The 71,704-nt window shown below is 43.1% G+C and overlaps 5 protein-coding genes and 1 non-coding gene across 7 annotated transcripts in view; 4 read left to right on the top strand and 2 right to left on the bottom strand.

Annotated features, from left to right (window-relative positions):
* Positions 1-3,814, bottom strand: part of LOC136467410 (uncharacterized) — a 5,455-nt gene extending 1,641 nt beyond the window's left edge. Inside the window, exons 1-6 of one of the 2 annotated variants that reach the window (XM_066466096.1) lie at positions 3,547-3,814; positions 2,874-2,918; positions 1,837-2,462; positions 1,376-1,568; positions 1,050-1,114; positions 83-293 (exon numbers count right to left, since the gene is read on the bottom strand). In XM_066466096.1, the coding sequence (XP_066322193.1) occupies positions 83-293; positions 1,050-1,114; positions 1,376-1,568; positions 1,837-2,462; positions 2,874-2,918; positions 3,547-3,702 (1,296 nt within the window). In that variant the 5' untranslated portion in view covers positions 3,703-3,814. The remainder of the gene's footprint in view (positions 1-82; positions 294-1,049; positions 1,115-1,375; positions 1,569-1,836; positions 2,463-2,873; positions 2,919-3,546) is intronic. The other variant, XM_066466097.1, reaches the window with a different exon arrangement.
* A 43,686-nt stretch (positions 3,815-47,500) lies between these two features.
* LOC136467408 (protein SHORTAGE IN CHIASMATA 1 homolog) lies at positions 47,501-55,945 on the top strand. The gene is given in 12 exon segments (XM_066466094.1): positions 47,501-47,893; positions 48,056-48,142; positions 48,247-48,318; positions 48,403-48,456; positions 48,541-48,633; positions 49,193-49,832; positions 49,835-51,152; positions 52,012-52,219; positions 53,090-53,809; positions 53,978-54,792; positions 54,794-55,538; positions 55,617-55,945. Coding segments are annotated over 12 exon segments (5,148 nt in total). The 5' UTR covers positions 47,501-47,599; the 3' UTR covers positions 55,719-55,945.
* Positions 55,946-56,747: 802 nt separating this feature from the next.
* LOC136465937 (uncharacterized) lies at positions 56,748-57,440 on the top strand. Its single transcript, XM_066464479.1, has one exon. It carries the CDS (start codon positions 56,748-56,750, stop codon positions 57,438-57,440), a length of 693 nt encoding a protein of 230 aa, XP_066320576.1.
* Positions 57,441-58,096: 656 nt separating this feature from the next.
* Positions 58,097-58,168, bottom strand: TRNAP-UGG (transfer RNA proline (anticodon UGG)). Its single transcript has one exon. It is a non-coding gene; the product is annotated as a tRNA-Pro (tRNA).
* A 1,505-nt stretch (positions 58,169-59,673) lies between these two features.
* On the top strand, positions 59,674-62,178 carry LOC136463929 (ascorbate-specific transmembrane electron transporter 1). Its single transcript, XM_066462900.1, has 4 exons — positions 59,674-60,080; positions 60,953-61,001; positions 61,085-61,287; positions 61,647-62,178. The coding sequence occupies exons 1-4, from the start codon at positions 59,757-59,759 to the stop codon at positions 61,953-61,955; spliced, it is 885 nt and encodes a 294-aa protein (XP_066318997.1). The 5' UTR covers positions 59,674-59,756; the 3' UTR covers positions 61,956-62,178.
* Positions 62,179-64,617: 2,439 nt separating this feature from the next.
* LOC136467409 (remorin-like) lies at positions 64,618-70,413 on the top strand. Its single transcript, XM_066466095.1, has 5 exons — positions 64,618-64,831; positions 68,648-68,704; positions 68,788-68,875; positions 69,266-69,347; positions 69,973-70,413. The coding sequence occupies exons 1-5, from the start codon at positions 64,708-64,710 to the stop codon at positions 70,171-70,173; spliced, it is 552 nt and encodes a 183-aa protein (XP_066322192.1). The 5' UTR covers positions 64,618-64,707; the 3' UTR covers positions 70,174-70,413.
* Positions 70,414-71,704: the final 1,291 nt, after the last annotated feature.

Raw genomic sequence — 71,704 nt, 5'->3', positions numbered from 1 at the left:
CGGGGCCTTCCGGTCACAGGCTGTAAGACTCTACCGCTTGCACCAGGCCCTGATATAATAAAGATGTACACAAAAAAGATACCTTCTGTTTGTGAGAGTTGCCCCAATCAACAGCATACTTTATGGAGCTACACTTATTGTCATCCCAAATTGGCCAATAATGTTGCATGGGCATCAGCACCCTTGAATAAAAATCGTAGTATTTTGGTGTAACCACTAGTGTCATGGAATCACAAGCTAGAATATACTTCTCACTGACTGACCATGCTGATCCTTCAATATAAATCTTGTACCTGTCACCCAAAGGAAAAATCTCAGTATTATCAACAGAACAGCATAAATTTCAACTTGTCTGCAAGAAAAGAAAATAGAGACTTTTCCCTGTGTGCCCTTATAAAAGATCGTAATTCTCTGTGTGTCCCTGAAAAAATTCAGCGGTCTTCAGCGCCACTACTCCAACTTTTTCGTGTCATCCATGCCACTTCCGTCAGTTTGGGCTCTAACGCCGTTAAACTGCAGGTGTGAAAAGACGAAAATGCCCTTAAATTCAAATATATTATTAATTTTTTTTGAGCATCTTAACGACTTCAAATGAAAAAACTCAAAACTAGAAAGTTGTAGATCTCGTCGAGATCTATAATTTTCATATAAATTTTTTTTTTCATTTAATTTCACAAAAAAAAAAAATATGATTTTTCTAAGATATATTAATCATATCAAATCATATTTTTTTTGCGAAATTAAATAAAAAAAAATTTATATGAAAATTATAGATCTCGACGAGATCTACAACTTTCTAGTTTTGAGTTTTTTCATTTGAAGTCGTCAAGATGCTCAAAAAAAATTAATAACATATTTGAACTTAAGGGCATTTTCGTCTTTTCACACCTGCAGTTTAACGGCGTTAGAGCCCAAACTGACGGAAGTGGCATGGATGACACGAAAAAGTTGGAGTAGTGGCGCTGAAGACCGCTGAATTTTTTTAGGGGCACACAGGGAATTACGATCTTTTATAAGGGCACACAGGGAAAACTCTCAAGAAAATAAACCTATGGGTGCATTGACCAGCCAAATTTGACTGTTTGTATCCTGCCTTGATCTCCTTTAGCCAATCCTAAATGACCAAAAAGGAAAAAAATAAAAGCTAATCAATCATGGGTCACCATTACTAGAACTGTTTCATTGATTCTTTCAGAAAAAAAAAGAGAACTGTTTCATTGAAAAATTAGTTATCCAGTAATTCTAAAAGATTTAAACATTTTATGGGCAACAGAATTGACAAAATAATGGAACTTCGTTCATGGAAAGACATTGGGTCATCACAATTTCTCCAAGTACAAGAAAGTGCGATGTAACATAAAGAGAAACAAAGTACCTGTTTGTAAATCCTTGCATTCCATTCATGCTCACTGGAGACGTTACACTTAACAAGCTCCTGCCTTGTAACTGCAACATCTGGATTCCCTTTCCAGTAAGCATAAGGTTCTCTATTCAACCATTTCACCCTCTTTTTTCCACCGTTCAATTCCTTCTGCAGAGCATCCCACGGTTTTATGTTGATCTCAGGCCTATCATGAGTCATCACATACAGTTCATTAAGTGTTTGTGCTTTGTCTGAACATCACAACACAAAAGAACAGATCAACCACAATATCACTTTAGTAACTCCCAAAGTAAGACAATTAGAAATGGCACTGAACTTTTGCATTTGGTTCTCATTGAATTCACTGTGTTATAGACAACGAATGCAGTCAATACGGATATAACCGTGTCAATGCACGAAAAAACAAAAATATACAATTTATGCCAAAAAGAAAGGCATGATCGACTGCTTACCAGCCCCAGAATGACCAGTCTGGGAAGACAACATCTAGCGTCTCATTGTCGCCGCAGTACCTGAAGAGCGGCGGCAATACCGTGGCGTTCTCCCCTTCGTACTGGTCGGCGTGCACGACGGGCCAGTCGACGCAGTCGAACATGACGTCGAGGTCAGGGACGCGGCCGGGGTAGCGCCGGAGCAGCTGCAGAATGCCCCAGATGGTGAAGAGGTCGCGCGTCTGGAACGCCGGCGCGATGCGCTCGATGTACGCGCGGCCCCGGATCACGACGAGGCGGAAATTGGCGGTGGCGCGTGCGCGGTCGACCATGGCGCGGGTGATGCCCCCAGAGGCGCGCCATGGGTGGAGGTCCTCGTGGATGAAGCGGAAGTATGCGGGGCAGGTTGAGGAGGCGTTGGAGTTGGCGGGGAGCGGCGGCGGCGGGTCGGGGAAGGCGGCACAGGTGGAGGCGGAGGAGGCGTTGGGGGAGAGCACGAGGTCGAGGGTCTGGGAGATGTTGCTGGGGATGGTCGGGTCACGGGGAAGCGGCGGCGCCGGGCAGGAGAGAGAGTAGGTCGGCCGAGGCGGCGGCGGCGCGGCGGGGATGGCCGGGATGGAGGTGGTCTGCGTCGCCGTTAGGATAGCCTGCAGGGAGAGGAAGACGATGATCAACGGTCGTGTCTCTCAGCGAGCAAATCTTCTGCGCTGATGCTTGTTCAGAAATTTTAATCAGCTCCTTTTATATAAAAAATAATCTTAATCAATTTTTTGTGTGCTTTGGTTCGATGCTATCAGCTTCTTTGTATTAAAAAAATAATGGAAAATAACTTGGAGGAAAAGGGGAACGTGATCAGTTGATCAGTGGCGTATCCAATTTAACCCCGGCCCAGATGTTTATGCTGATAATAAGGATACTAAATCTCCATTTTTTACATATTTTTTGGTATAGGAGTTGGGGTGTTGCAGCTTGCAAGCAAGAACAGCATATTTAAGAGTATGTTTCTGTGAGTGATTGCAGAAATTTTGTTTGGAAATGAAGGGTCGGAGCTTACCTACCGGCTTTGAGCTCCACTGATCCAAATTGGTGATTGACAGATGAGTCTGCACATGTTAAATTGATTGTTAATTACTTCCTAGGTTAATCCCCATGCATCGGTTCAGTAAAACTATTCTTTGCATCAATCAGACTCAACTGAAAGATTGTTAGTTACTTCCTAGGCTAATGCCCATGCATCGGTCAGTAAAACTACTCTTTGCACCAATCAGAGTAACTGAACTGAAACAACAATAGGCAAATCATTGAACAGCGATAGATGAAACGCGTCAACAGACGTATTCTTTCACGGTGCCTTTGACAACTACTGTCTACAGTCTCTTATTTAGTTCATAAAAAATCAGAGGGCGAATTTAGATGGAATCCGAATCAATTTTGAGTTTGTAAATGGAAAATTATATCACAAAGTTATCATGAATAACGAGGATAGAGTCATTTATCATCCTTCCTCGGAGAACTGATTGGTGCGAGATGATTCTGTAAACTTTTATCCGCGGTCGCACCACGAAAGAACACAAAATATTTAACCTCCTACCAGGCTACCACACCGTTCCTATTATTTAGTGCTCCTAATTATCGCATCCAAATGTGGGAAACAGTTAAACAGAGAACATTCGAAAATGCAACCAAGTTCAGATCGCAATGGGAGAAGAGGAATATAAATTCTGCACTTACAGTGGTGGTGATCCAGCGGGCGGACACGAGGACGCCGACCACGACAACAAAGAAGAAGAGGAAAATGGCCGTCGTCACCGGCGATGACGACGAGGAGCCCGGGCCTTTGCTCCATCGCCGGCCGTCCGGGATCACAGCCGCAGCCGCCGAAGCCATCGCCCCCTTGTCCAGCGCTTCGTTTTGAGAGATCTGGACCGGCTATTCCTAGTTCTTTCTCGCCGGGTGCGTCAGGCATGGAGCCCGGGAGTCGCCAGGGGAAGTTGCGTCCGCGCCGATCACTCAGGAGTCAGGAGGGCGTGTCCACGTGCTGCGTAGCAGCGTAGGGGGCTCTGCATGCGGATGATGATATCTTCAAAGGACCACGCGTTTTACTTAAAGATTATTATTAGGAAGGAATTTAGTGACACTAACTAACTGTGTGCCTGTGGGTTGCTACCAGAGCTTTAAAAAAGTCAGCGCAATGATACTAACATTGAAAAAACATAATGTTTTGGTATCATTAGAAACTTGAATTTATTCAGCAACATGATGTTTTGAGCCACATGGACATACATAACCGTCTAAGAACAAGGAACAAAACTTTTTTTTTTATCTCTCTCCCAAATCCCCACATCTCCAGCTGGGGCAGTCGATGGCATATTGCCCGACGTACATTCTTGAAGGGTCATCTTTTTGTTAAGATAGTCAACCGTTACTTATTATAGCCTCTTCTTTCCAAAATAGAATGATGTATGTTCATTTAGTTTCAATTTAAAATTCTAAAGAGGCAAAAGTTAAATCACATCCAATTGGTCATTCTTTTGTGCATATGAATACGGCATACATGCCTTTATTTTAACTTTAGCGTTATGCGTAGCCAAATTCAATTACCATTGTCCAGTACTAATCTTTAAGAGATATAGTAGCTTACACGTCACATTTGTTTAGCATAGACAAAGCACCTATCTATTAGAACTAAAAGAAAGAAAAAAAATATCAAACTCGCCTAATCTTCATTGTGAATTGTGCTTTTCAAGTCTCTTCACATAGTATTATATGAAAAACGATTTAGTAGAACATGGTGACATTGTTACAAAGTTCAAAATTTCTCGATGTCGTACATGAACCACAAAGAAGAGCATCTCCACCAGATCTCTTATATTGCATCTCCTATAAATTGTTTTAGGTGAGTGCCTTAAAATCAATTTAGTATATAGGAGAGCATTGTTTGTAACAGAGTATGTAAAACTTGTTTTCTATATTTGTTTAGGGATAGGTGAGAGGGGGTTGTTAGGAGAAATGATGCTTTTTTAGAGATCTCTTAAACATTATAATAATATAGGAGATGAGATAGGAGATCTGCTTGTGGGGGTATAACCCCTGATACCCATAGGCTGTACATGGGCCGAGCCGCCAGGGGAGGCCCAGCCCGCAAGACTACACCGCGCGAAGCACGGCACAGGTCGGCGTGCCTCGCAAGACTGTGTGAAGATGCTTGGCGATCAAGGATGATCTGTTCGGATATACTAGATTCCGCAATCTTTGTAATTGCTATCTTGAAACCGATTAGGATAAAAACAACCGACCTGTAACCCTACCTCCGGACTATATAAGGCGGGTAGGGACCCCCCTCCCCACATTTTCATCAAAACTCTCATAATACAATCTACAAAGACACATGAGATAGGGTATTACGTCAAGCTGACGGTCTGAACCTGCCTAATCGCTGTCTCTTGCATTCTGTGTCACCATCCGATTCCTTCACGCGCACCTCCACCGATTCATCTACTACCGTGGGCATACCCCTCGATAGACTGCCGGACGTATTTCGTCGACAACAAGGTAGGGGTGTGCACTTGATCCCATGGCGAGCTAGATGAAATCCTATAATCGATAGCTCGATGGAGCTCAAGATCAACTTCGCAACCAAGGCAACTCGGTTGATCACCGCGGCGTCCTTCGGCAACACGCGACGACCACGACGATCTACGGCGGGCCCTAATGCTGAAACGCATCTCGCAGGAGTGCGTTCTGGTGTGCAGAGCCCGACGGCGGCAGGCGGCCCCGTGCTTTGCGCGCATAAGTATGAACAGCCCGGCTCGACGACGCGCATGTCAAGTGCAACGGCCAACCGGGATCCAATCTACTCGGTCTCATGATGATTCCAGACCATCATGTTAACCGAACCTGAATATGACACGGGCATGAATTAACTTGTGAAGGCACCTCTCGTTCTTTCCAACGTCGACAAAGCTACGTGTGCGGAGGGGTTTATGAGCAATCATCATCAGATGTTCTCCAGTGTCGTACAAATTACGAGTGGTCTACATCACCATGACGTGAAGATGATGCCAGCAAGCAAAAGGCTTTCACCAATCTACACGTGACAACAATCATTCAGAAAGCTAAGTCAAGTTGTTTTATAATTAAATATTGTTATATGAATACTTCCATATATATCCATATGACTGCATGATTTCTGTTGGGTGGAACCTAATCGCATCTTGTTGTTGCTCATAATTTCTGATCGGATACGTAAGATCGTTTTCATGGATCACGACAACCAGCAATCAGGAAAGGAGGCCAGCGATAACACGATGTGGAGCCGTGTTTCCACCAAAGATGTTGATCAGCCGTACAAGCTAATTGGAGTAGTTGAAGAGATATACAAGCACATATGCATCTGGATCTACACCACCATGCAAGCGACCTCACGTATGTTAGACATGCAAGGAAGATCTTGGACTGTGCCCTCGCCTCGGTCGAACATGCCTAAGGGCTTCACCTCCCCATGTGGATTGACTCCGTCAGGCTCCGATTACGCCCGTTCGCCTACGACTCCACGTACTCGTCCGAGCTGTCAAGCCAATCGTTCGAGCTGTCAAGCGAGCCATCCAAATCAAATCCATCTACTCGGACATCATGACTCGTTGGCTCCTCTACTCCACTTGGCGTCAATCAAGCCAAGTCACGCTTTAATATTCTTCTAAATATTCTCTAAATCTTCATACGTCTCTAAAAGTGCAATCAAGCCCTAATTATGGGTTTTGATGATAAGGACCACGCAATTAGAGAACTAATAAAATTTAACGAGATGACAAGCAGGGAATCTATATTCGAGGATGTTACACGAAATGGAGGAGCCCCCAATTATAAATGTTGATGGCTTCAAACTCAAAGGAGGTTTAAATTCTTTTATATTTTAAATTTGAGTATAAGAAAAGTCATACTATAAAGGGGGACACAATGCTTAAACTAACATGTGCTACCAAGTGCTCAATCTTACACATATATCCTCAGTTACTCAGCCAAGACAACCAACACTTCACTCTTACCCTTGCTGTCTTGCCTGGTGTGGCAGTGCCGCACCTGGAGAGAGGCACTACCATAGTGCGACACTGCTGCACTTGAGCCGTGGCACTACCATGACTTAAGTGATCGTTGGGGCTAGGGGGTACTTATACCTTTCCCCTTCCTCCTCAACGTCACTCTTCTCTCTCCCACTCATTCAGCTCGTCCAAGAATAGAAGAGTGCCCTTCTCTCCCCTCCATTGGTGACCTTGTGCTCCCAAGCATTCTCCCTTGATTTCCCCATCAATCCTTGAGAGAAAAAGGTCCCAAACTCAATTAGAGAGCATATACTTTGATTTTCCAACTCAAAAGAGCACTTGGTTCACGTTTTGGTCGACGGTTGTGTTTATTAATCTTGGAGCTTTGCTCCTAGCCGGCTAGGGCGTCGCTCGTGGAACTTGCCAACTTGTGTGGTAGCCCTAGAAGGTTTGTAACCACCTCTTGAAGCTAGTAAACTCACCCCTCATCTCAAAAGTTGAGTCTCTTGACTTGAGAACGAGGAAGGGTTACAAAGCCCTAAGCTTTAGTGGCTAACCTCAACAACATGGACGTAGGCAAGCCTTGGTAGCGAACTGAACCATGGGTTAAATCATCTTGTCCCCTTGTGCTTGATTTACATCATTTGCATTTCATATTGTTGTTAAGGTGATTTCTAGGGTTTGTGGTCTATCTACTTATGTGTTGTGTTCCTACCACTTCTAGCTCTCGATCTGTGAATCTCATACCTACAGGAAGCTAAGAAATTTCTCCGATTCAAGATTACATTCACTGATTTTGAACTGTGACTCGAAGTTGTCTACAGGTGCGGCAGTGCCGCTGCTCTGGCCCGATAGTGCCACTGTCCGGCAGTGCCGCGAGGTCAGAGCGACAGTGCCATAGGTTGAATTTGATAAAAGTTTGAGTGTTTGTTTTGACATGCCTATTCATCCCCCCTCTAGGCTAACCAGAGATCCTACAAGTGGTATTAGAATAGGTTACATCATGAGCGCTTCACCGCATGAGGTATGGAGCCCGGAGGAGAAACTAGTGGCATGAAGCCGGTGGATGTCGACACAGACAGTAGCGAGTTGAGCGCATCAATAGCAAGCAACACCATGCTACCACATCTTGAGGCTACCGATGCCGAAAAAGCTCTCAATGACAATGAGAGAAGAAGAAGAAAGGAGGCAAGAAAGCTCAAAAGAGAAGCAAGAGAGAAAAGGAGCAGCAACGGTTAGAAGACAAGAAGCAAAGAAAAGAAGAAAGAAAGCTTATAAGAGAATCAAGAAGAAGAAGGAGAGAAGCTAGGAAGAAGAAGGAAGAAGGGAAGGCAACAAATGCATCATTAAGTAACATATCAAGTAGTTTCGAAGATAGAGATGATGATGAGTCCTACCAAGTGTCAAAGGGGAACAAGAAGGAGAAGAGAGGAAAGGGTAAAGCCAACAACAACAGCAAATATGCTGCCATGTCCTTTAACTATTCTTCTATACCTATGACTAACCATGATTGGAGGTATTTCATCAATGTACCCATGGGCAAGCTACCTCATTTTAATGGGACTAACTTTGCCAAGTGGAAGCACTTGATGAGAGCCAATCTTATAGGTCTTCACCCCAGCATTTGGGAGATTGTTTGCAATGGATTTGAGTCACCGATTGATCCCAAGAACCCAACACTAGAGGAGATGATAATCATTCACTCAATGGGCAAGCCACAAGTGTGTTGCTTAGTGCTTTGGATGGTGATGAGTACAATAGAGTAATTGGGGTTGATGTTGCCAAGCAAATATGAGACACTTTTTACCTAGCACATGAAGGGGTTGACAAAGTGAGAAAGGCAAGAATTGATTTGTTAATGTCAAAACTCAACCGGTTTGTAATCTTGGATGGAGAGGGGCAAGAAGAGATGTTTGATAGGTTGATGACAATGGTGGGCAAGATTCGAGGCTATGATTGTGATGAGCTAGATGATCATAAAGTTGTCAAGATTATGTTGGAGGATTATTCGCCTAGAAATGAGACCATAGTGACTCTAATTAGAGATAAGAAGAAGTTTGAGTACTTCACACCAAATGATGTACTTGGTAGGATCTTGACCTTTGACATGCAAAGAGAAGAAGCAAATGAGAGGAAGAAGCTTGGTGAATTGCAAGCAAAGCTAGAAGGCATCAAGATCAAGTATGTAGCTCTCAAGGCCAACAAATCAAGTAAGCAAGGCTCTACAAGCAAGTCTAAGATCAACAAGCAAGCTTTAACTAGCAAGCCCAAAGCAAGCAAGCAAGTCCAAGAAAGAGTAGAAACCACATCATCTTCAAGTGAAAGTAAAAATGATGATGATCAATATGAGAAGGTTGATAATGTTGCTCTCTTTATGAAGAGGTTTCACAAGGGGCTAAAGAAGCAAGGCTACAAGGTAGTGAAGAGAAACTTTCCAAACAAAAAAAAGAGGATATGCTACAATTGTGGTAGCACCGATCCCTTCATTGCCAAGTGTCCATATGAGATCAAGGACAATAAATACAAGAAGGACAAGAAAGAGGAGAAGGCCGACCATAGAAAGAGCAAGAAATACATGGGAGAGTCTCATATTGGGCATGAATGGGACTCAACTAGAGAGAGCACAAGTGAGGAGGATGAGAAGGTTGCAACCATTGCTATTCACAAGTCATCCCCTACACCAAGGCTCTTCAACAACATGTCTGACGATGACTACTACTCCCCTCACATTTGTCTCATGGCAAAGGGTGAGAAGGTAAAATCCAAATCGAAGGCCAAATCTCCTCCATCTCCTAGTGATATCTCTAGTAGTGATATTAGTGATAGCTCTAGTGATGATGAATCTAGTGATGAAGAAATTAATCAAATAACTAAAAATTTGGATGGAAAGACTAAATTATTCATCACTAAGCTAATGGAGGATTTAGAGAGTGTCTAAGCCGAGCTAGAATCTAGAGAAGAGACTATCGATGCGGGACCCATGGGATACCCCTCAAGGAAGGGAGAAGATCTAGTCTAACTAGGATTCTTTCTATGTAATCTTAGTAGTAGTATTATTCTATAATCCTACTAGGAACTCTTGTTGTAAACCGACTAGGACTCTAGCCTCCTGACTATATAAAGGAGGGCGGAGTTCCTAGAGAAGAGAGTAAGAGACAACACTTTACAATCAATCCAACGCAAAGGCTAACGCTGACTGGACGTAGGGCCATTACTCGATCACGATCGAGGGCCCGAACCATGATAAATCGACTATCTCTTGCGTTTATTGTCGAGTTCTGCATACGTCGAAGCCCGAACAAACTGCCCCAGGTACCCCCATGGCAGGCTATCGGTGGTGAAACATCGACAGCTGGTACGCCAGGTAGGGGCTTTCGGCGAATTTGCATCCGAGAGCTCGACGGACCTCGACAACATGATCTTCTCGATGGGATCAACCTTCATCTTCGGTTCATGGATCTGCAAGGCAGGCGATGATGGCAAGCTCTAAAGCCATCTCCTCGAAGATTTGGATCACCATGAAGACCTTTCTATTTTAGCGACCATGATAGATCAACTCGTCGGAAGATTCACGCAGCTCATGATGTCCGATCCAACTCAGATTTCGCGGCTTTGCGCATCCGACTCAAACTCAAGCTTCGCATCTGAGATAGAGTCTTACCCGAGTTCTTTTGAGAAACCAAGTTCTTTTCAGGCAGGGTTCCAGAATGTGGCCTTGGCCTATCAAGAATACAACTCAGAATACACTTAGAGTCCTTTCAAGAAGTCGGGTCCTTTTCTGTTTGGACTCCACAGCATGCAAAATCTTATCAGGCATGGCCCGAAGGATCCCTCGATCCAGTGCTTAGAATGCCACTGAAAGGAGCTCAGGAAGGTCTCGTACTAACTATAACATCTCAAGACTACATCGTCCACTGGCTAGGTTCTGTTCCTGAGGATAGCGGTACCCAACTAGTCGGCACGACGACAACAACAATTCTACCCTACCAAGAAGGAGACTCGATCTACAACCTTGAAGCCTCTACTAAAGTTATCAACGACTACGACAGTGTGGAAACCAACGCCGATAACAGAACAATTCACGCACGAGAAGTATTCATGGTTCGACGTCCTCGATCACCATTGGTCCCCCCAGAAGCACCCGACATCAGGTCATCGGATGAATCTGAGTCCAACATATCACCCTTTATCTAGGGGCACGATGGTGAGACCGAGAATCAGAAGCAAGCTAGAGAAAGAAGAAACAAATTGAAACAAGGATGCCAACACCGTGCTAGGCAGTGCAAAGGAAGCTTGGATCAGATATGAGTTAGATCTGGCCAAGTACAATAGAAGAAAATTAGAACAAGAAGTTGAAGAAAGACACGTGGCAAATACACCCTACAATAGGATCTGAGAAGCATTGGAAGAACTCGGAGCGACCTCACATCCCAGTGAAAGACAAGAACAGCTCCGGGACCTTCTCCGATCAGCAGCCCTAAGGACGCACGACGGAAGGACCTGCTCAAGACTACCTACTAGGTCAACATCTCATGGGTAGGAAGATCAAAATCAAAGGAAGTCTGCTTTCGAGAGACTCGGACCAAGTGGAAGTCACAATAGAGAAAGTAGATGGGACCATAGTCAAAACTACCGAGTCGAACAACCAAGAAAGATCAAAAGCAAAGTACCTATTCAGATAGCCCCACATAACTACTCTCACCAAGACAACAGTTGGCTAGAAGGAGGTGCTAAATCAGAATACACAGAAGCCAGAACGCACGATAGATTCCCCTATTTTGCAAACAGACTTGCTTCAATACGACTACCTCACAAGTTCAAGCCATCCAACCACTCTAAATATGATGGCAAGACCGAACCAAGGCAGTGGCTTAGGATTTACTCATAGTCGATTGAACTAGCTGGAGGAGACGACGATATCAAGACCTTGTTCTTTCCCATGGCCCTAGAAACCATGCCCCTCCAATGGTTCAACAAATTAAATCCAGGGTCAATCAGAAATTAGGAGGACTTGCAAAGAGTTTTCTATGAAAATTTCATGGGTATCATTACGCACCCCATCACCCATGCAGAATTAAAAGGACTCAAGCAGAAAGGAGGCAAAAGTCTCAGAAATTACTATCGATGATTTGACGAACTACGTGCTCAAGTACATGACATCACTGAATGAGAAGTAATCGAAGCTTTCTCTCATAGAATCATGGCTATGTGGCAATTTCATGACTTCTGCAAAGAAAACCCGAGAAACAATGAAGAATTCAGACACATAGTAGAAAAGATGATTACTGCAGAGGAGAAGACACGAGAAAGGTTCCCGGATAGAAACAACCACGACAACCTGGATAAGCAAAATCATCGAAACATCAGACATCAAGAAAGAAAACGTGGACCAGACAACACCGTAGCGGTGGCTAACAAATCAAGGAAGTTTTCCAAACTCAGAAGGTATGACAACATTGAAAACATGCATTGCATCTGGCACCCTAAAGGAAATCACACCATCAGAAATTGCTACACCTTCAATGATCGATACACAAGAAAATATAATAAGGTAAACACTAAAGAAGACAATCAGAAAAAAGATGAAGACAACCACGAAGACAAGGGATTCCAAAAATCTAGGGGGACAGTAGTAGTGATCTTCACTGGGGCCCCAGATTCTAGAAGTAAACATCAAGAAAAGCTAGCTCTATGAACCATCATGGCAGCAGAACCAGCTACTCCAAGATATCTCAATTGGTCACAGTATCCAATCCAGTTTTCAAGAGAAGACCAATGGACTAGCGTAGGAAACATAGACCATTACCCACTGGTTCTAGATCTAACTATCACCAGTATGACTATCACAAAAGTACTAATCGATGGGGGAGCCGGACTCAACATCATTTTTTCAGAAACGCTAAGGAAGATGGGACTACAACTTGCCAGGATGATTACACCAACGAGCACCCCTTTTTATGGGATAGTACCCAGCAAGGCAGCCATGCCACTTGGACAAATCACTCTACCAGTTACTTTTGGAACTCCCTCAAACTACCGAACAGAGTTCATCAAGTTTGAAGTTGCAGACTTCGATTCATCATATCACGCAATCCTCGAGCGCCCAGCACTAGCAAAATTCATGGTGATACCACATTACCTGTACCTATTGCTTAAGATGCCAGGGCCTAACGGTGTCCTTTCCCTTCGAAGTGATTTGAAGCACGCTTTTGACTGCGACGTTCAGGCAATTTAAATTGCAGCCAAAGCACAAGCCACCAATGGTAGAAAAGAAATAGCCACTATTGTCGTAGAAATGAGCCCAGAAGAACTAGAGATACTGGCTAAAAAGCCCAACATCCTCGCACCACCAAAAGAAGCCGACGTCAAGCAAATCGACCTGGGCACCGGTGATCCCTCCAAAATGGCAACCATCAGTGCCCACCTCTTGGCAAAATAGGAACTCGCACTCACTAACTTTATTCGGGACAACAAAGATATCTTCGCTTGGAAGCCGGCCGACATGCCAGGTGTCATAAGAGAGTTGGCTAAGCACAGAATCGATATCAATGAAGGCTCCAAGCCTATGAAGCAACGGCTACAACAATTCTCACCCAACAAGAAGGCAGCAATTAAAAAAATAAATCACAAAGCTAATGGCAGCCAGATTCATCAGAGAAATCCTTCATCCAGATTGGCTAGCAAACCCAGTTCTAGTACAAAAAAGAATATGAACGAGTGGCGCATGTGTGTCGACTACATAGATCTCAACAAACACTACCCGAAAGATCCATTTGGGCTACCACACATTGATCAGATAGTTGATTCAATAGCAGGATCTGCCCTATTATCCTTTATTGATTGCTATTCAGGATATCACTAGATCGCATTAAAGGAACAAGACCAGAGCAAGACATCTTTCATTACTCTGTTCGGTGCCTACTGCTACAAGACCATGTCGTTTGGACTCAAGAATACTGGCGCCACATACCAAAGAGCTATCCAAACATGCCTTGGTGATTAGATCAGTGAAAACATAGAGGCATACGTGGATGATGTAGTAGTAAAAACAAAGAACCTAGACACACTAATTGAAGACTTAAAGCAAACCTTCGAAAACCTAAAAAGGTGGAGGTGGAAATTGAACCCAAACAAGTGTGTATTCGGAGTTTCTTTAGGACAACTACTCAGATTCTTGGTCAGTCATCGTGGAATCGAAGCCAACGCCAAGCAAATTCGAGCCATTATAGAGATGGGCCCTCCTCGAAGTGTCAAAGATGTGCAAAAACTAACAGGCGGCATGGCGGCCCTCAATCGTTTCATATCAAGACTCGGTGAAAAAGGGTTATCTTTCTTTAAACCACTAAAGAAGACAGACAAGTTCGAGTGGACAGAAGAAGCCAACGAAGCTTTCAAAAGACTTAAGGCATACCTCACCTCCTCGCCCATTCTCACACATCCAAAGAAATACGAAGACATGATGATGTACATTGCGGCAACTTCTATTGTGATTAGCACATCGATAGTCGTAGAAAGAGAAGAAGAAGGGCGCGTATATAAAGTACAATGCCCAGTATACTACATCAGTGAAGTACTATCAGAATTAAAAATCTGGTACCCCGCATATGCAAAAACTACTCTACACCCTCCTGATCACTTCACGCAAGCTTCACCACTATTTTGAAAGCCACAAGATTACCGTGGTAACAGATTTCCCACTTGGAGACATCCTACACAATAGAGATGCAAAAGGGTGCATATCTAAGTGGGTAGTTGAACTTGGTGCTCTCAATATCGATTTCACCCCACGGAAGGCAATTAAATCTTAAGCCCTTGCCAATTTTGTTGCCGAGTGGACAGAAATTCAACAACCTATGTCAAATACCATCCTTGACCATTGGAAGATGTATTTTGATGGATCACTCAAGCTAGGTGGAGCTGGTGTAGGCGTTCTCTTCATCTCTCTAGACGAAAAACAACTCAAGTATGTCCTTCAGATATTATGGCAAGCTACAAATAATGAAGCAGAATACGAAGCCCTCATCCACGGGCTCCGAGTGGCAATTACCCTTGGAATCAAGCGATTACTCGTATATGGCGATTCGGTAGTAGTCATCAACCAAGTCAACAAAGATTGGGACTGCACCAAAGAAAACATGGGCGCTTACTGTGCTAAAATACGAAAACTCAAAAAACATTTTCAAGAATTAGAAATTCTACATGTCCTATGCGATTCTAATATTGCAGCAGACGTCCTCGCCAAGCTCGGATCGGATAGGGCAAAGGTCCCACCCGGCGCATTCATAGAGGAGTTATCAGCTCCCTCTATCAAATAACCCAGTGAGATAACCCCTGAACTCCTAGTTAAAGGCAACCAGATTTTGGTAATCACCACCTCATGGACCTAGGTTTTTATCGATTATATCAAAGAGAACAAGTTGCTAGCAGATAAAGCGGAGGCTACCCAAGTTGTTCATAGAAGCAAGAACTACGTTCTAGTAGGGGACAAGTTGTACAGAAGAGCCGCATCATCAGGAGTACTCCTAAAATGTGTCTCGTTTGAAAAAGGCAAAGAGATCTTAGACAAAATACACTCAGGTTGCTGTGAAAATCATGCCGCTTCAAGAACACTAGTTGGCAAAGCATTCCGCACCGGATTCTACTGGTCAACCGCTTTGAAAGACGTAGAAGAACTCGTCAGAAAATGCAAAGGTTGTCAAATGTTCGCAAGACAAGCTCATGTACCAGCTCACAATCTCATCTGCATCCCTCCCGCTTGGCCTTTCTCCTGCTGGGGGCTGGATCAAGTAGGACCTCTCAAGAAAGCAAAGGGCGGTTTCGAGTATATCTTTATAGCAATTGACAAGTTCACCAAGTGGATCGAATACAAACCACTCGCAAAATACAGCGTGGCCAAAGCAGTCGAGTTCATCCAAGACATTATGCACAGCTTTGGCATGCCCAATCGAATCATCACAGATTTGGGTTCCCCCTTCACAGCTACAGAATTCCAAAGTTGGGCACAGGATTGCGGCTTTGGCATAGATTACACATCAGTCGCACATCTAGAAGCCAATGGACAGGTAGAAAGGGCTAACAGACTTATACTAGCCGGATTAAAACCAAGATTATATGAAGAACTAGTGGACTATGGATCCAAATGGATTAAAGAATTACCCAAAGTAGTATGGGGGCTATGAACTCAAATAAGTAGAGCCACCGGATACTCACCTTTCTTCCTAGTTTATGGATCAGAAGCCGTACTACCTGCTGACTTGATCTGGATGTCACCAAGGATAGAACAATATGACGAATGAGAAGCAGAACACACCCAAAGATTAGAACTCAACAGTATAGAAGAAGTCAGAGTAAAGGCTACCCTTCAATCAGCCAGATACCTCCAAAGTTTAAGACGCCACTACAACAAGAATACCCAGCCTCGATCACTCCAAATCAGAGACCTAGTACTAAGAAGAATACAAAAAACTAACGGACACCATAAACTACTCAGTCCATGGGAAGGTCATTTTATTGTCACAAAAGTCACCGAACCAGGCACATATAAGTTGATAACTGAAGATGGAAAAGAAGTCAACAATACATGGCACATCAGCTAACTAAGAAGATTCTATGCATGAAAACAACTCAAGGAAGAATATATATACAAGCCACAAGAGATCAACGTTCATGATCAATAAAGATGGTGTTCCTCGACAACATATGTCTTATTATGGCTTTCCCAAAGTTGTTTTCACTAAGCATATCAATGTTCATGATCAATAAAGATGGTGTTCCTCGATAACATGTCTTATTATGGCTTTCCCCCAGTTGTTTTCACTGAGCATACTGGCCGAGAGCAAAAGAGCTAAAAAGATGCTTGAGCCCGCCGATGAGGGTAGCTAATAAGCTAACACTCGAACCAAAAAGCAAAATGGCTGAAATTATGCCTGAGCATACCGGCCGAGAGCAAAAGAGCTGAAAAGATGCTTGAGCCCGTCGATGAGGGTAGCTAATAAGCTAACACCCGAACTAAAAAGCAAAATGGCTGAAATTATGCCTAAGTATACCGGCCGAGAGCAAAAGAGCTAAAAAGATGCTTGAGCCCGCCGATGAGGGTAGCTAATAAGCTAACACCTAAACCAAAAAGCAAAATGGCTAAAATTATGCCTGAGCATACCGGCCGAGAGCAAAAAAGTTGAAAAGACACTTGAGCCTGCCGATGAGGGTAGCTAATAAGCTAACACCCGAACCAAAAAGCAAAATGGCTAAAATTATGCCTGTGCATACCGGTCGTGAATAAAAAACTGAAAAGATGCTTGAGCCTGCCGATGAGGGTAGCTGATAAGCCAACACCTGAACCAATCCTAAGATATTTGTACAACCAGGGAAAGAGCCAGATGCTAGCCACATCTCGAGTTAAGCAAAAAAGCTAAAAAGAAGAAGCTAAAGATACTTGAGATCGCTGGTCCTAAGTCTCTTCAGTACTAACAAGAACAAAAAGGTTATCAGGACAAAGATCTACTTAACCCGAGTTGTTTACACGGCAGCCGGACAAGCACTCGACAAATCAAGAAAGTTTGTCAATACAAAGATCTACTTAAACCGAGTTGTTTACACGGCAGCCAGACAAGCACTCGACAAATCAAGAAAGTTTGTTAAGACAACGATCTACATATACCAAGTTGTTTACATGGCGCAAACAAAAGCCTGACAAGCACTTGACAAAATCAAGAAGATTTGACAAGACAACGATCTGCATATACCGAGTTGATTACACGGCATAGATAAAAGCCATACAAACACTCGACCCATCAAGGAGCGATCCTACAACGGATGAAACAACATGACCACCATAAACCGTGGATGCGCACCACGACCAACAAACGACTACTCGGAAAAAATTCCGATCACTTAGACAACTCATTTAAAAGAATAAACAAGGCGAAGACATCTAGGCAAAGAAGACATCAACAAAAAATAAAGAATCTTCATTCAAAAAGAAGTATAATATCCTATTACAGAGGCTGGAGTACAAAGGTCAATTACATCAAGCATTGTCATCAGGAGAAGAAATATCAATATTAAGATTATCCACAATCCTCCTGGCTAAATCTTTGACCTTAGGCTCCACCCTTTCAATAGCATCCAGATATTCTTGACTCTCGGCTTCCTCTGCAATCTTGGACAAAGGCACCTCCAAAGCAAGAACCTAGACCTGGGCAAGAACATTTCTAGTACATAGTTGGGCACACCTCTTCATGAACTCCTAGAAACGGGTCGGAACTTGAGGAATAAACTGAGCCCAAGATTGACCATCATCTGTTGGAGTCCAGAGAAGATCGGCTACTGACCGAAATGATTTCCACAAAGCATTCCAGTTCTCAGTAGCCGTCGCCAACTTGCCAGTCAAGACTTCAACAGTTTTTTGGACCTGCACAAGATCCTTGTCATCTCCACGCCTAATCAACTTGGCAAGCGTGAGTTCTTATTCAACATGAGTAATTACCTCCTCAGCCCTGTTATGACTATTGCGAACAAGTATCTTCATTTCCTCAATACCCTCTGAGAGCTTCTGCTTTTCAACTCAGAGAGCTAGACCAGGCACCAAAAAACAAGTCAGCAGAAAGGGAAATTTGAATACAAAAGGAAACAAAAAGAACCCGCAATACCATTGCACTCATTCTTCATGGCCTCCACATTCTTCAAGGCCTCCTGGATAGCAGCATCCCTTCACTTTTCTGCCTCAACCACCTAGGCATGGAGAGCCTGTTCCTCCCTTTGACAAGAAAAAGAAGCCGGTATGATCCCGAGAAAAAAGACTGAACAAAGAGAGAGAGAGAAAACAAGACATAAGAACAGAAGAAAGACGAACATCCAAAGAAAGAACTTTAGAAAAACTTACCTAGAGTTTTTCCCCAAAAGAAGTTGCAAAGGTTCCCTAGGTAGCAGTCAGCTCTAACAACCGATGAGTGGCATCGAATTGTTGCACCACATCATCATCCAAACGCTAACCACCAGTAGCAAGAGGAGCAAGGGGACAAGCCGGCCAATACAAAGAAGGCAAGACTAGGACCATATCCTAGGAAGCCCTAGCTACCCACTTAGATGGACCCACTGCCATGGCCAGAGTCACCCCTAGAGTCAGCAAATCCATAGCAGCATGATCACTAGGGAACCCTGTCTCCCTCATAGCCACCTCGCCGACCATACATTCTGAGTCCCGAGACTCAGCACACAGGGGCGCACCAGAGGACTGATAAGAGGTCGATTGAGGGTTAAGGGAAGGCGAGGGTCTGCAAGATGATAAGGAAACTCAACGATAAGAATATGAATCAGAAAAAAGAGGAAAACAGAAGCAAAGAAACATAACCAGGATTCACTCACTTAGCTATCTTCTTCTTCATAAAACCCCTAAGACCAACAGAAGACCTTAGAGGGGGAACTAGAGCAGCAAAAATATCACCACCACTCTACGACAGGAGTGGCATGGTCGGTACCGGAGTCCTAGAAGAACTCGAGCTCGACGACTGCTTACTACAAGAGAACAAGGCCAAAGTTAGAACAAAAAGAGGTGTTCAACAATAGAAAAACAAGAAAACAACTCACCGACGCATGACAAGGGCCGCATCATCATCCTCATCTACCTCACTCTCAAACAAGCCAACCATAGCGCCATCTGAAAAAGGAGAAAAGTACTCGATTAAAGGCACAAACAAACAACAAAAAGATAAAACGTATTAATATGCTCACCTAGGAGAACGCTACCTATAACTTGAGTACTTGGATGAGTACTCGACTGGCGAGACTTCTTGGTAGCAGACAAACTAGAAGAGCAATCCGCTCACCCCTTTTTCCGACACTACAAGGAGCTCGAGGAACTAGATGAGGAACATACTCTACATATGCGTCAAGAACTATGGAAGAAACACCAGGAAACATCGTGGTGGTTTGAAACTTACTGGTTAAAGATGCCCCAGCAAGATTCTCCCTAGTCTCCACCATGGCAGGGCGGCCATCAAGGGGAATCAGATCAATGAAGTTACGCCCCAATTCCTATAAAAGAGTAAAACAACCAGATGAGAAACATTAAGCAAAAAGTGGAGACAACAAAGGAAATACAAAAAGTACCCGTATAAGAAAAAACAACTCACAGCAGGAGGCGGGTTGTTAGCACAATACTCAGGGATAACATACGGGACGATGCTTACTCCTTTCAACATCTTCTAAAAGGTGCTTGAGCACCTTGAAGGGACCGTGATGCCTAAGAGGGGGGGTTGAATTAGGCAACTTAAAATTCTAAATTATGGCCTCTTTTTCTAACCCTAGCAAAACCTATGCAGTAGATAAGCTATCTAGATGTGCAACTATGGTTTTGCTAGTGTGTTGCTATCTCTACCGCAAATGTAGTAAAGTAATCAATGTAAATGCGGAAGCTAAAGAGCAAGGTAGAGATATGCAAACTCTAGTCGACGACTCCGGTATTTTTACTGAGGTATCGAGAAGCGCGCAAGCTTCCCCCTAGTCCTCGTTGGAGCCCCTCACAAGGAATCCCTCATAAGGGCTAAGCTCCTGGTTGGGTACCTCTATGGATAGCCTCGGGCCTTCCCCACGTGCAAGTGGGTCTCTAATGTGCCTCTCGGCAAACCTCTCCTGGATGCTCCCCGTCGTCTTCACTATCAAGCTTCCGGCCGAAATGCCACGGGCCTTGTTCCCTCCGGTACACGGTGGCGGCCACACCACAAACACGGTTGGTGTGATCTCGCAAGACTTCAAGCCCCTTCGATGTACAACACTTGTGCTCGCAAGCACGGGGTGACAAGAGGTATGCAAACCTCACTAAACACTAGGCATAAACCTAGAGCAAGCGCATAAGTGGTGGTCTAATCAACCTAAGCACTTCGCAAAGCACTTATGCTAATCACCTAATAAAACACTAAGCACTATGCATATGGAGATCACTAAAATGGTGTATCAACACCCTTGGTATGTTTCCTCAGCTCCACACCTCTCAAATGGCTGGTTGGGGGTTGTATTTATAAGCCCCACTGAGAAAGTAGCCGTTGGGGTCGAACTCCCGTGAAACTGCTCCTGACCGGACGCGTCCAGTCGTCCCAACCATTGAACTGGCAATGTACTGATCAGACGCTGGCCAGCGTCCGGTCGCCTGACACTGGACGCGTTTGGTCATAGATTTGCCGCTCTAGAACCTCTCTATACTCGATCGGACGCTACTTCCCTATGTCCGGTCGGTTGCCGCTAGCGTCCAGTCCATCGTCTGGTCGCCTGTCTACCGAGCCACCGGTCCAGCGTTCGGTCGTGCTTCCAGCGTTCGGTCACCTATGCGAGCTTGTTTCTTCGTGATCTTGCGTACAGCTTGGTTCTAATCTTCATGCTTGGACTTTGCTTGGTCTTTTGGGTCTTCTCTTGTGCTCCTAAGGTCTTGCTTGAGGTGTTGATCATTGGATCATCACGTCGCCTTTGTCCAAGTTACGTCTTGCACCCTATTGAACTACAAAACACACACTTGCAAATTCATTAGTCCAATTTGGTTGTGTTGGTCATCAAACACCAAAATCCAAAGTAAATGGGCCAAGGGTCCATTTTCCTTACAATCTCCCCCTTTTTGGTGATTGATGCCAACACGACCAAAGCAAGCAAATAATAAGAATTTGGAAGTTAAAAACTACCTACTTGCTAGGATGCAATGCAAAGGGCAAGTGGCAAGTTTATTTGATACTTAAAGATACCAATTGAAATCAATTGTAAGATACCAATTAAAACTAAATGAAAGGTTATCTTGCCCTTGCAAAAATCCCCATGTGGCATTATGGATTCCTACAAATTTTACCATTACTTAGACTAATCCATAATCCACTTTCCTCCCTTTCTCGAACCATTACCACTTGTAGACATCAACTTGATGCTTACCTTTGGTCCTTCAAATTCTCCCCCTTTGGCATCAAACACCGAAAAGGAGACATTAGTAGCACAAGGGAGGGTCAAATTTCGTGATCCTTTGTATGTAGAGTGAAATGGATCATAAAATTTGACTCTCACATTATATAGACTAAGCTCCCCCTAAATATATGCATACATATGGTAGAAAGCAAAGCATATGCATAATTAGCAATTTATTGTACAAGAGAGTTTAATCTATATAATGCATGGAGAAAGCATATAAAAATGAAATGAAATCAACATGATTATGCCAATTGAAGAATGATGCTTAACTCCGGGGACTCCAATTTCCTTACAATGAGACTATTACACATGTGATAGGTTTGAAAAATTGATACTATTTGAAAAAGTGTTAGTCTCAAATCATCCAAGTTGTAGAATAAGCTCCCCCTAAATTTATGCATACAAGTGTTGAATACTTGTAAAATTTGTGCACATTGATTTAAAGTATCAAAATACCACTTGAAAGATGGTATTTGGGAGAGATTATCTACAATTTGAACTTTGGCACATATTAGATAAAAAAATGTAAAACAAGCTATGTGTCGTGCTCCTAAACAATTTTAAACCATGTAGGTTTGCTCCAAGGGTTGATAAAGAAACCGAGCAAGCCTACCATATGATATACCTATTGAATGCATGACAAAAGATTTAAACATGTAAATGCAAACATAGGCATGAAAGATAACTAGATGCTTTAAGAGTATATCAATTGAAAAACAAAACCAATTGAAATGAATACTATTTGAAAGTAATGACATCTAGTTACCTAACATGGGAAGGGGAATTTGGGTCCATAGTATTCACTAACCTACTTGGCAATGACTTTGTCCATCATGATGCACCCCATGAAATGCACCCAAACTTTACCAAGTCTCCAAATTCCCCAATGTCCGATGGACTTCTCACTTCCCTTTCGGGATCCAAACCTTCTTGGTGCTCTTCATGTTGGAAATGATTTCCTTTGGCACCCAAAAGTGTTTGACCCCATTATTGGCTTGCTTGTTCACCTTGATGGCCACCACCTTGTCATTTTTCTTCTTCAAGAGATAAGGTGTGGAGGCCTTCTTGTCCACCTTGTTGGTGTAGGTGTTGGAGAGCTTGCTTGTTTGCTTTTCCTCCTTCTTTGCTCCTCCCCCATTCTTCACCTTGCACTCATAGGACTTGTGACCTTCCTTGTGGCACATGTAACAAACCACGGTTTGTCCTTCATCAAGCTTCTTCACTCCCTTGACGGTGTTATCTTGATGAAGTTGGGTTTGCTTCGCCTTGCCTTTCACTTGAGTCAAGTCCTTGGTGAGGCGAGCTACTTCTTGCTTGAGTTGCTCATTCTCTTTTGCAACCTCTTGTGTGCATGTATCTACAATAACTTTCTCAACACAAACTTGGTTGCACAAAGGTGAGTCTAAACATAAATCATTACAAGAAGTAGAGGCATCCTTTTTAGACATGTTAAAGATAGAACTTTTCTTTTTAGATGCCCTGGTGGGGTTTGTGCTAACGGCTTCAAGATTAGCAACTTTATTAGTTAGCTCATCACAATGTTTGCACATGGTTTCCATTTTAGCAAGCAAACTATTATATGCTTCTTGTGAGCTAGCTAACTTTTCTTTTAATTTTTCATTTTTCTTTAAAAGTTACTCATCATTGATTGTGCATGCATGTGTTGTTGCACTAGTCTCAAGTCTCTCAATTTTAGTAGATAGTTCAACATTGAGATTAGCAAAGTTCTCATATTGTTCAAGCAAGGTTTTGTATGCTTTTTGTGAACTATCTAGCCTTTCTTTTAAACTTTTGAGCTTCTTTTGTTGACTAGTGCAAGCTTTAGCATAATTAAGATTTTCTTGCACAAGTTTGTGATAAGAAGGCATATCATCATCACTATCACTCTCACTAGAGGAAGAGCTTTCGTTACCTCGTGCCATAAGGCACACACGAGAAGAGCTTGATGATGAGTGCTTGTGGCCTCGCCTCTTGTGATGGGGTTCTTCTTCACTTCAAGAATCATCCCATGATCTTATTGATGTGAGGGCTTGGTTCTTGCATGCCTTCTTCTTTGTCTTGGGTGTGGGCTTGTTTGGACAAACTTCCACAAAGAGCCCCAACTCGCCACATCCATAGCATCCTTTTTTTCTTTGCTCTTTTCTTTGATTTGTGAAAATGAAATCTTGAATTTGGATGGGCACACCCTTGACATTGAGTCTTTGGATCATCTTCTCCACCTTGTTGATCACTTTGATTGATTCTTCATCAAGATCGGAGGTGGAGGAGGAAGATTGATCATCACTTGAATATTCATCATCATCATCATCGTCCTCATCTTCTTCTTCATCTTCACTTGAGGAACTTGAGCTTGAGCTTATCTCAACTTGCTTACCCTTCATCTTCTTTTTCTTGCTACAAGCGAGAGCTTTGCCTTTGCTTGATGAAGAAGCTTCTTCTTGCCCCATCTTACGTGACATTTCAAATGCCACTAACTTGCCAATGGCTATGCCCGGGGTCATATTGCTCAAGTCCTCTATGTTGTGAAGGATGGTGATGATGCTTGCATATTTCTTTTATGGTAGCACAGAGATGATCTTCCTCATGATGTCCGCATCATCTAGCTTTAATAATCCTATAAAATGGAGCTCATTGATAATTAGATTCAAACGAGAATACATATCATGAACAAGCTCATCATCATTTATAGTAAAGGAATCATAGTTTTGCTTTGCTAGACAATGTTTTTGCTCACGGACATTGCTTGTGCCGTCATGGAGCTCTTGGAGTTTTAACCAAATTTTATGTGTCGTATTTAAAGTGAATACTTGGTTAAAAACATCCATACTAAGTGATTCAAACAAGCAATTTTTAGTCTAGCATTGAAGTGCATTTCTTTTTCATCACTCTTTGTGGGTTTTTTGGGATTCTTGATGGGTTTCATCCCATCACGAGTGACTCTCTATACACCCAAATCAACCGCCACAAGGTGGCAAGCCATTCTAGCTTTATAGTATGGGAAGTTAGTGCCATCAAAGTGCGAAGGCCTAGCGGTATCCATCCCAACCACTCTAAATAACATCGGCTCAATGTTGGTTAAGCCAAAGGTCCAAATTGAGCCAGCTGGCTCTGATACCAATTGAAGGGATCATGACGCCTAAGAGGGGGGGGGTGAATTAGGCAACTTAAAATTCTAACTCTAAATTATGGCCTCTTTTTCTAACCCTAGCAAAACCTATGCAATAGATAAGCTATCTAGATGTGCAACTATGGTTTTGCTAGTGTGTTGCTATCTCTACCACAAACGTAGTAAAGTAATCAATGTAAATGCGGAAGGTAAAGAGCAAGGTAGAGATATGCAAACTCCCGTCGACGACTCCGGTATTTTTACCAAGGTATCGAGAAGCGCGCAAGCTTCCCCCTAGTCCTCGTTGGAGCCCCTCGTAAGGAATCCCTCACAAGGGCCAAGCTCCCAGTCGGGTACCTTCGTGGATAGCCTTGGGCCTTCACCATGCACAAGTGGGTCTCTGATGTGCCTCTCAGCAAGCCTCTCCCGGATGCTCCCCGTCGTCTTCACTATCAAGCTTCCGGCCAAAACGCCATGGGCCTTGTTCCCTCTGGTACATGGTGGCGGCCACACCACAAATGCGGTTGGTGTGATCTCGCAGGACTTCAAGCCCCTCTGATGTACAACACTTGTGCTCGCAAGCATGGGGTGGCAAGAGATATGTAAACCTCACTAAACACTAGGCATAAACCTAGAGCAAGCGCATAAGCGGTGGTCTAATCAACCTAAGCACTTTGCAAAGCACTTATGCTAATCACCTAATAAAACACTAAGCACTATGCATGTAGAGATCACTAAAATGGTGTATCAACACCCTTGGTATGTTTCCTCAGCTCCACACCTCTCAAATGGCCGGTTGGGGGTTGTATTTATAAGCCCCACTGAGAAAGTAGCCGTTGGGGTCGAACTCCCGTAAAACTGCTACTGACCGAACGCTGAATCATCCTGACCAGACGTGTTCGGTTGTCCCGATCATTGAACCGGCAATGCACTGATCGGACGCTGGCCAGCGTCCGGTCGCCTGACACCGAACGCATCCGATTGCAGATTTGCCGCTCTAGAACCTCTCTGTACTCGATCGGACACTGCTTCCCTACATCCGGTCGGTTGCCGCCAGTGTCCAGTCCATCGTCTAGTCGCTTGTCTGCTAAGCCACCGGTCCAGTGTCCGGTCGTGCTTCCAGCGTCCGGTCCAGCGTCTGGTCACCTCTATGAGCTCGTTTCTTCACGATCTTGCGTACGACTTGGTTCCAATCTTCATGTTTGGACTTTGCTTGGTCTTTTGGGTCTTCTCTTGTGCTCCTAAGGTCTTGCTTGAGGTGTTGTCATCAGATCATCACGTTGCCTTCATCCAAGTTACGTCTTGCACCCTATTGAACTACAAAACACACACTTGCAAATTCATTAGTCTAATTTGGTTGTGTTGGTCATCAAACACTAAAATCCAAAGTAAATGGGCCAATGGTCCATTTTCCTTACACACCTCCTCATCAGTCAACTTAAGGGCAGGGACCATACGAGAAGGGTCCTCCGCCCCAGAGTACTCAAAGCCATAATTCTCTCGCTCCTTCAGAGGTTGAACACGGCGGCAAAGAAAACTAGAAACGATCCCAAAGTCAGTCAAGCCTTGCTGTTTCAGAGTACATATCCTCTCAAGAAACGGCTTGATCACCTGGAGCTCATCCATCATCAAGAGATTTTTATCCCATCGGTCATTAACCACGGGACTAGAACCAGAATGAACAGCAAGAGGAGGAATCATATTGGCAGCATAAAACTAGTCGGCATGCCAATCCCTCACAGAATCAACTAAGTCATAATCAAAGAATTTACTCTTACGACCCTAATGAAACTGAATCCCACAGCCACCAAGAACATGGGTGTCATTGCTGTGGGGTTGGGGCTTCAGACGGAAGAAGTAACGAAAGAGAGAAAGAGAAGGAGGAATTCCAAGAAAAGTTTCACAAAGATGAACAAAAACAGAAAGATGAAGGACAACATTGAGAGCAAGATGGTTCAAGCTAATCCCAAAATAACTGAGAAATCAATGAAGAAAAGCAAAAGCAGGAAGGCAGAGTCCAGCACGGATAAAGGAGACAAAAATAACAATCTCACCAGGGCCTAGAGTTGGGACCCGATGCTGGCCTAGAGCTTTCCAATCAGCAAACTCCTTGCCCTAGATCAGACCATCACTGACAAGCTCGCGCAACTAATCCTCAGTCATAGTTAGAGCCAGCCAGATCTTCTAAGCAGCCCTCATGGCCATGAATTCTTAATTTTCAATCACAGAAAGCGATGCCTCCTCGTCTACAAAGGTTGCCTAGGACTTGCTCGCTGATTTCTTCCTACCCATATACTAGCGAAAGCAATAAAGCACTAAGAAACGATGATGCTCAGACAGTGGCGCTTAGATGACGGCGCTCAGATGACGGCGATAATGGCGACGGCAGAGTTTTGAAGACTAGGGTTTCAAGGCAAAAGTAGGGCAAGAAAGGCCTTTAAATAGATTTTTACAGCAATAAAAACGTGGCCCACCAGGCCCATTTAAACACGGCATGAGAACGCAATGATCCATTTCTCAACACAACTGACACAGCTAAAATGATGGATGGCACACTTCTACACAAAGGTACAGATCAACGGGTAGATTTCAGACTTATCCATCCAGCACCACGGCAGAGTTATCATATTGCTACAAAAAGAACTCATCAACCATGAAGCAACGAAGGGTTACCTCACAAGGAACACAAGAACTCAGTTCTTATAGAAAGAACTCGGGAATCTCATAAACAACCAGGACATCAGCAAAAAAAAAGAGTGACAACTCAGAAGACAAGATTCTTTCCATTATAAATGGCTTCAAAAAATATAAGATTACACATCTTACAAGACCCAACGAACTCGGTACTACGACGAGCAAGGTAGCAAAAAGGAACCCGGACACAACTAGGCTCTGGAACGACTACGTGTTCCAAATTGCTACTCGGTAGAACAAACTGCACTCGGCTACACTGTTTTCTTCAAAGGACGAACGCAGTACATCTAAGGCGGAAATCAGCAGCACGGTGGGACAACATGGACCAGGGAAGGCCTACAGGCATCTGTCTACCCAAGTCCGATGTGACACCGGATCAGGTGTTGATCTGCACCGGACAGTCGTAGGGCAGGCAAGGAGGATCAACCCAGAACTGCTAGATGAAGGAATGTATCCCACATCATAAGACTTCCTCCAACTACCGCCACATACTTCCTGGTACAATGTCGCTGCGAGATTAGTCTACCTCTAATCCCTATCACAAGACTCCCTCTAGCTACGACAAGATATACAAGAACTACAAAATATGCCCGGGGGCTGCTCTACTTCAGAAACTATCATATTCATGACTATAGAGATTTCAGACCACGCAACAAAATGCTCGATGAATCAAAACAGCACACCAGGAGGGTATTTATAGACCAAAGAAGTAGTGCACATGGACCGGGAGCACCAATGGAACAAACCTAACAAAGGACACAGTGAAAAGATAGAATTCAATGAAAGAGGACTCAGGCGTGAAGGAACAGTACTCAAGAACAAGCATATTCAGAAGAATATACCAACACTGTACAACTCGTGAACAAATAGCATTTACACTCAACCACCACCATACAACTACATCTGATAACAGCAGACTACCAAAGAATATGCCAAGATCCAGTTCTTTTTTAATAAAAGAACCTAGATATATGCTCGGGGGCTGCAACAGGAGAGGTTTTAAGTTCTTTGAATAACTCAGATTCAAGACCCTCCAACTCTTTGTTCCAAATAGCAAGAGGCTCAGGGGCTACACTTAGTGAGTGCACTTTTTCTTCAAAAAAGCGCACATCACTCAGAAGAATTCTTCAAGACAGGAGTTTTCAAAAAATATAAGATTCAAGACCCTCCAACTTTTTGTTCCAAATAGCAAGAGGCTCGGGGGCTGCACTCAGTGAGTGCATTTTTTTCTTCAAAAAAGCGTATGTCACCAAGAAGACTTCTTCAAGACAGACTACTTCAAGGCCTCAAGACAAAAAGAACCTGGACCGAGCTATATCTGAGTTCTTTTTGATAAAGAATCCGGGTATATGCTCAGGAACCCTTCGATGAAGAATCAAAGCAATTTCAAGACAAGACCCTCTAGCTCCTTGTTCCAAATAGCAAGAGGCTTGGGGGCTACACCCAGATAGGAGTACTTTTTCTTAAAAAAAAGAAGGTACACACCACCCAAAGATCTCACGAAGTGCTACATGATTTCGCTCAAGAAAGCACTCGGACAACGCTTGTTCCTACTCGACAAGACCTAAAAGAACAAGACGAGGCTTCTAGATCTCAACCATGAAGAGCTCAGGGGCTTGTCGATGTGGGACCCATGGGATACCCCTCAAGGAAGGGAGAAGATCTAGTCTAACTAGGATTCTTTCTATGTAATCTTAGTAGTAGTATTATTCTATAATCCTACTAGGAACTCTCGTTATAAACCGACTAGGACTCTGGCCTCCTGACTATATAAAGGAGGGCAGAGTTCCTAGAGAAGAGAGTAAGAGACAACACTTTACAATCAATCCAACGCAAAGGCTAACGCTAATTGGACGTAGGGCTATTACTCGATCATGGTCGAGGGCTTGAACAAGGATAAATCGACTGTCTCTTGCATTTACCGTTGAGTTCTGCATACGCCAAAGCTCGAACAAACTGCCCTGGGTACCCCCGTGGTAGGCTATCGGCGGTGAAACATTGATAGAGACTCTTATCCAACAAAAGGATCTCTACATTGCTAGCAAACCTCTTACATTAGGGAGAAGTGAGGTAGAATCCTTGTGCAAGGCTTTGGCCAAAGAGCAAGAGGACCATGCTATTACAAAGAAAGCAAATAAAGCTCTCAAGAAAAAGTATTGTGACTTGGATGAAAAGCACAAAGAACTTGAGATGCAATATGGCATTCTTTGGGATAGCAACTCACATCTCCCTAAGGCAAAGGAAACATCTACTCCCTCCACTAGTCAAGGTTGTGGAAAATGTTTTAATCTTGATTTGAATGCCTATTCTACTAACCTTGCAAACATGGAGGCTATGAGAAAGAAAATTGATAGGCTTAATGAAATCATTGGGAAATGGTGGATGGGTGAGACCCAATCTAATGACAAGAAAAATGATGAATCAAAAGGGCCACAATTCAAGCAAGGAAGGCATCCCTCAATCAAGCATGGGCTTGGACACACAAAAGGAGCCAAGACAAATGGAAGAAGGATAGTGAATGGCTATGAGTGTGTGCAGTTTGAGAGGAAGGGCAAAATTGGTACAGATTAGCCTACACTAACCGTGGTAGTGCAGCGTCCCCGAACGGTAGTGCCGTGCAGTGGCAGCGCCACGGTGAAGGGCGGCAGTGCCGTGCCCTGTAAAAATGGGAAGGCTACCAATTCTGTTCCTGATCAAACTAAGCCCAAGAAGGTGTTCTAGCAGAAACAAATTTTCCTAAAGCCTAAGGAATCGATGTGGGGTAACAAGAACAAGTATGCATATCAACCAAAGACCTATGCACCTCGACAAAGCTTGACATCATGCTTTGTTTTGAAGAACAACAATAATGGAAAAGTGGTTGCCAAATATGTTGAAAAGGAAACCAACATATATAGGAATACTTCTATTTAGGTTCCTAAGTTTCTTGTGACTAACATGCAAGGCCCTAAGTCAAATTGGGGACCTAAACCTAGCAACTAAACTTTTTTTATAGGCATACTCCTCTAGTGGATCAAGTTGGGTGCATGATAGCGGATGTACAAATCACATGACCGAAGAAAGGAGTATGTTCTCATCATATTCCCCAATGACGCACTCAAATGAAAATATTGTCTTTCAAGACAATTCAAAGGAGGATGTGATTGGTCTCGGTAAAGTTGCTACAACCCTTAAGCATTCAATTACAAATGTATTACATGTTGATTCGTTAAGTTACAACTTGTTGTCCGTTTCTCAATTGTGTGAGATGGGCTACAATTGTCTCTTTATGGATAATGGTGTGGAAGTCTTTAGAAGGAAGGATTCCTCTATTGTCTTTACGGGTTGATTAAAGAACAAGCTTTACTTAGTTGATTTCAACAAAAGTAAAGCTAAGCTTGAGACTTATTTAGTGGCAAAATCTAGCATGGGTTGGCTTTGGCACCGTCGACTAGCCCATGTTGGGATGAGAAACTTGGCCAAACTTCTAAAAGATGAACACATCCTTGGACTAACAAATGTTGAAAGGTCCTAATGGCTAGAGGGGTGTGAATAGCCTATTAAAAAATTTTACAACAACACTTAGCAAACCGGTTAGACAAATATGAGGCGAAATGAGTGTTGCACCAGCCTACTAAAAATGCAAGCCACCTACCACAATTCTAGTTTCTATAGTCTTTATCCACACAATGGCTATGTCACTATACTAAGTTAGTGTGCTCTCAAAGGCTAACTAAAGAGCCACACTAACCAAACTAACAAGCTCTCACGACTAGCTATACTAAAGAGCTTGAGAACTAGTTTGCGGTAATGTAAAGAGAGAGAGCAAGATAGTTATACCGCCGAGTCAAGAAATAAACCAATCAATCACAAGAATGAATACTAATGAAGACCAATCACCTTAGAATCAAATGATGACACAATGATTTTTACCGAGGTTCACTTGCTTGCCCGCAAGCTAGTCCTCATTGTGGTGATTCACTCACTTGGAGGTTCACACACTAATCAGCATCACACGCCAAACCCTCAATAGGGTGCCGCACAACCAACATAAGATGAGGATCATACAAGCCACGAGCAATTTACTAGAGTACCTTTTGGCTCTCCACTGGGGAAAGGTCAAGAACCCCTCACAATCACCATAATCAGAGCCAGAGACAATCACCAACCTCCGCTCGATGATCCTCACTACTCCAAGCTATCTAGGTGGTGGCAACCACCAAGAGTAACAAGCGAATCCCGAACACCAAGTGCCTCTAGATACAAACACTCAAGCAATGCATTTAGATTCACTCTCAATCTCACAAAGATGATGAATCAATGATAGAGATGAGTGGAAGGGCTTTGGCTAAACTCACAAGGTTGCTATGTTAATGCAAATGGCCAAGGGGGGGAGCTAGAGCCAGCCACATGCCTTTAAATAGAGCCCCCAATGAAATAGAGCCATTGGGCTCTCACTATAGCCCATTGCGCACCGACCGGACGCGTAGGCCGGGGTGACCGGACGTATGCCACCTAGTGTCCGGTCGCATGATGCACGCCACATGACCCCTCGGTTTAACCTCATCCATGTGATCTCAATGGCTGGTTAGCTTCGCGCCACATGTTAAGTTACAACCGGACATGCTGTTCAAAGTGACCGGACGCTCCATCACTAGAGTCTAGTCGTTTCCAGTAGGTTCCAGAGAGGCTTTTTCTTGATCGGACGTGTCCATTCCACCATGATTGGACTCACTACAGCGTCCGGTCAATGGACCCAGACAATATAGTGTTATCATTAGAGAAAGAGAACTGCACATATGGAACATTATGTAGTTTTCCATTGGTTGGCATCTAAGAGATTGAACGGTTACGACCGACACAAACATTGTTTGTTGGTTGCTCGGTTTCTCACAGCCACAAAGAATGCTTACCCCGTCTGCGATCTCATCTCTTATGAAAGGTTGTACTCAAGCTACTTTGGTAGAGAACTGCTTTTCAAACTTTGTGAATGAACATCGAACCATTGTAATGAGTAGCTTTTAGAAGCTTGCAATCTAGTGCAAGGTTTACATGGTCCATGCTATAGTCACTAGGGAAATAGAGATTGTGGGTAATTAGTTTATACTTTGCAGTACTCTCTGGATCCTGAGAACAAAGTGTTGTGCTGTCTTGGATTCCTCCCAAAGTAACAATGCTTCATGGAAGCCAATGAAGGAAATTTTTCAGACAACTTGCTATGAAGGGCAAGTATCAGAAAATGCCTTGACCAAATTAGCCTCTCTAATACTCCAAAGTTAAGTAGCCTAAGGCTATCACTGATGTTGGAAAATGGATGGCATGCTTCTCTTCCCTTCAAAGTCTTTCGCACCGAATCTCAGGGTGAGATTCCCGTAAGGGGGAGGACTATAACACCCTAGGTGTTTGTCACCAGTTAAGCAATGGGTTTGAGCTCAAACATAACATGTTAAGTGGTGATGAAGGTGTCAAGATCAAATCTACAAGAGTGAGCTCCAACTTAAACTTGGACAACACACCTTGCTTACATATGCATCCTTGTTAAGATTATTCAAGAGTAAGGTTAAACATGTTTATTTCATGTACATTACACAAACATGCATCCATCTTGACCAGTGGAAAAGTTTCATGAAGTTTAGAATCAAGAAGTCACATGAAATGATAAGTTATAATCTTTCTTAGATTGCTTTATTAAGTGAATGGAATTATAGGTCGTCAACCAAACCTTGCTATCTTGCCCAAACGACTCTAATTGAGCTCTACAACAAAAGTCATGAAGGGTTCATGTTGAGCACATGTCAAGAAGAGGCCTCATTGGATCGAAAACCCTAATTCCAAAGTTAACGAGATGCTGCTTTGACCAAGATGGAGAATTGGTTCATGTACTAGATATGAAGTTTGACATTTAATAAAAGTTGAAGCTTGAGTAGAGTAGAACAAACTTTGTTTTTGGACCAAGAGCCATATCAACTTGGAACTAAGTCAAACTGAGGCTCAAACTTTGAATCAACAGCTGTTTTCAGTACTTAAATTTTTTTTAAGTCTGGAATTCATCGTTGTCGACCTTGGCATCTCGCGTTCTCATGATTTTGTTAAACAACTTGATTTAGCCCAAAGATAGAAGTTGGAGTATACATTGTGAAGAAGAGCGTGCAAAAATATGGAACTCGTTTGGCCTTGTCTTGACCATCGATTTTTTGGAATTTGTTAATCGCTATCAATGCATTGACACTTGCTAATTGGATGCTAATTAACTATTGTTTCAAAGACCTAATGGATGTGACCCCTTAATTAAGTTTGTAGAGCATCAGAAGAGGAACAACTTTGCTTAAAGGCCCATAGCCCAATTTGGAGCAGAGCCGGCCCAAAAATGGACTCCAAGTCGGGCATAGCGACGCGCGCCACGTACTCAACGGATTGCCTACGTGGTCGCCGTGCATGGCCGCCGTGAGCCCCTACCACCGTGTGTGTGGTTGGGCCACCTCAGGCCATCTCCGGACGTGCCCTGGTCCTTCCCCACCCCTCCACTATCGCCGACGCACCGCCTCCAGCGAACTATCGCGCGTCCTCTGCTCCAAAGCCACGCCAGGGATCTCACGCAACAATTCGACGTAAGTGAAGGGCTCAACTGCAAATATCGTGACTCAGTTGAATAGTGCCAAGAAGGACCCATTTGTGGGAGTTTGTATTAGTAAGAAGTTCAGGGTCTCCTATGCAAAGTTGTTTTTCCTTTTATGCATTTAAATCGGCTGAAATTTTGAAAATCATAGTAAACTGTAGAAAAATCCAAAAAATAGCAAATGAGGACTTTTTGTAATCCTTGTGAAATTATATATTATGTAGATCTATAATATGGCATGTTTTAGTTTAAATATTTTGCTATAAAAATTGATTTATGCAGGTTTGGTTTTGAATACTAGTTGTACTTGTGTGTTTCATAACTGCAGTTGTTTTGCTAAAAATGTGAAATTTTTATGGAGTGCTACTCAGGTGATGTTTGATGTCTGGTAAAAATATGATGATTTTAGGATTGATGGTTTAAGATCTATAAAAATAATAAATGCCATGTGTTGCCTTGCTCCTATTCTGAATAGGCCTGTATGTTTGAATTAATTGGCTCAGTTAAGTTTTGAATCATGACTTGATGACAATTCATGAGTTGTAGTACTTTTATTAAGATTTCCAAAAGGCTAAATAGAATATTTTTTGATTAAGTAGATTTTTAGTTATAGTGGCTTAAATTTCTATGGCTATTTCTGCCCAAACCCAGACAGGGTTTTCTTGTTGGTGTTGTGGGGCCTTTTTAATAGTAGAATTAGCTTTAGGTGTTTATAACAAATTTGTTTACAATTTGCTAATATTTCGAAAAAGTCTAGAACCATATTTATTGAACATGTAGAACTCTAGTTATAGCTGTTTAAGGTAGCATGTTAGATTATGTCCATGTTTTGGACAGAGATGCATTCATTGGATTAATTGACCTTGTTAGCTATAGAATCATCTTAAAATGATAATAAGAAAGTTGTAGGTAACTTAATAGTATTTTCAAAAAGTTATGATTCATATTTGTTGGAGGTTTAAAACTCTAGTTATGCTTCTCTGAAGTTCCTATCAGTTTTTTGTACCACTTCTGTTTGGGCTGCATGTGCAGTTTTGCTTGTGCAATTATTTTTGTGGTGGAAATAATGTTTGTTGTGGTAGTAGTGAATACAAAAGTTGTATCTAATTTCATAATCTAGATTGTGCTAAATTTTCATGACCATCGGTCTGATAATTTAGGAGCTATAGATTTAACAAGTTTATTGTCAGGTTTTGCATGCTCTCTGTACAGATCTGAATGATTATATTGTGTGAGTTAGCTAAGCTTTGTATCATGTCTTGGTGATAAAATAAGAGTTATATTGATTTCCTTAAGCTTTCCAAATTATCATAGATCACCCCTTTTGGTGTTGTAGAGCTCCAGTTATAAGCTTGTGAAGTTGCATGGTAGAATCTATCCAAGTCTGGACAGAGGTGCTCAATTGTGCTCGATTGACCTTGTTAATTGTGGAATCACCTTGTAATGATAATAAACATGTTTTATATAATTTAATAGGATTTGTAGAAAGTTAAGGTTCATGCTTGTTTGATGTCGGTAACTCCAGTTATACATTTTTAAAAGTACTACTACTTTTCTGTCCTAGTTCTGTGTAGATCTAAAACATTGGCATATTTGACCTAGTTAGCTTTGGAATAAGCTTTTGGTGCTAATAACAATGTTGTAGGACATTTCATTAGCTTTCCAAAAAGTCTAGGGTCACCCTTGTTAGATGCTTATGTCTCTAATTATGGTTGAAATAAGTCACTGTTGTGCTGCTGTCCAGATTCTGTGTATACATTTAAGTTGATTGTCATTCTTGATGTTACTTGTGCATGCTCTAAATGGTATGGCCCTAGTTAATTCATTGGATAGCTATATTGGTGTTGCTCCCACAACAGCCCTAGCTCTTATGGTGCTCTTCTTAGATTGGTTCTTGATTGATGAATGCTTACAATATCTAAACTCAAAGTTCACTTGTGTGCCTAATATGCTTGCTATCCCTCTATAATAGGTTGTGTGATGTTTAGTTAAATCACTCGTGTCTATGTCTTGTATGATCTTATGTTTGCCTTGAATGCTATTATGTGATACATCTCATATTACCATTCTTCATATTCATGCACTTGCGTCTTGCATCTCATCTAGGTACGCTAGATGCACCACGTGAAGGACATGATGTTGGAGCCAAACCCGAAGACGGTGTATGGTGGACCTATTCTGAAGATGGAAGGACTATGCAAGTGCCAAAATGGGAGATGCTCACCAAGTGAGTGTCATCTAACAAACACTAACCTAGTGTTGGATCCTAGGCAAGCCCCAAAGCATTCTAAGCCTCCTACGTTTTTATAAATATCACTTGTGTTCTTTATGTTTGATGCTTTAGGTTATAAGAGTTGATTGGAACCACTTGATGTATAGAACTACCTTGTCTAGAAATATACCTTTAACTATGTGTAGGTCCAGGATCGAATATATGCTTAGCCATGCTTAGACCGGTAGAAGTCGGGTGATTTCCTGTTACCTGCGAGATATAGGTGGATACCGAAGCACGGTTGGCTATATTTGCTATCGTGGAAAAAGAACCATGGGGTAATGTAAATGAAGATGGGGCGGGATGTCGATAGAGAAGCAACAAGATATGGAGGTCTTGGGTGTGGATCTATCTCAGTCTATGTCGATTAAGGACCATACCGTTGTTGGCCCTTCTGATAAGTTTGAATGCATGCCTATCACTTAGCTGGCCAGATAACTCGTTCCGATCGTGAAGCTGAGTAGATCAACTCAGGTCGAGCCCCGCTCTATAAGAGTGTGCACTCTAGATGGTAGTAAGGATGTGCAGAGAGCCAGACATGAGCCTAAGGGCAGGGTAGTCCTGATCGTCCTGGTAGCTAGTCATCCCTAATTGTGTGGCGCTGTGCGAACCCATGAAATGTGTATCTGATTTGTATCAAAGGTGACCTAAGACTATCTTGGCACAGGTATGTCTAGGTTTGTGTTAGGAATAAATTCTTAGCTAGTTGAAATCGATTTGAATCGTCGTCTCTCTCGGACAGTGAGAAACTTGGCTAGTATCAACATCGTAGTAATTGTATTATGGAATATGATGGTTCGGATAAACATGGAATTACTACACCTGCTATGGTTACTATTGTATGCTATCAAATGATATACCACATGTTTGGCACAGGTTAGTTACTAATCTAGAGATGAATAGCTATAATTAACTTGATAACCAAAGTATAATTGTATAACTAAATTAGTCGCATTTTATGCAAAATGTTGTCAAGCTAGCTCCACCTATAAAGCCTTGCATGATCCTTGGAGTTATTTTATTTCTAGTTTATGATGGGTAAGTCTAACTGAGTACATTCGAGTACTCAGGGTTTATCCCACCATGTTGCAGGTGAAGTTCTTGGCCTGCTGAAGATGGTGGCTAATCGTCGGTGGGCTCGGTGACTCTATAATTACTTCTCATCTATATGCTTTTATCAGGGGATGTTGCTTATGCTAGCAATGTATTTGGAACTTATATTAATGTAATCATTTGAAAGCTATGTGGTTTTCACTAATTGGTTTTGAAACCCAAACTTATACTATTATTTGTGAACCCATTTGTAATATTATTTCCGCTGCAACTCTACGTATGTGATGTGTATTTGCTTAATCATGTGATCTTGGTTGTAATGTTGATTTACCGAGGACCTTTGTGACACTCGGCGGACTACCGGGTTTATATAAGTGAAAGTATGCGCACATCAACGTGTTAGCGGGGATATCCGTACTTGATCTTGTATAAATTGGGCGGTTCTATCACACCTCTCTCTTTCTCACGCATCTCGTGCGTTTACATCGCCGCGCCAATAGCTGCTGAAGCTCATGATTGGAGCCTTTCTCTCCCTTTCCTCCCCAATCCACGAAAATCAAGGTGAAATCCTAACCTTGTCAATCTATGCTATGGAGTTCTTTTGATAATAGATGTAGGTTTTTGGTAACAGCATGATTAGTTTAGAAGTGAATGTGATGGATGAATTGAATCATAACAACAATTCATGGATGGAGTGCTTCCAATCTGTGCGGCAGTGCTGCATGCTGGGAGCGACAGCGCCACGACTAGAACTGCATTCCATGCAGATTTGATCAAGCATTCCATAAATGGCTCTCTAAAATGATTGGATTCATTCACCATATTCATTACTAAGTTAAACATGATGTTATCATACCTATCTTTTGTAAGACTCCATATTCTTGATAGAACTATACTTGCTGAGATTGTATAGTGGGATGGGAGTTTAATTATGAAGTAAGTTCAGTAGACAAGAAGATGCAAAATGTAGTCTTAGTGAAACAGCTGGTGTGGCAGTGCCGCTCCTAGGCGTTGCAGTGCCGCTCCTAGGTGCGGCAGTGCCACATGTCTGGGAGCAGTACCACATTAGTTGCTTCCCTCGCTTGCATGTTGACTCTTCTTGAGTACTTAATTTGCTTTATAGGATAACTTCTACTCTCTATTTGTACAGTTTCTCATTTTGGTCTATGTTTTTGCGTTGATGGCCTTTGGAGGTGAAGATGACCGGAGGGGGAAGAGTAAGATGACTGAGCCTCATGACAAGCAAATGCCTATCGTGGTAGAACCACAGGGGACAACAGTAGTACAGTAGGCAGAGGGGATGCTAGTGACAGGGGGAGAAGGGATCAGTTGATCAGGAGGAGGAGAACTTGGAGAAGTCTGGCCACACCATTCCTCTAGGTGCTTGCCTAGATACTCCACCTCACCTTGAGGAGTTGACAGAGGTTACATAAGAGAGTATTCTGAGGAAGTGATCATGAGGCGTCCCATTGACACACATGCTCAACTATGTGAGAAAGCTAAAGATGGTGGAAGAAGCACATGAGAACAATCCTTATGAGCAGCCAAAGGATTTGGGGGTGGACTATAGGTTTTAGAATGAGTTTCATTCCAACTTTTATGCCTTAGTGATTTTCAAGTCAAAGATTATCAAGATACAGTATGTTGACTGGGAGGTGATGAAGGGGAAGAATGAGCCTGAGTTCAACAAAGTGATCAAGGCTTGTGAGTTGTTTGGCCTCACTGATATCATGAACTTCAGGTACAATTAGAATGAGGAAGTGCTAGCCCAGTTTCATGCCACCTTCTTCTATGACATCTACACCGATGAGATTCACTGGATCACTAAGGGACAGCATTATAGGATTGACTTTGTGACTTTTAGTTGGATCCTTAGTTTTGGAGAGGAGGAGCAGGGCTTCACTTATATTCATGATGAGGCTAGAGCTGAGATCCATGATATTGCATATATGTGAATTGATAGGAGAAGTGCAGATGGTAAGGTCAGTGGCTTGAAGAGCTACTACTACATTCTGAACAATCTAATTAGGCACATAATAAATCCCAAGAATGGAGCAGCTTCAGATCTTAATGGCTATGTGAGGAATGTACTTGCTAGGTTTGCTCCTGGAGGTGTCAGGTTCAATGTCCCTCACTTCATGTGGCATGAGCTAAGGAATGCCATGGAGGATGGGATAAAGGGGATGCCCTATATCCCCTATCTCATATTCATGATTAAGAGGGTCACCGGTTACAAGTTTGATAAAGATGGTCTCCACACCGTCTACAAGATTGAGAAGATCCAAGCCTCAGGTACTAGCAGGACAGTGAGATGCTCTCCATTAGTTGAGGACATGCCTGAGTCCTCTCGCTCTAGGCCCCACAAGGAAAAGAAGATGGAGAAGTTTAGGAGATGGATTAAGGCTATTTTCACCACTTTCACCTATGCAGCGAGGACCGCATATGAGGACCGATTGGAAAGCTGTGAAGCTAACCGAGAGGCTAGATAGTGTGTAGGGCTGCCACCTCTTTCTCTAGTACAGTCATCATTGAGGTTTGACAACCTCCCTATCCTCCCCGACATAGATTCAGAGGCTGATGAGGAGGAGGAGCAGAAGCAGCTAGAGCTTGATCCCTCACACGAGGTTGAGCTCCACCTTGCAATCCATGAGAAGCACCAGGCGTGAGCGTCACACTTCTACCACCCATCACCAAGGGAGGGCGATGGTGTCCTCTTCCTCCTCCTCCTTCGACGATGATGATGGTGGTGAGGAGGATGTTGTAGGTGCTAGTGGAGCTACTGGTGGGGATGATGTCGATTGGGACACCATCTAAGAAGACGAGGAGTGAGTATTGGTCTTTCTTCTTTTCTTCTCTTTTTGGTGCTTTACGCCAAAGGGGGAGAAATTAGAGAGGGGTCAACAACTTTTGTCGATGCCATGGAGAGAAGGTTGCTGTAGCTGGAGCTTTATGTTCTTATCCATTTAGAGTAGACTTTAGGTTGAGAGTTTGAGAGATGATTCAAAACTCTATTTATGTAATAATGCTACCTAAGTACTTTATATGTGTGGGATATGGACATGAATTAATCTATGATGTAGCTGGTGATAAAATTATGCTAGAATGTATATGTTTATATATGTTACATGCCGTGTGGTGCCTGTTCTTATCTGTGTTATTACAGCAAGTGCGGCAGTGCCGCACCCAGCTATTATAGTAAAACTTGTTGTGCATGAACTATCATTTGTATCACATCCACATACCTGACATAGTATGTAGCACTCCACTAGAGCATGGATGTAGGAGGGCCCCATCACTTTCACTAAAATGTGAATCTTGGCTTCTTATGCCAATCTAAGAATTCAATTCTCTATTCACATATTTAGAGCGAGGCTCTACACCCATGGCTCAAAAATCTCAGTATTCATTTCATATCTTTTGTAAGCTCTAATTGGGTTATCATCAATCACCAAAAAAGGGGGAGATTGAAAGTGCAATCAAGCCCTAATTGTGGGTGTTGGTGATAATGACCACGTAATTAGAAAACTAATGAGATTTATCGAGATGACAAGCAGGGAATCTATAATCGAGGATATTACACAAAACAGAGGAGCCCCCTGATTACAAATGTTGATGGCTTCAAACTCAAAGGAGGTTTAAATTCTTTTATATTTTAAATTTGAGTATAAGAAAAGCCATACTATAAAGGGGATACAATGCTTAATTTAACATGTGCTACCAAGTGCTCAATCTTACACATACATCCTCAGTTACTCAGCCAAGACAACCAATACTTTACCCTTACCCTTGCTGTCTTGCCTAGTGTAGCAGTGCCTTACCTAGAGAGAGGCACTACCATAGTGCAGCACTACCACACTTGAGCCGCAGCACTGCCGCGACTTAAGTGACCATTAGGGCTAGGGGTACTTATACCTTTCCCCTTCCTCCTCAATGTCACTCTTCTCTCTCCCACTCATTCAGCTCGTCCAAGAATAGAAGAGTGCCCTTCTCTCTCTCCTCCATTGGTAACCTTGTGCTCCTAAGCATTATCCCTTGATTTCCTCATCAATCCTTAAGAGAAAAGGTCCCAAACTCAATTAGAGAGCAGATTCTTTGATTTCCCAACTCAAAAGAGCACTTGGTTCATGTTTTGGCCGATGGTTGTGTTTATTACTCTTGGAGCTTTGCTCCTAGCCGGCTAGAGCATCGTCCGTGGAGCTTGCTAACTTATGTGGTAGCCCTAGGAGATTTGTAACTACCTCTTGAAGCTAGTAAACTCACCCCTCATCTCAAAAGTTGAGTCTCTTGACTTGAGAACGAGGAAGGGTTGCAAAGTCCTAAGCTTTAGTGGCTAACCTCAATAACATGGACATAGGCAAGCCTTGGTGCCGAGCTGAACCATGGGTTAAATCATTGTGTCACCTTGTGCTTGATTTACATCATTTACATTTCATATTATTGTTGAGGTGATTTCTAGGGTTTGTGGTCGATCTACTTGTGTGTTGTGTTCCTACCACTTCTAGCTCTCGATCTATGAATCTCATACCTATAGGAAGCTAAAAAATTTCTCTGATTCAAGTTTACATTCACTAATTTTGAACTATGACTCGAAGTTGTCCACAGGTGCGGCAGTGCCGCTGTTCTGGCCCAGCAGTGCCGCGAGGTCGAAGCGGCAGTGCCACAGGTTAAATTTCATAAAAGTTTAAGTGTTTATTTTGCTAGGCCTATTCACCCCCCTACAGGCTAACTAGAGATCCTATAGTCTCTGATGTCTCTTCATAATTATTCTCCAAATGACTTTTTCTTTGCGTATACCATCTTAAAGATGACACACGCTTACGCTTTTGACTCAATAAATCCCTAAATAGTCATGTTGATGCTAGGATGTCCCCAGAGACGGCCCTGTCTCTGGCGTCTCCCTATACAGCATGAGTGTCTGCCCTCTGTGTTACGGGTGGTCGGCAGCGGCTCCCATCGTGCTATTCGAAACCAACGCGTTCACCTGAAACTACCCACTCTAGCACCCAAGTTGCCTGGCACCTCCATAGACACCGCTAGAGTAACCCACATAGTCTCAGGGGCTTTGGTGTCTGCCTGCGCTGCCACCACTAGAGTTGTCCATGTGGTCTCAGGGACTACAGTAGTCGTCCGTGCTGCCGCTGCCGGTGCCACCCGAGCTGTGCGGGTACCACCCGAGTACTATCGGGCATCGGCGTTGCGGTCTCCTACATCCACCGTCTTTTGCATGTCTCTACCCCTACTGGCATAGACGACGGAGGCATCATGGCCCTCGAGAAAGGAGGCGTTGTCATCTCATCATTGTCCGACGAGCTCGATACATACATATGCCATCTTTAGGGCTAGGCGGTAGCTCCAATGCTCATCAGCTTCTCTTCACCATGAGATGACTCCCTTGTCTTCCTTCTCTTCGGGGATGACTCCTTGTTAGCATGCCGCTTCCCTCGAAGCTTCTCGTGGACATACAATGTCCGCTCATCTTCATCTCCGTCATCAAGGTTGGCCAAGCTGTCCCCGCATGTCTCTGAGCTGTCATGATGCCGAGTACTACTCGGTCGAGCATCAATCCCCCTTGGCCAGTCTGCTAATGGCACCACCGAGAAGTACACTGCTTGTCCTACCCATGAATCTTCAGGAACACGAATGAGTATGTTTCCACAGATAAAGGAACAAATGAATCCAAAAATAAAACTCTTACCCATGGTGGGAGGCTCTCTACATGGAAGGGCCTCTGCTGGTCATCGATCCTAAGATGCCCCACAAGGTTGAACATCATAAAGATGCACCATTTAACTTCATCCCAACTGATCTCCTCGGGCACCTCATAGGTCCCATTGGTCTCCCCCTAGAATTCATATCCGGGATGTGCCCTCTCCTTGCTGGGCTAGACCCACCGAAAAAGTGAAATTTGTTGCCACGATCACCCCAACTAACCTTCTCCAATCTATCAGCGCTAAGAGCTCCATCACTTGCACCATCCTGTTGGTGTTAGGCCTCTCCAACCACCTGGCATTGCTAATGGGGATCTAATCCACATCGCATGCCACATATGGCTCCACCTGTGGCATATAAAACCATCGCTATGCCCAATACTTCACATTCATGTTCAAAGGGGTGGCAATATATTGACCCACCATCTCGTCCCGGAGCTACAAGTACGCCCCTCCTACAATCCTAGATCTAGATCCCCCGGGGCTTTCAAGCAAAAGAAGTGGCGAAAGAGATCAAAATGGGGAAGAATGCCAAGATAAGTCTCACAGAAATAGATGAAGACAAAGACATGAATGATGGAGTTTGGGCTCAAATTGCAAAGACTAATCCTATAATAATCAATCAACCCATAGAGGAACAGATGGATTGGAACACCGAATCTGCGGTAGAAGTAATCTCCAAAAACTACTAGTTCATCACCACAAGGAGTAGGAAAGCTCTCACAGCGAGCCAGATGCCATCCTCTCGTCACCCTATCGGACAGCACGTCGTGCACCACCAACTGATTGAGTGCCACCTCGTTACTGATGGACTCCATCCATTCCTTGGCGCGATTGAGCTCATGCGATCCCTGACTCGATGAAAGGTCCTAATATGGCTAGAGGGGGGTGAATAGCCTATTTAAAATCTATAAATCAACTAGAGCAATTTGATTAGTATGACAGATAGTGAAATGCAACCACCAAGAGTAACAAGTGAATCCTGCAGTGAAACACGAATGCGAAGTGCCACTAGATGCAATCACTCAAACAATGCACTTGAATTCTCTCCTAATCTCACAATGATGATGAAACAATGATGAAGATGATTGGGAGGGCTTTGGCTAAGCTCAAAAGGTTGCTATGTCAATGTAAATGTCCAAGAGAGTGAGCTTGAGCCAGCCATGGGCTTAAATAGAAGCCCCCACGAAATAGAGCCGTTGTACCCCTTCACTGGGCACAACACAGGGTGACTGGATGCTCTGGTCAGTTCGATCGGATGTAGGACCCCAGCGTTCGGTCGCCCGATGCTTGCCACGTGTCATCAGCTTCAAACGCCGATCGCCCGATTTCAACGGTCAAGTGATGACCGGATGCGTTAGTTAGAAAGTGACCGGACATAGGACCCCAGCGTCTGGTCATTTCTAGTAAGGTTCCAAACATGAAATTTCATGACTAGATGTGTCCGATCATGCTCGACCAGACACACCCAGCATCCGGTCACTCAACATTTCCTCTATGCACCTCACGTTAGTGTACGTCAGCACTAATCGGACGCACCCTGCCAGCGTCCGGTCACTCTTTGTGCCAGCGGCCGATCATAAGATCGAGACATGTGCTCACTGCTGCTACTGACTGGACTTAGGACCCCAGTGTCCGGTCATTGCGCCACCAGCGTCCGGTCACTCTGTGAACCCCTGTGTTTTCTGTATAGGGCACCGGTGAAGTTTCTAACCCTTGCTCAAATGTGCCAACCACCAAGTGTATCACCTTGTGCACATATGTTAGCATACTTTCACAAATACTTTCAAGGGTGTTAGCACTCCACTAGATCCTAAATGCATATGCAATGAGTTAGAGCATCTAGTGGCACTTTGATAACCGCATTTCAATACGAGTTTCACCCCTCTTAATAGTATGGCTATCTAACCTAAATATGATCACACTCGCTAAGTGTATTGATCACCGAAACAAAATGGCTCCTACTATTTATACCTTTGCCTTGAGCCTTTTGTTTTTCTCTTTCTTCTTTTCAAGTTCAAGCATTTGATCATCACCATGCCATCACCATTGTCATTATCTTCTCCATTGCTTCATCACTTGGAGTAGTGCTACCTATCTCATAATCACTTTGATAAACTAGGTTAGCACTTAGGGTTTCATCAATTAACCAAAACCAAACTAGAGCTTTCACTTGACCCGCCGTGGCTACTTTTCGGTGCCATCTCATAGATCTATGGCTTGGAGGAGACTATGCGCTTGCAGTTGCTCTAAGGGCAGAGCAGTTGCCAGGTGCAGTGGTGTGGGCACGAGGAGGAATATGAAGTGGTGAAGATAGTGGGGAATGTGCGCCGGGGCCGTAGCACTCTTATAACCGTTCGACCCCTGACCCTTCGCCTTCTAGGGTTTTTGGGAAACTGCGCCTGCCTTGCCGCATTCTCTCCCGAAATCTTTGTGTGCCCCGTTGGATTGCTAAATGGGCCTGGTGGGCCACCACGTCAAATGCGGGCTGACGAAACAGAATTCAATGCTAAGCGTCACTTCGATGGAGTTTTTTAGATATTTTTTTCTCTGACCCTGCTACAAGATATCTTCGCAATCTTCAAGCAGGCTCGGGGACTATGTGTGTACACGTCGTCTGGCGATGACTGTACAATTTTTCTCAGCTAAGCTAGGGACTGCTTTGGCACCTGAAGACTACTGTTTTGGACCCTAGCACCCCGTGACTACTTGTCCTACTGTCAGGCTCGAGGTTTAAGTGGACACACTTCACCTAGCGGTGAATGTGCTTATCTCTAAACTTGGTCTTCTATGGGGCAACTAAGTTGTAGACTGTAATCATCCAAGATCCTTGTTTTGGTTCTCAGAGTCAATTTTTTCCTAAGGCATCGATGCTAAGCATCTCTCTTTGCTACTGAGCGACTAAGTTTCTTCGCGCTGACTAAGTCAGGGACGCTAAGCGTCTAACTTCACCGCGCAAAACCTAAGTGGGCACACTTCATCTAAGATGGAGACTTTAATTTTTTTTACTTGAGCACCTTACATCCTTCTGACAAACCTTGACTTCGAGTGAGTCTGAGCTCGGCTCCTAGTTAAACTGGTTGGACGCCTGTCTCAACTGCTCGGTGCCCGGTTAAACTAGTTGAACACTTGCTTCAATAGCTCGGCTTTGAGTTAAATTGGTCGAACGCTTGCTCCTAATGGACGACAACAAGTTGGACAGCTCGGGCACGCTTAAGATGGTGTTGCTCAGCGGATACAAGACGCTCGGGGACTAGCTACGGGGGTATAACCCCTGATACCCATAGAGCTGTACATGGGCCGAGCCACCAGGGCAGGCCTAGCCCATAAGACTACGCCGCGCGAAGCACGGCACATGTCGGCATGCCTCGCAAGACTGCGTGAAGATCCTTGACGATCAAGGATGATCTGTTCGGATATGCTAGATTCTGCAATCTCTGTAATTCCTATCTTGTAAATCGATCAGGATAGAAACAACCGACCTGTAACCCTACCCTGGGCTATATAAGGCGGGTAGAGACCCCCTTGTTTTCAACAAATCTGTCATAATACAATCCACAAAGACACAGGACGTAGGGTATTACGTCAAACTGACGGTCTGAACCTGCCTAATCGATGTCTCTTGCGTTCTGTGCACCATCCGGTTCCCTCACGCGCACCTCCACCGATTCATGTACTACCATGGGCATACCTCTTGGTAGACTGCCGGACGTATTTCGTCGACACCGTTGCAACACTTCAATCTCTTAGAATGCTACTTTTTAAGTATAGGAGATTGGATAGGATATTTGATGGGTGTTTCATGAGAAAAATTCCATACATAAAGTGACCTTATAGAACAAAGCCAGTATTCAATACTGAAGAGTGATTGTATCCTTCTATGCTTGCACCATGTCCACCTGCAAATATTGTGTGGCATATATACTATGAAATAATTAGAAAATAGATTCCCTACTACCCAAATATTCTTATGTTGAGTATACAGTGGGCGCATCACTGGGGTGAGAGCCTGGGCTTTTGCTCCATAGCCAGTCAACTGGGATAATGGGCCTCGTGTTGGACTTCGTAGTCTGGAGTCTGGAACAGGACAGCAGTTTGAGCCCATCATCACCCATCATCATGACAGCAGTTTTGGCCCAATCCTCGAGTGCCTGCTGGTGTTCCAATTCGAATTTCGAATTCACCGTCTCAACACTCAACAGCCCGTCGCTCCTCCAAACCAAAACGGCCAGGCCAGATGCCACTCCTCCAGCCTCCCTAGTCCCCACCGCTCCCTCCCCTCCACCGCGGCGCCTCACCGGGCACCATGCGGAGCCGCTTCCTCACCGGGAGTCCCCACCGCTCCCTCCCCTCCACCGCGGCGCCTCACCGGGCACCATGCGGAGCCGCTTCCTCACCGCCGACTACTTCGCGCCGTCGCCCTCGGCCTCCTCCTCCTCCGACCTAGCCATAGCGCTAGCATCCCTGCCCTTCCCTGCCCTCCCGGTCCCGACTCTTCCTCCCGATCCCCACCTCCTCAACCCATTCCCCTTCCCCGCCGATTTCCTCCCCGACCCGAGTGTGGCCGGCGAGGATCTCGACTCGCTCCCCTTCGATTCCGCGCTCACCGAATTCCTCGCCGCCTTCGTCCCGCAGCCCCTGTCTGTGCCGGATATCCCCGCTGCCGACGAGGTGAGCCCGCCCCGCGTGCCTTAGGAGTTCACGTTCTCTACTCTCTAGCCGTATGGGTTCAGTGAGGGACAGTTCGGAAGGGTGATGAAGTCGTGATTTGTGTGGTTTTGTCAATTCCGTGCTTCAATGCGTGAAATTTTGTAACTCAGGGGTTTCTCGCAGGGCTTGCTGGATGATTATCTCTACGGTAGAGGTGTGTACGGGAACGGTTTTAGCTCGATGGATCCCGTTGCTTTCAGAATCCCCAAGGCAAGTGAAGCTTTATATGTTTGGATTTTCCATGCGCTTCTCGCCTTCTCGGCTGTGATGTTCTCACCATGGAGTATTTCTGAAAATTATGTGTGTTCATTCAGGGACTGGACGACAGCCACACAAAGGGCGATAAGGAAGAGGGACTCAGTTTGGAGGCCTCAGCAGTTACCAAGGTGATAGTAGTTTCTGCTTGTTTTGTTATGCTGTGATTGTTGCATAGGAGATTTATGTGTGGTTTCTGTGTGATGTGGTGTTAGCGAGGGGGCCTGTTGGAGGCCATGTTTGAGGTTCCAGAGGTCGATTTCCTGTTGGTAAGATGCATCTCAATAGTTTCACCTGTACTTTTATGTAGTTTCCTGCTCTGGCTCAAACTCTGATGTTTCATTGTATCAAAGGTTTTGCAGAAGAAAATTGCATCGCTTGATGATGAAGAGCCAGATGCTTGTGTCACCTATTCATTTGGTGTCCCAGACGTGAAAATCCATCCGGTACTCCACACCATCTCATCTAAGTTTTAAGCTATTTACTACTCTGTATTCCATATTGGTTGGAGCTGCAATTTAGTTATGAGAAATGAATCAGAATGTTGTGCTTGGATGCACAGGCTCTTTGGCAAGTCACATGTTAATAGGGATCACTAATCCACATTATGTCTGGAGCTGCAGTTTGGTTCTGAGAGATGGATGAAAATACTGTGCTTAGAACCACAAGCTCTTGGCACATGACATGTTAACTGGGATCATTGAAATCTACTATCTTCTGATACAAGTTGGTGGTTGCTTTTTTTATGCTTTATACTGTTGCACTTACAATATTAATATGAACGTACATCACTGGCAATACATGCATGATAACATAACATAGGGTTTTCTCGTTAGTTTCTTGTCCATGGTTTCAGGAGTAAACACCTTATGATTAGCATGCTCATTGTCATTTGTTCATTTGATTCCATTGTGATTTATGAAGTCTGAACTCAAAGCATCATATTCTTACTATATTGTTTCTCAGTGTGCTCATGTCCTCGAACTTCCTTCTGATTTATTGCAGGACTTCATTGATATTGATACTGAGACAAGAATACCATATCCAGCTGAACTTGCAGAGTCAATTTATCAAGTAGAAGTCCCTGTAAAACATGATGATGATATGAACTGTCCTTATGCTAAAGATAGCTCCTGCATGGAAATCGCAGGACAAGAGAATGGTCAAATAATACCCCAGTTGGAGGCTAGTATGATTTCTTGGGAGCTTGATGAGTGCCCAGCAAAGACAGCGGTATCCAATATTTTTCATAATATTGTTGAACACTTATATGATGGAGCATAAGTTCGTCTTCCATCATTTGGCTCAACTGAGTTCTTGAGATCATGTGATATGGACATTTTTTCCTTGGTTTGCAAAGATGCCCCACGTGTGGAGTATCAAGCAGATAAACCAATTACAACAAAGGATGTAGCAGAAATGGATTTTGTGAGGATCAATCATGATATTTTACTTGATAAAAAGTCAGCATTATACCCTCTCAAACCTGATGGGACCTGTTCAGATTTTCCTTGCTCCATTCTCTTGGAGGAAGTAGAGACTATCAACTTTCCTTCTGAGGATGCCTTTAAGACACTTGTTCAGTCAGTGAAAGCTGAGATGAATACATCTGAGGTAATATTCAAAGATGACTTTGATCAAGCAAAATCTTCTATGAATCAGTGGTTAGCTCTGAATGGGCTCTAGTTGATGATACCTTCAAATCACTACCTACACCTATTTTACCTGATGATAAAGCAATGAGATCTATGCTTCCCCCTATAGAAGTACTTTGCTCCCTAAAACCACTTCCGCTATCTGCAGCAGATGGGATCTATTTGGATTGGCATCTTTTATCAGAAGGGCCATGCAATCAGGAGAGTTGCTCTACTTATGCGAGTATGGTTGAGGAGGTAAAGCCTTGCAGTTTAAGTCCTGAAATGGAAATAAGTTGCCAGCAGATGCCAGCGCTTGACATTAGTTTTCTGGAGGATTTTCCGAGAAGTGCAAAGCTTCAACATGAGGACAAGAAGAATGAGATTTATGTTCCTGGGCCTATACCTGATGATCCATCAGCCAATTTGGAAACAACTCAGAAGAACATGCTAGAAAGTGATGTCAGAGGTCATAGCCACATGGATAAATTGAGTCCAGAAAAGGAATCATCATTGTTTAAGTCAACGTCACAGTCCAATGAGCTAAGCTTCTACTTAAATGTGAGAAATGACACTAATAAAGTAAGGAAAAATGAGGATATTTCTACCTTAGACACCCCCTCTTCAAAACAAGCAGCTCCTTTTTCAACCAGACCTAGAGTTAACAAACTCATAGAAATTCATCCTGTCAACCTCTCAGATCTTATCCAAGGCCTTATCAAAGACATCCATGTAAGTTATACATCTGTTTTGCAAGAAAGTGCATACTTCAGGCATTCTTTCTCCGATAGGCAAGGTTTAAGCATTTCAAAGCAAAAGCTTCTTGAACTGATAACAGGGGAAGGTTCAGAAGGCTTGTATAGCTACTGTAAATATGAAGATAAGATGGAGCTTATTGTACTGTATGCATTAAAACAGGTTGCATATTACCTATGTTTCTTTGGTCTGCATGCTGCCTATCTGTATGTAGGCAATTTGACTGGAACATTTGAAAATATTCCTGAGAGGTTAAGAAATATTCAACGCTGCATTGGTGAAGCTCGGTTGAAAGCTGAGAAGCAACTACTAGAGTCTCATCCGTCATTATCTGTCATTGAGACAATCCTTAGATCTAAAACCCAAATTGGCCGAAAGATCCGAAAGATCCTTATAGTGTCTGATAGAGCTTTCTGGTTGCCATTGGGTCAAAAGCTAACTGCCATGAAGATAACATCTGTTGAGTTTGAAACATACCATTCAACCACTTATTCAGATCCGGTGATCAAGACAAACTCTAAAACGTGTATGCTGGAAGAATTATGGAAATCAGACTGCATTCTGCTAGATAACAAGTAAGTCCACGTGAATTCAAATTAGGCTTATCTGCATTGTTTCCTTATCTTTTCAGTTATATTACTACAAATAAAATCAATGTTAGAAACACATTTAGTTCCTGCAGTTAGCCACTTAATCTTTCATGATAACTTCTCATATTGATATGTTCTTCAGCATGGTATGTCACCACTTATATATAATAAAACTATAAAGATGAATAAAAGATATGCTTCAGGCAAAGAATCCAAATGCCTAATTTTGGAGGTATCTTAAGCGATCTGACTAATTGATTGTAACTGGTGAAATCAATTCTCCGTCTGTTGTACTTACTAGAGATCAATGTAATTTCTGGAAGGATGCAATCAGTTCTTGTTGCAGTATATTCTGGTTCTATTTTTTAATTGAAATGTTAAAATGATTCAGTCTACTAAGAGATTAAGAATCTATTATGAATGCTCATAATTTGAAACTAGGTGAGGTTTCACATTATTTTTAAATGTACAGAAATTTCAATATCAAATTTGAAACTTATTTTGGTGAGCACAAGTGTAAAATTGATCGGCTTTTTTATGCTTAGAATCATTTTCCTCTTTTGCAAACAATTTGCCTGCTTACTCATTGGATTATTTTGTAGCCTTTTATACTTTCTGACATAACTGAAAAACACTTTAGAGTTCAAATTTTTATGCATGGGCAACATTTTAGAAATCACATATAGGCCACGTCTACACTATAGAAAAAATAGCATACAATTATAAGGGTGTCCAAAAAGTTTCTTGTCATTTTTCATAAACGATGTTTTTTTCCTGTGTGCTTTATGTTTTCAGTGTGTCTATTGTCAAATATAATATAATTAATTTATTTTCCATCTTGAAGGAACATCCCAGCTTCATTCCCTTTCAGTGAGTTTTGCATGATACTGGAATATGGAGGTCCAAATAAATCATCTATCTTGTTATCTCGGGCTCCCAAATTAGATGGTTTGCCACCACTGCATTTCCTCTATGTCACAGTGGATGGTGAAGGCCTTCCAAATGCTCTTGTCGAGGACAATCACACAGACCAGGATCTGAAATCCACGTTGGTGATTATCAATCACTTTTTCGCAGTTAAACTCATTAAATTTTGTTTAGGGGGAATCTTTGTATCTATTTCGGTCATTCGTTTCATACCTTTGCTGTTTGCTAATAAGCACACATGTATGTTACTGATATTTGTATAGTTTGTTTTCCTCTTTTGTACAGACTGATATCTTTATAAAATGAGTTCAGGAGGGACTTTTCTCCTTCTGGTTTTCTCAAAAAAAAAAAATTATGTTACTGATATGAAACGTGGGTCTGCTTTATTAGTTATTGCCTAAGTATATCTATTATCTATTCAAGTTAATATTTTTTTTGATAAAACTAAGTATTGATTACATGAAGGGCGGGTCTGGTGTAAGCGGTAGAGTCTTACCGCCTGACCGGAAGGTCCTGGGTTCGAGTCGCGGTCTCCTCGCATTGCACAGGCGAGGGTAAGGCTTGCCACTGACACCCTTTCCCAGACCCCGCATAGAGCGGGAGCTCTCTACACTGGGTACGCCCTTTAAGTATTGATTACATATAGGTTTCTCTGGTCTCTAGGAATTCCATAAATTCCTAGACCAGAGAATGGAAGTAAAATACAGACTACAATTTTGTTTTTTCTACACATCACTCACCAAAATTTGTTCAAATGTGTAATAGAAAATATGTAAATAACTATAAGATCTGCTTATCATGATTCCTAGTTTTGATGAACATGGATTTTACACACTGGATAATTAAAGTGGTACGCATTGCATACTGATTTTTTTTTTGAATCTCATACTGAATTGTTCAAAAGTCATTTTGAGGGAGTCCTCAAAAGGCTAATGGGGTACGTATGTTTCTATTAACCAGAAGATCCTAAGTTTTCCTCTCCTTGTTATTTGCAGGATGCTGTTTTGCATACACTTCAGAAAGACTTGCAAGAGAAGATGAACAAAATGCGTATTGTTGATTCATTAAACTTTATACCGGCAACAAATCAACAGCAACATCTGCAGACCAATCATCTCACTGCTGATTCATCAAAAAAGATTCCAGCAGATGTTCAACTGCACAATCAGGGAAATCTGAACGAAAAGAATATTGTTGATCCACACAACTTTGTGACTGCAGCTGAACAGCTCAATACGTTGAACCAAATAACCATTGCCAATTCACAAAAATTTGTGCCTGCAGTTGAGAAGAGTAGTTCAACTTCTTCTGTATCTGCGAATGTGATAAAAGCTCCCCAAGACAACCAATCTGCTCGTGTCCTTCCTCTCAGTGAGAAAATGGACAGCACAAAAGCAGGAATACCTGGCCCAGAGGCAGTGATTGTTGTAAATACTGGAAATCATGGAAAGAATATGCTTTTCTCTCGAAGATCATCTTATCAACAGATACTAGCTTTGGAGAGAGGAGGTATGCAGGTTGTAGAGCGAGATGTTGATCTGCCTGTGGACCTAATACTTACCGCTGCAGTTTGTTTACTATGGTATGATACAAGAACCTCTGGGTCCAGTGAATTAACAATATCATCAGACACATCTGGTATAACAAATTTTGTAGAGGATATTGCTACCTACATTCTGATGGCACTTAGCTTCTGTTTCTGTGGCTGCATAATGGTAATTGCTTTTGCTCCTGTTAATGTCCTTAATTTTCCATAATAGAGTGGCCATGCCATACCTTTCACAGCTTATGCATGCATATATGTTACACTTGTTTTTCTTACTAATATTTGTGCTCGTTTTGGTATATTGCAACACAATGAGTTATCTGTTCCACTTTTGCAGGTCTTCGAGGTTGAAAATCACTTGCTTTCTGCTGTATTGGAGGCATCTGATTCTCTATATGCTTCAGCTGCTAGCCTGGACATGAACTTGCAGCTATTCTTCTCACAAATGCCCAAATCAACAGATCAAATCATTCTCAATTGCATCCAGAATGCGGTTAGTATAAATCAAGCTCCTTGTCCACAAATACCTGAATCAGAAAGTCTGGTTGAGTCATTTGTCACGGCATTCCCTTCAGTTAGTCCTCTGTCTGCATACATGATACTTTCTTCTGACACTCTTCTGGATTTCCTCAGATGGTCACATGAGCAACGCACTCAGGCTGTTGAAAATTATCGTTTGCCGCCACAGAGCATTTCTCTCTTCAGTGCTTTGTGCAAATTCAGTGAGCTAGGTGAATCAAAGTCTGTTTTGACTGAATGCTCTTCTGTAGATTCAGATATCAGTAGTGCATTGTTGCAGTCTGCAAGGAAAAAGAAAAGGTGTGCCACACAAGACTTTTCAGCAGCAGTTAGTCACCCTGCTCGCCCTAATCCTTGTACTCAATTGCATGGTGATTGTGTAGAAAATGACAATGTATTATCACCACCTAAGTTACGGAAATTCTCTCACATAGATGATATGATGCCTGACCTCCCTGAAGTCTTTATGATTGATCAAAGGTTGAATATGGGTAGTGAAGGTGTCTCTTGTCAGCCAAGAAAGTATGATGTGGATGCTGTAACTGGGATTCATGTAATAGATGATGACTTCATCAATGAGCTGACTCCAAATTTCAGAACATACAATGAAAGGGCTAGCAGTATGGTGGACATGCAATTTCTCTATGCAATCCAAATTGGGTGATAAACAGCCAATCAGAAGTTCCTTTCGTGCCAGCATGCCATCAGCCTGTATAACTTCCAGTCATCCAACATTTCCATCCGCATTGGAGATCAGTAATGACCCTGGTAACTGGGACGTTTCATGTGGTATAAATCAAACATGGACAGATAATGTGCATGGGGATTTCGCCACAAGTTCAGGTAGAAATGATCTGGGCAGCAGATATCATGAACCAAGACAGGAAATAATGCAGACTCCAGCATCTTCACTTCCTTTTCTGAAACAGGATTTTGGCTGTCATGGAGCATCAGAAGGCTCAGGCTGGGAAATGGATTATCTAAGGCAAATGAATGAAAACAGAAAAGCACGCCAAGAGCAATCTAGATGCAATGTTTCAGCAACATGATAAAATTCAAGAACAAGGGATGGCTCTAGAATTCTGAGTGTTCCTCCTATTGAATCTTTCAGATATCAAAGAAATACAGATACTCCTTTCAGGGACCAGAGCCCTTCAGATATTGAATCTTTCAGACATCGAAGAAATATAAACACCCTTTTGAGGGACCAGAGCCCTTCAAATGAGGCTCGCAGGTATGAGAAAGGCAGGGGAGGAACTAAAGCACAGAGCCATAGGGTAAGAAAGGATTTCAAGGCACAGCCTAGTATAAATCATGGAAAGAGCATAGTGCCATCCATCGAGCCAACATGGACTCCTCTTGACAAGAGAGCAAGACAAGTATGTATTTACATACTGCAGATTTGTTTTTGTATGCTAGTGTTTAGGATGCCAGTTAATCTAGATAATCTTCTGCAGAAACTTACATTTGCAACACATGGGAGCGAAAAACAAACCAAGCTGGTCTGGAGACATCAAAGCAGCCCCTGTGTTGGATGTGGCTTCCCTAAGAGGTACTAGGAAGAAGCTCCGTAGATTGTCAGGTCCAGTAACGTTCTGGACACCCAGAGCATGTTATTCTTGGAGAAAAAGGCCCCACATGCAAGTTTTTTATGTTTTAATTGGTTAAGACAATACATGAAATATTTCTTCATGAGAACTTTGCACCATCATTGACCTGGCAGGAGCTGTCAATGTACATATTTTTTAGCACTCCTGGGAATGATTGAATGTATCCTTGTTACACGTATGTCCTGTCTGTTTCAAACTGTGAAATTTATCTGCCACTATCATCTTCTATAGATTCAGGTTTCACTTACCTGTTCGCTTGATCGTTTCTGTAGCTTATAAGCCGGCTGATGCTGTTTTATTGTGAGAGAAAAACACTGTATCATGGCTGATAAGCATGGCTAATATGATCAAGCGAACAAGGTGATTGCATGGATAGCTATTTATTTTCTGAAACTGTGAGGGTATGGCATATCCCCAAAGGTGCGTATCCTATCCCATTTGTTTGACTGCATGGCACTGATGTTATCAGGCTTACATGTCAGTAGTCTACTGCTTAGTTCGATATCTTAGGCATGCCAATGGTCCACAGATGGGTATTTGGGGTATCACTTTATGAGACGGCACAAAGCCACAAACTTCCGAAATATTGCAGATTAGAATTTTTTTTTACTTCTATATATAACTCAAAACTGGTAGATGCCCTATATTGCTATTTTTTTAAAAAAAAAAACTAGGCCACATTGTTTTTTTTTCTTTCAAAAACTAGCCCATATTGCCTGCGTCTTCCTCTAAAGAGAGAGAATTAAAAATAAAAAACGCTCCCCGTGTGTCCAAGTCGGAGACGAATAGAGTTCAAAAAGAGTCGGAGACGAATATATGGAGGCATACGGTTTCAGAAAGCAATTCGATGCCTGCTCTAAATCGGAGTTCGGCGCCGTTTTAATTGGCAGAACCCTTCGACGTCGTTCAGTCGTGCCAAGTTCGTCTTCTGGCTGGACATCAAGAAACACCCTGTGTCCTGTCTAGTTACGACCTACGATGCAGGGCAACGGCAATGGCAGCAGCTTCCGCTACGGGCGAGGCCAACCCTACCGCCCGCCGTTGCCGCCTGAACAACAGATGACACCGCAAGAGAGGGAAGTGGTTCTGATGGCTGCCGGCCGCCTCGCCGCGGAGTACCTGGTGAACAGAGGCGATCTGCCGCCGAACGTGCTGGAGAACCGCCCGCCGGCTCCGATCCCGCTGCTCGGAGTCGGAGGAGGCCAGCCCGCGTTCGGGTCGCAGTACCACCAGCAGCCGCCGGTACCCCGGACGTACCACTTCCAAGGACGCCCGCCGGCGCCGCAGCACCGTCAGCCTCAGCCATGGCCCAACCCGTTCCACTTCCACCAAGGGCAACAACGCCCACCCGCACCGCAGCGCCGGTTCCCGGGCCCCCGCCCGTTCCAAGGAGGCCGCGGCCCGTTCCCGAAGCGGCCACGCCAGCGCCCGTTCCCGTACGGCCCGCCTGGGCCGGCTCCTCCCCAGACGCGGTACGCCGGCCAGGCCGCGGCACCCGTCGTGTCCGCGAGTAAAAATAAGCAAGACGACGACAACGAGCACAGCGCGCCGCCCGGAGAGGCGGGCGACTCTCAGCCGATGGCGCAGCCGGATGTTCCGGCCAGCGGCTCGCAGCAGACGAACGAGCCAAGCAGCGGTTCCCTTGGCGCCAACGCTAGCGAATCAAGCTAGAATCCACACGCACTTTAGTTTTTGGCTCAAAAGTCAATGTAAACAGCTCTACAGCGTAGCTCTAGCACAGTTTTTTTTTTTTCTTTTTGTTGCAGGCTTGCACGGTTACCCGGATCAGAATTTAGCTGCAAAGCAGCGATTTTGTAATTCTGTGTGAAACTGGTGGAATTAGTACTGTTTTATCATCTATATCTATATACTATATACTTCCCTCCGTTTTCATTTACTGGTCACCAATCTTTTACCGTAGCAAACTTGACCATCTATTTTTTTTCTTCTAAAAAATCTTAGATACTTCCATGTATATAACACTAATGAAGTATGCTTAATAAAGAATCATATATGTGAAAATTTAATGTATATAAAAATCTTTTGCAGAAAAAAATATGGTTAAAATTGTTACAATAAAAATTCGATAACAAGTAAACGAAAAAGGAGGTAGTACAATCTTGGTGACAACAAGTACTAGAAATAAATATAGCAACGATTTTGTAATTCTGGTGGAATAGTGCGGTCTCCACATCTGTATCAATTCTTATCTTATTCGCATGCCTGAAAACATCAAAGAAATTGCCAAAGAAAAAACCAGCTGAGTTTCACGTCACGCTGCCTAGTAAAAATCAGCAGAAAAATGATACTAATAATACAAACAGAAAGGGGCATTCCGAGAATCGAACTCGGGACCTCTCGCACCCAAAGCGAGAATCATACCACTAGACCAAATGCCCTGATGCTAAATAGTTTAATTAAGTTGATATTAATTTATTAATCCTGGTGAAGCGACGAGCAAGATTGCAAGAGCTGTAAAATGCAAACGCCAAGTCTCAATTCTCACGCGGCCCTCTTGTACTGCAATCAGTTACCGTCAGCCAGCGATCTTCATGAAGCTTAGTGCCTGTTTGGCACGGCTCCTGGAGCTGGAGGGCCAGCTCCGGCTCATGTAGGAGCTGTACCAAACTCCCCTCTCCAAAATAGCTCTTCCGCCAGTGCACTTTGGGAGACGGAGCTGTTGTGTAGTGCCAGGAGGAGCCAGAAAACGTAGCTCCGCGCGGCTCCGCCTGACGGTCTCGAATGCAAAGACGTTCGCGCCTTTCTTCGCATGCTCCGCGCTCGGCTACGCAGGAGGCGGCGGCAGTGCTGTAGCGGCGAGCGGCGAGCGGCGAGCGGCGAGCGGACGCTGTGTGGGAGCGGCGCTGTGGTGGCAACGTGGGAGAGCGGCGACGCAGGCACCAGGTGCGGGCGACGGCAGCGTGGAACAATGGCGGCGAAAGCACCGGATGCAGGCCGCAGGCGGCAGCGACCTGTGCGAGCGGTCTTCGAAGGAAGGACGCGAGGAGAGAGATGATGAAGGTCGTATGGGCCTTGGCCCAAAATGGTGTCTCCCTCAATTTTTCTTATAAATATATTAAATATGTTTAACTTAATTATAACCAATATCATGCTTACTTTTGTAAACGTTACTGACTCTAAAGAACACTATTATCAGTTAATCCTATTTTTCATATATTGACCTTGTTATTTTCGTACAATCGTATGACAAAGTGACATCAAGCATAAATTATATGTACAACCAAGGTAAATAAAAGCAGGGGCACTATAGACATTCAACATCTTTCATCCATTCTTAAAAAACAGATAGAGCTATTTTACTAAATATTTTTCTAGAACGACTCTTTCTTCTTTAGAGGAGCTGCTCCTTCAGAGAAGACAGTGACAAAACTATTTTTTTTTTTTGAGGAACCGGAGCCCAGCCATGAAAGCGGCAGTCTAAAGCGGTGGCTGGTGGACGGAGAGTCGGAGACCCAGTTAACACGTCAGTCGTCACTAAGCCTGATAATAAATAAAATACTTACACGAGCACAGGAAAAGACAGAGTATGCTACCATGATCACGAATTTCAACAACCCACCGGTCGTCGCCTGATCGGTGCAAATCTTTCCACGCTAGCGATTTGCTGTTGCTTTCTCGCGCTGGGTCCCGCGGACGCAGGTGGGCACCTTGATTATTCCCCCACACATGCGGGGCCACGAAAGGCTACGGATCAGGCTAGAAGCCTCGAAGTAACCTAAGCTCGCGGTAACACGAGAAACTACAAATATGAATTACTAAGTTTAACGATAAATAAGCTACTCGTACACCGAACAAGTTCGACCTTCAACGGAATGCCCTAGTGACAGCCCAGATTTTTTTTACCTCCCTCGTTCGCATCAAACCTCCAATCTAGCATGCACAGGTTTTACCCGACCTGGCCTAATCTTTTTGACCATATCAGAACAGAATCATTTCAACAGGAATTAAAAAAATAACAAAAAATCAATGAAATCACTGCCATTTATAGGAGACGGTGCGGGGACACCTCGCTCCCGCATTCTCTCCGGCCACTCATCGCGTCGCCGTTGGCCGTTAGCAGCAGCAGCAGCGCGGGGGGCAAACAGGGGGACAAGGCAACCGGGCCGACGAAGAGGAAAAGGAAGAAAGCGTCGCCGAGGGATGGCGCTTGGCCTCGGCGTGCGGGCGGCGCCCTTCACGTACGCGGCGCACGCGCTGGCCGTCGCGGCGGCGGCCATGGTTCTGGTCTGGGCCATCCAGTTCCGCGGCGGGCTCGCCATCGAGGCCACCAACAAGAACCTCATCTTCAACGTGAGTACTGCCTCAGTGCCTCTCCCCTCTCTCCTTGCGCTGCTCCCCAATTGGATAAGGCGCCTGGTTGCTTCGACGCCGATAATTTTTTGAGCCGCGTTTTTCTTCTTTTGTTTGCTCTTTTTTTCCTCCTTTGATACAGTAAAAGTAGGATTTGATGTCGCGTCGACAGTGAGTGTGTAGGCTGCTTCACGAGCTAGAAAGTGAGGAAATTTAAACCTGGATTATAGAATTATTAAAAAATGATATAGTGCAGTGGTCTTGATGATACGTTTAACTTATTTGCTGTTAATTGTAGCTTTGGCGATTTGGAGAATTGCTGTGTGGGAGGTTAACTCATTCTTAATCGTTCCTCACACGACGGCTCTGTTTGTGAGCGTGTGGCATGGCCTTCTTTGCTTCAGCTAGAGATTATGGATTCTAGCTTTTATGTCCCCCTAGTAGTTTTTTACCCTAAATAAATTCCACAATTCAGCTTGCTCAGATTCTAGAGTCCAACAATCTGCTCAAACATAGATTTTACAGGATTGTGGCAAACTATAGTGAGACAAAAAAAAAAAGAGAAAGAGGCCATAAGCTAGAATCCACAAACAGCCATCAGGTTTTGGACCTTTAGTTTTCCACAATCCAGGACTTCATGCTGCTTTTCAGAATCTATATCTAAAACTAGCATAGCATGTAATTTGTGTTTATTTGGCTTAAAGTTTGTAGGCTTAGTTGCAAAGCATTTCGCTGCACACGTGTACCCTTCGAATCAGAAAACCCGTATTTATTGTTTCTTAATCATTTGTTTCATCACTACTATTTTAGTGAACCTGAATAATAAGTTGATTTACAGCATTTCAGAGTTCATCACAAGTTAAATATTGCAGGTTCACCCTGTTCTTATGCTTATCGGTTATATTATTATCGGCGGTGAAGGTAAATGATCCAAATGTTTTCAGACTTCTCTTCTCTGTCACATGACAAATTTTAGTTTAGTAATGTCTTGTTCGTGTTGTCAGCTATAATGGTATACAGGGTACTTCCGACAACGAACCATGACACAACTAAGCTGATCCATCTAATTCTCCACGGGATTGCACTTGTCCTTGGTGCCGTTGGGATATACTTTGCTTTCAAAAATCACAATGAGAGTGGGATTGCAAATCTTTACAGTCTGCACTCTTGGATTGGGATAGGAACAATTACTTTATATGGTATTCAGGTAAGGTCATGCATATGATGGCAAAGTTAGATTTCTTCTTTGACTATGATTTTGACACACTAACAACATTATTGCATTTATTTTGAATAATTTATCTTTTTTTTATTGAACCAACCAGAGATATATTGTTTTTTTTCGAAATATAAACTTTGCATATGTTGTCGGTAGCTGGTGACCTTCATAATTGCTCTTCTTAGTTAGGTTAACAACCAACCGTCACGAGAAAGTGAATTGGTTTTCAGAGCTAAATGATGGAGTAACACAATTTCTGAAATGAGAAACTGCATTTTAGTCTGAAGTCAACACTCGTATAGTTATGGAGTGATAGAATGACCTTATATTTGCCTCATTTATCACAGTGGATAATTGGATTTGTTACATTCTTCTTCCCTGGTGCTGCGCCAAACGTGAAGAAGGGTGTTCTTCCATGGCACATACTCTTTGGGCTCTTTGTCTACATTTTAGCACTTGCTAATGCAGAACTCGGCTTTCTTGAGAAGCTCACTTTCCTCGAGAGCTCAGGTCCCGATAAATATGGCACAGAGGCATTCTTGGTGAACTTCACAGCATTGGTTGTCGTGTTATTTGGTGCCTCTGTTGTGGTGGCTGCTATAGCTCCAGTTCGCCTTGAAGAACCACAGGGTTATGCTCCAATTCCAGAAAACTAGTACAAATGAAATGTACAGCATATTCAGTTGCCAGGATTGGCTGTTACCATATGGAGATAAGATATTCATATCTGTTTATTAAAGGAGAAGAAGATGATGGAATTATCACAATAAGAAGATAGTGCATCTTCATTGTGTGTGTATATACATTCTGTGATACTTCAAAATTTCAGTATATGCAAAACTGAATATCCTGGTTCATAAATGTGTGTATTTGCTTTCATGAATACCTGTTTGATAAATGTGCTATGGATACTGTTATTTGTTGCAAATCGAGCTGATTTGGATTTTGGATTGTCCTGGTTCAGAAGCAGCCACTGAAACTGCCTAACAGAAAGTGATTAGTGCTATATGCAAGTTCACTGTCATAATTGAGTTATCTATTGTCTCAGTTTCCATTTATTTGCACTGATTTGCGTAATCCATGAGAAAAGCATAATGGAGTTATTTTATCCAATAATAATCCGATAAGATGGTGGGGACATATTTATCTATTGGGATTGTATGTGATGTACTACCGCTTACTCGTATTTAAAACCCTACTGATTAGGAAATGGGGATCCACCATAAAGGTACGTCCATTTCTGTCTACAGATATTGGATGGCCTCCTAATCGGCTCTTAATTATAAAAAAAAAGCAGCCGTTACAGATGGCCTTGTTGGTGGGATGGGTTTAGCCCCAGATTCCACAGAATATTTCGAGTGAGATGTGCAAGTCTCCCAACCAAACATCACAGAAGGAGGTCCATCCTATCCCCATCTCATTTCATCCTCACAACCAAACACTAACTAAAAGTATGAGAAGCTCACGTTGGAAACGTGGTATACTGATATGACGCCTGCCAATCCAAACAGGAACAGATTTATCAAAAAATATCATGCGTTGGTACTATAGTCGCGCAAGTAACGTCCGCAGTTTACCTAGGGGTGTTTGATTTAGTTCTCTCGTGAAAATCGCGAGTTGCAAAGACGAGAACCATGAAAAGCAAGATCTTGAATAAGAAAATAGAAATCGAGGAAACCACAAGAGTAAAGTAAAGACTAGTAGAGTCTCATCTTTTGTCATTCTTTGCTCCTTTTTCACTCGATGATTCATCTAAATTTCCCAACCAAAAATTCTATATACCTATTCTATGATATTTCTATATATATAGAATATGATATCTAATATGACACCCGATTTGTCTGGATCCCAATGCTAACTAGAAGGACTAAACATAAGCTAATTAAAAAACTAATTGCACGGATGGAGACTAATTTATGAGATAAAATTATTAATCCTAATTAATCCATCATTAGCACATGTTTAATGTAGCACCACATTGTCAACTTATGGACTAATTAGGCTTAATAGGTTCGTCTCGCAAATTAGTCACCATCTATGCAATTAGTTTTATAATTAGTCTTTGTTTAATACTCTAAATTAATGTCAAACATCCGATGCGACATGAACTGAAATTAAGGAGGAGGTATTATAGAGCAACGAACCATACATTAGCTGGAGTGCATTCAACTTGTCAGAACCTTAAGCCCAACCAGTTTGTGCTGTTCAGTGACAATCCAACGGGAAAGCATAATTTAAAGAGAGCGCACTTTTAAATAATATAATGGAAGTGGCATCGATAGCCCATAACTATCATTAACTCATTGACAGATATCCCTCATATTGTAATGAACATAGATAAACATTTGTCTTTATCAAAGGGCAAATAGCTCTGCAGAAAGTTGAATGGAAGGTTCCACCAAGGCATGGAAGCTACAGACGACAGAAACACTAACCCGTGAGAATATCAGAAAATGCATAAATAAGAAGGCATGGTGCATCGTGACAGAGATTTGATGCATAAATAAAACACATAAAGGAGGTGACCATTGTGCGGTTGTTGTACAGGTTATCATCAGCATGTGCCTCAAATAATAAAACGAGAAAAAGGAAGATTGCAAGAACCTGAAAGGAAGGAGAACGTGGCGTCTGATTGAGCATTACCATTGTATATATCCAAGCTCGATTAGCTCCGAGCCGCCGACAATGCATTGTCTGAGCTGTTTGACAAATGACAATGGCGTTTTAATTCACAAATGGCATCACTAAAGCTCACCTTGGAATCAATTCACTGCGCCTGTCCTGGCTGGAAGCTGCCTCTATTTTCAGTTCTGAACAGCTACCACCTGAAGAACTAGGAAAATGGCGCCATGTCCATCAAATATTTTTTCCACAGTTAAACACGCCAACGCCGGCCGTCCGAGCTTCGGTACAGCCGTCGCGCGGCGACATTTGAAAACCTTGTACAGACCCCATAACATATGGCTGATGCTGATCGGGAATTTTCAGTTTCCACGGAGGACCGCCACGACGAAGGCGATCAGAGCTGTCTGCTTTGGAAATTGGAACGAGCGGTTGGGAACGCTGTACTACAGCGGGCGTACCAGTGGTGTCCTACGGTTGCACCCAACTTCTGTTTACTTTCGCGCGCCTGCTCGCAAGCTTTTTCCGAGCTCCGAGCCTCTCACTCCACTCCAGCTAGCTAATCAAACCTGGCCGGCTGCCTGTGTATGTCCTGTTCGCTGGGAATACTATTGGTTGATTTATTGTGCCTGTTCGTTCGTTGAAAAAGTACACCTCATGAAACAAGCGAACAGGTCGGTCATGTATATGTAGATACCTAGGCACTCAGCTGCTGCGAAAACAACTCCTGAAAATTCAGCAGCCTACGCCGATTCGCCTGTGCTGTACAGCGTGAGCTGCTGAGAGATGGCTGCGGAGGGACCGAAGAAGGCGGAGGTGGAGGTGGCGCCGGCTGTGGCAGAGGAGGAGGCCATCGTCCCCGCGCCCGGGCTGCCGGCCAGTGACTCCAAGGCCCTCGTCGTCGTTGACGGTGAGTAGTACAAGTACTCCGTACTTCCACCCTGTCCTGAACTTTTATGTTGCTGGTAGAGTATAGTAGTAGCAGCAGATACATGCGAGTTTCCGTTTCGTCGCACAAGGAACATGCAGTTTTTCTCCGTGAATTTCCATAGCGCTGTCAGTTTGCGGCATGGATTGTGCAATAGTGTCGAAAGGTTGTCCTTATCTAATCTCGTCGCACCCATGCGTTTAATAAAGTTTGGTCTCCGAAAACACTACTTCAATAGTATTTTTCATCAAACCAACAGTATTTTACTCTCACAGTATTTTAGCGTAAGCATTAGCATAAATCAAATTTCAGTGAAACGAACTGGCCTGTACATATACTACCTTTTTTCATACATCACCAGTACCTTACGACCTTACCTTCCGCGGTTCAGCAATTGTTGGCAACTCGGCATAACCGAACTGACCAGAATCTTCACGCGCGCGTAACGTATCAGAAACTGATTTCCGCCAGAAATCTGCATGCCTGCTTGTGATTTGTGAACAATCATCCTGCCAATTTTCGTAGCATCCGATCCCATTCCAAGTATAATGGCCCTGTTCGTTTCTCTTGTAATCCGTCTTTTTCAGTCGCAACAGTGTTTTCCTCTCACAACAAATCAGTCGGAACAGTGCGAACGGGGCCAATATTGGCCGCCAGCTACTCTATGAGATACGGAGTAGATTGACAAGTTTATTACTAAATCATTTAGTCTAAATGTTTTGTATGAACTACGATGGTGTTTGGAGGCTATCGAATGCAGGCCAAAAGAATCAAGAATACCATTTTTAATTTGTAGCAGTTTTGTCTCAGAGTGCCTTAGTTCGATGCCAATTAGGAAGGTCAAAGTTAATGGTCAGGTGAAATCGAAGGAAGAAGACTCAAGCAGGAACGACTGCATATGTCTGGGATATGCAATCCTAACTGCAGGAAGCCTATGCTGAAAACAGCAAGGATTGCACATTGAGCGTGGTATATATCGAATACAGAGATTGGGTGGCGGTGGACGCAAAGTTGTCTCGTCGATACATATGACAATGCTATATTACAGTCTTAAGTACCAAGTATACTTTAACATCTCTCCACAGTCATAATTGGAGCATCGAAGACGGTTAGATTGAAGAAAAGTTGAAGACTAACATCCCCCTCGCTCTTAGCGACATCACAATGCAAATGCTTTTTTTCTCTCGAATGGAATTGTAGCATGTTTTTCATTAAGAGGAAGACGGAACATGAAGAACCGAAAACGACGACCAGATGGGATGAATGGGAGCCTCAAATTTCTTTCGAAACTTTAAGCCGCTGTCCCAAAATCATGATCCAAGAGCAAAAGCACTAGAGAACGGTATGATCATAAGCCAACGAGTGGCTAGGTACCTTTGGCGATGACCAAGAGGTACAGCGGATCAACCGAGAACAGACGGAAACAAATGCTCGAAAGAACGAGAGAAACAACACAATCTGCACAGGCCCGGACTGTCTGCCGTAGGGAGCTCGGACTGTCCGCGGGTCAGGTCCCAAACTATCCGGGGTTGAGGGCCGAACTGTCCGGCGTTCAACTCCCGTAAACTGAACGATGAGAAACAGTTCTGACCTGGGCAGAAAGAAGAACGGCGGACTGCCCGCGGTTGAATCCCGGACTGTCCGCAAGTCAAACACCAGAAAACGAACTTGCTGAAATAGTTCTAGACACGCTTCAGCAGCAGCCCCGGACTGTCCGCATGTAGGCCCAGACTGTCCGACATTCAGAGCAGCAAATCACGACCAAAAGAAGACCTTCTGCTCGTGATGTGAACAGTAACAGCAGCCTGTCCGGGGGTCAGAGGCAGACCGTCCGCGAGTCGCGAAATCAGCATGAACAGAGTTGCCTGAAAAACACCAGGAGCAAGGAAAATCCCGATTTACGACCAAATCAAAACCAATTACCACCAAATTTTAACCATATGATTACAAGGCAATAGGTGAGCTACCTCTAAGAGATCATCGTCCAATTTGAAGCCAATCAACAGGAAATTAGATGAACATGGAAAATACCGGTTTTCCAACCCTAAAGCTTGATTCGCCCTCATCTTTGAACTCGTGAGGAATTAGATGAAATCCCTCGGTGGAAAGGTTCAACTCACGTCCTAGTTCATCTCAATGCAAAAGGAACAAATCAAAACGGTCTCAAAACGACGAATCGAACCACACAAGAGAAGGGGGAAAGGAAGAACGTGAAGAACACAAACGTGATTCACAAGAACAACTCATAAATCGAATCCTGGAGGACACGAGGAGGTTAGGGCCTCCATTTCCGCTGCAATCTTTGGTTCTTACACAAATTATACAATTTTTGGACCTCTCTCACAGGAAAACTTAAGGGGAGGGGAAAACCTAGAGAATGATGAAGCAAAATGAAAGAGGTGAGGGAGATGGGAACTCTCTCATCCTATTTAACAGGGCTATTACACAATTTTAGTTTTGCCCTTGGATATTTTTGAGTCAAACCACTTAACCCGAGGGAACTATGGTCCAACCCGAGGTAATCTTCATCCGACGGCCACCGCGTCCTTCATGAGATAGCTTCGCCTAGACGCAAACTCCTCGATGCCACCACGTGTCGTCCGTTCCTCCTCGGAACCTTCGCCCGGGTTTTGAAACCTAAACCCGTGAAACTGGCCACCGATGGTTTTGAGGCCCAAACCACCAAACCGCCCGCGAGTAGCGTACTCCATACGCGTCCCCGGCCACTCGACACATGTCACCGCCATCATCGACCGACCGTCCGCCAAGTCCTCCTGTGCCCCGCTCAACTCGCACGTCTGCCGTCTTGACTCGGTCAACACGGTCACTCCCATGTACACTTACGCTTGTCGATGTCCTAGATGTCAGCCACCGTGGTTGGTCACCCAACCTTTTGGTCCCTCAGTCCAAGCCTCATGTCCGTCCTTCACCACTCCCGGTCCATCGGCACGGCACGTCCCTACTTGACCTTCACCTCGTCGTCGACCATCGCCTTCGAGCTCCACACCTGCACACCACAAATCAAGAGACATGTCATACAACCCAACTTACGCCGTGGTTAGCTCATAAACTCAACCAAGATCGTGGATCACATTGACAATCACTCATCACAAAACGAACTACAAGGGCACATATCAACCTTGTGTTCGTAGAACAACAATAGTATGCTGCGGTTGCATTGGCCAACGGTCAGTGGTCCACAAACCGCAAGTGTGCCGCACACTAATGATCATAATGATGCTACGACTGGAGTAGAAACCTATGAGTAGCTCATACAGACGATAGCCCCTTTTGCCACTGAAGCAGCCAAGGTTGAGGTGGAGATCAATTTGGTCCACAGCCTAAACCTTCCCACATAGGTGCTGCCCTCGGTGGAGATCAATCTCCCCAGAGGCAACACAGCGGTGGTAGAGGAAGCCTTATTAGCCAAGGAGCGAAATTCTAAAACCACAAAAGTAGGAAGGATTGTGTATAATGCATGGGATGGATTGTATTAAGCCTCTCGGACGCTATATATAGACTTGGATGTGGTGGGGACTGGGGAAGATGCCTCCTATGATACATATGGCAATACCGGATTACAATCCTAACTACCAAATATACTTTAGTAAAATGTATCGAGTATCTAACAATTTTAAACTATGTATAATCTGTCTCAACACACTCAAAAAAGGTGCATGAAGTTAAGATGTACATGATTCCTTGAATACTTCTATTGCATGTCTTCGATAGGGGAAATGTTTAATTAAGTCATTAATGTTAAACTCTGAATAAGTTCCATACATTTGTGCTTCCCAGAGGTGGCTGATAAACCTTGTGCTGTGAATAATACACCGAGGAACTCAAATGATAGAGGTAATTAATTGATCCTTCTTTTTTCTTCCTATTGCATATAGTATAATCATGAGAATTGACTAATTAAATCAACCTATGTTTAGACATTGCTCTTGCAAAGGTGGAAATAGAGAAGAGGAACTCTTTGATTAAAGCATGGGAAGAGAATGAGAAGGCAAAAGCGGACAACAAGTATGTTGCCAAGTAGTATTCTCTAGTTTCTCACACGCTAGTCAATTTTGCACTAGCTGGCAATTATCACTTGTCATGAGCCCTTTTTTATTTTTTCAGTTATTTCTGTGAGCGAAATTATCCTCCAAAGATCTAAATACATAAACATTCTAAGAAAGTGCCATGGTATTTTCCATTGATGTACCTAAACCCTCGATCTTTGAGACTAAGTGGTACACCATGTTTAAGCCAGCAAGTAGGTATTGAGAAAAAAACATACTAGCACAAACATATGATGGCCATGACTTCATGTTGTTGCATGATTTGATTAGAAAGTGTGTGTATCTAGTAAGAATAAGAAAATAAATCACAAAACCGTGACTAATCAACTAACTAATCCCTATGTCACAGGGCTACTAAGAAACAATCTATTATTCTTTCATGGGAGAACACAAAGAAGGCAGTCGTAGAAGCTCAGTTGAAAAGGATGGAAGTAAGTTTGTTGTTTTCATTTATCTTGTTATACATTGTTTTAAAGGATGATTCTATCCTATTCAGAACTCCCTCTGATTACAAATGTAAGTCATTTAGAACATCAAAGTATTCGATATGATGAACCATAAACCACACATTGCAAACCATGACATTTTATTGCAAAATATACTATTATATATATATATATATATATATATATATATATATATATATATATATATATATATATATATATATACTTTTGCCTACATTTAATTGCAAAGTATACTATTATATATAAACACAAAAAACTATATATTATCAAAGTATAATCAATCTGTGTTTGTTAATTTGTGCAAATTAAACTTTTTTTTATATTGGTGGATCAAATTAAAGAAGTTTGACAGACTATAATTCTAAAACAACCACAATCAGCAGGAATACTACAGAATAGCAGTAAGGTCTTGAAAAATGTTTGTTTTGACATAATGGTTTAATTTTTAGTATTGGTGTCTAGTTGCTTTTGATAAAATAAATATATTGATGTTAATGTAATAGGTGGATCATAATATATGGCATGTGAATATGTGATCACTTTTTTAATGAAAAGAAAAAACATCTAACCTCTTGGAGCTAATCTTCAGGAAGAACTGGAGAAGAAAAAGGCTGAATATGCTGAGAAGATGAAAAATAAGAAGGCAGTCAACCATAGGCAGGCTGAGGAAAAGAGAGCAATGGTTATGGCCCAGCGTGGTGAAGAAGTTCTCAAGGCCGAGGAGATGGCAGCTAAGTACCGTGCCAAAGGGGTAGCCCCAAAGAAAATTCTTGGGTGCTTTGGAGCATAAGGAAGGTTTGAATTTTTATGCTTTCTCATTTGTGCACTAAAAAGCCATGGTGAAACTTTATCAGCTTGTGTAATTGTTACCCTTGTTAATTGTTTGCATAATCTACTATTCATGGTGCACAAATGATACTGTTGGTGCATAGTTAGACTGTCGTCGATCAAAATGACAAGCATATATAGAAGAGTGAATGTAATACTTTAAAATTTTCTCTAATGACAAGGCATATGTTTGTAAAATCTATTATTCGATGTAATTTACCTTTTTCCAAATCTTTTTGACATAGAAACAAAAAAACAATGTATAAAAAGGAAACTTGGTCACACTATGTTGGGCTGAGTGCTTAAGCTAGATTCTTGACAGGCCGCACCGTTACCAGCTCCTGGCCTGTCCTATACCACACTACCACCTGATGATCGACTGCGAAGCCCAAGCCGCACTGGGTTTAGGCCGGGCCCAGAGACTTTCACACAGTACTGGAGCCTTGTTTGCACCAATGGGTTTGCTCGCGTAGGTCGGCCCAGGCATTGGTGCATTTCAAGACGACATTGGCGGGATTTATTGGACCCAGCCCCTACGGAATGCAGCCCTTCCAGGCTTTCCAGCCGTGTTGGTGGAACTGAATTGACGCCCAGGGCATGCTCGACTCAGTAAGAAATTTTTACTAGGAGGAATAGCTGGAGAGCCTGATGATAGTTTATAAGCTATATAAGTAAAGTGGTTAGACAATAATAGGAGAGTTAAAAATCAGACAATAAGCTAGATTGTTTCGATTAGCTAAATCTTTTAGCAGTTTTCTACAAGCTCTAGTTAATTCGATCAAGCCCAAAACCAGGGCACACCTAAGGTGCCTTTGGATCAAAATAGCTCTAGTTATCTCTCTATACATTTTACTACCTTATGTCTGTCAAAGTTACACAAGTTTGTCTTAGTACAAAACCAAAACAACTTACAATTTAACAGTAAGTGAGAGGTAATTTCATCGAAATTATTATACTAAGGATTATGTTGTCCCCAATGCATCTAAAACCCTATTTGGCAAGGCTTCAAGCAACTTCGTCTATTTCTATGCCGGCACCACGCATGCTAGAAGCACTTTTCTCTCCCCCTCAAATGTACTAGGAGTCGTGTTCACCGGCCCTAGCTTTTCGCGACACTGCAGCGAGAAATTGGAGCCACTTAAAGTCCCGTCAAAGATGACCTAAGATTTTTGAAATATTGTAAACTGGATAAATTAATTCAAACAACAGTGAACTGAGGCATTCAGCTGATACGGGCATACCCTACGAAAGCAGTGCTGCCGAACAGACGGATGCGAATTCTGATCTGAAGCAGATAATTTGGAGGAAAATACAAGGAAACGAAAGATTCTTCTTTCCTGAAACATATATCTGTTTTATTAGTAAAACTTCTCTAGTATACTGTAGTTTGCAATTTGCAATACTGCAAGTCTGCAGCGTGTAGCATTACAGTGATGTGCGCAGTGAAACTGTAGTTCGATCTGGAGTGTTCATCGTTGGTCCCACACCATAAC

Source organism: Miscanthus floridulus, chromosome 7 (genome assembly GCF_019320115.1).
Source record: "Miscanthus floridulus cultivar M001 chromosome 7, ASM1932011v1, whole genome shotgun sequence".
NCBI classification, from domain to species: domain Eukaryota; kingdom Viridiplantae; phylum Streptophyta; class Magnoliopsida; order Poales; family Poaceae; genus Miscanthus; species Miscanthus floridulus.
This window is presented reverse-complemented; position numbering and strand designations above follow the sequence as displayed.

Bases quoted from the DNA above. Each gene is read 5' to 3' on its own strand.
- LOC136467409 (XM_066466095.1), top strand. From the start codon at position 64,708: ATGGCTGCGGAGGGACCGAAGAAGGCGGAGGTGGAGGTGGCGCCGGCT. The intron at 68,876-69,265 runs GTATGTTGCCAA...CCTATGTCACAG, and splicing joins AAGGCAAAAGCGGACAACAA to GGCTACTAAGAAACAATCTA. The intron at 69,348-69,972 runs GTAAGTTTGTTG...GCTAATCTTCAG, and splicing joins CTCAGTTGAAAAGGATGGAA to GAAGAACTGGAGAAGAAAAA.
- LOC136465937 (XM_066464479.1), top strand. From the start codon at position 56,748: ATGCAGGGCAACGGCAATGGCAGCAGCTTCCGCTACGGGCGAGGCCAA.
- LOC136463929 (XM_066462900.1), top strand. From the start codon at position 59,757: ATGAAATCACTGCCATTTATAGGAGACGGTGCGGGGACACCTCGCTCC. The intron at 61,002-61,084 runs GTAAATGATCCA...TCGTGTTGTCAG, and splicing joins TATTATTATCGGCGGTGAAG to CTATAATGGTATACAGGGTA. The intron at 61,288-61,646 runs GTAAGGTCATGC...CATTTATCACAG, and splicing joins TTACTTTATATGGTATTCAG to TGGATAATTGGATTTGTTAC.